General features: G+C 33.9%; 6 protein-coding genes across 10 annotated transcripts; 3 read left to right on the top strand and 3 right to left on the bottom strand.

Annotated features, from left to right (window-relative positions):
• Positions 1-693: 693 nt before the first annotated feature.
• Positions 694-4,087, top strand: LOC107889760 (protein NRT1/ PTR FAMILY 8.1). 2 transcript variants are annotated; one of them, XM_016814310.2, is made up of 5 exons: positions 694-928; positions 1,842-1,985; positions 2,103-2,320; positions 2,475-3,025; positions 3,173-4,087. In XM_016814310.2, the coding sequence occupies exons 2-5, from the start codon at positions 1,877-1,879 to the stop codon at positions 4,002-4,004; spliced, it is 1,710 nt and encodes a 569-aa protein (XP_016669799.2). In that variant the 5' UTR covers positions 694-928; positions 1,842-1,876; the 3' UTR covers positions 4,005-4,087. The 2 variants fall into 2 exon arrangements, with proteins under 2 accessions (XP_016669799.2, XP_040932793.1); XM_041076859.1 differs by lacking the exon at positions 694-928 and adding an exon at positions 1,468-1,616.
• Positions 4,088-15,381: 11,294 nt separating this feature from the next.
• On the bottom strand, positions 15,382-28,271 carry LOC107890147 (mitogen-activated protein kinase-binding protein 1). 4 transcript variants are annotated; one of them, XM_041076855.1, is made up of 22 exons: positions 28,127-28,271; positions 27,883-28,018; positions 22,697-22,779; positions 22,362-22,470; positions 21,891-22,256; positions 21,741-21,796; positions 21,193-21,433; positions 21,046-21,101; positions 20,623-20,872; positions 20,250-20,416; positions 19,975-20,114; positions 19,776-19,877; positions 19,350-19,488; positions 18,971-19,057; positions 18,730-18,891; positions 18,245-18,601; positions 17,557-17,747; positions 17,331-17,446; positions 16,947-17,018; positions 16,708-16,802; positions 16,205-16,366; positions 15,382-15,906 (listed from the first exon to the last, which is right to left on the bottom strand). In XM_041076855.1, the coding sequence occupies exons 1-22, from the start codon at positions 28,172-28,174 to the stop codon at positions 15,598-15,600; spliced, it is 3,444 nt and encodes a 1,147-aa protein (XP_040932789.1). In that variant the 5' UTR covers positions 28,175-28,271; the 3' UTR covers positions 15,382-15,597. The 4 variants fall into 4 exon arrangements, 3 of the variants coding, with proteins under 3 accessions (XP_040932789.1, XP_040932790.1, XP_040932792.1); XM_041076856.1 differs by having other exon boundaries at positions 20,250-20,413; XR_005901235.1 differs by lacking the exon at positions 15,382-15,906 and having other exon boundaries at positions 16,222-16,366; positions 16,951-17,018.
• Positions 28,272-34,153: 5,882 nt separating this feature from the next.
• Positions 34,154-37,669, top strand: LOC107889759 (probable anion transporter 3, chloroplastic). The gene is made up of 8 exons (XM_016814309.2): positions 34,154-34,672; positions 35,350-35,576; positions 35,689-36,037; positions 36,123-36,167; positions 36,401-36,547; positions 36,843-36,980; positions 37,086-37,119; positions 37,214-37,669. Exons 1-8 carry the CDS (start codon positions 34,265-34,267, stop codon positions 37,381-37,383), a joined length of 1,518 nt encoding a protein of 505 aa, XP_016669798.2. The 5' UTR covers positions 34,154-34,264; the 3' UTR covers positions 37,384-37,669.
• A 2,182-nt stretch (positions 37,670-39,851) lies between these two features.
• LOC107889758 (uncharacterized) lies at positions 39,852-40,646 on the top strand. The gene has a single exon (XM_016814308.2). It carries the CDS (start codon positions 40,093-40,095, stop codon positions 40,429-40,431), a length of 339 nt encoding a protein of 112 aa, XP_016669797.1. The 5' UTR covers positions 39,852-40,092; the 3' UTR covers positions 40,432-40,646.
• Positions 40,647-42,121: 1,475 nt separating this feature from the next.
• On the bottom strand, positions 42,122-47,353 carry LOC107913702 (protein DEFECTIVE IN EXINE FORMATION 1). Its single transcript, XM_016842363.2, has 13 exons — positions 46,961-47,353; positions 46,753-46,863; positions 46,539-46,621; positions 46,315-46,432; positions 46,045-46,205; positions 45,234-45,733; positions 45,048-45,118; positions 44,586-44,842; positions 43,854-44,035; positions 43,274-43,557; positions 43,073-43,190; positions 42,808-42,990; positions 42,122-42,689 (listed from the first exon to the last, which is right to left on the bottom strand). The coding sequence occupies exons 1-13, from the start codon at positions 47,095-47,097 to the stop codon at positions 42,372-42,374; spliced, it is 2,523 nt and encodes an 840-aa protein (XP_016697852.1). The 5' UTR covers positions 47,098-47,353; the 3' UTR covers positions 42,122-42,371.
• A 1,432-nt stretch (positions 47,354-48,785) lies between these two features.
• LOC107913704 (E3 ubiquitin-protein ligase HAKAI homolog) lies at positions 48,786-51,133 on the bottom strand. Its single transcript, XM_016842365.2, has 3 exons — positions 50,759-51,133; positions 50,380-50,438; positions 48,786-50,075 (listed from the first exon to the last, which is right to left on the bottom strand). The coding sequence occupies exons 1-3, from the start codon at positions 51,011-51,013 to the stop codon at positions 48,926-48,928; spliced, it is 1,464 nt and encodes a 487-aa protein (XP_016697854.1). The 5' UTR covers positions 51,014-51,133; the 3' UTR covers positions 48,786-48,925.
• Positions 51,134-60,324: the final 9,191 nt, after the last annotated feature.

The raw sequence follows: 60,324 nt of genomic DNA, 5'->3' as shown, positions 1-60,324 counted from the left end.
CATTAATGGTTTAGTGACTAAAATATTACAACATGATAATGTAAGTGACTAAAACGTAACATTTAAAATATAAATGACTAAAATGTAATTTAAGACAAATAAAAACGGCTATTTTGATAGTTTACTCAATTAGAGTTAGTTGTTTTAGGAAAAAGAATTGCAGGTTAGGTGTGAATATGAACTTGACCTACTCTCCACTTATCTTCTGAAAGACATCTGGTTCTATTCTTGATTAACTACAAATTTGATGGAATCCTACCTTTTTTTAACGAAAAAAGGGGGAGTGAAATTATATAATATAACATCAAAATAATTGAAGAGTCCACTGATACTTTCCAAAAGCAGTATCCTAAAACATAATTATGAATGGGCTTTTTATGATTTAGATTTAAAAGGAAAGATGTTTAATGATTTCCATATTTTAACAATGCCAGTAAAATGTCCAGATACAAATGCCAACCTGAATTGGAATATTTAGATTGCGGAATCTAATTTTAGAAAATGCCAGCTATCAATATTTATGATTCTTCATATTAGTCCCTTATGAATCTGAATAAACTGTCTATGTACTCCTCTTAACTCCTTTTTTATGAAAATTACATAAGCAACCAACTAGCTTGGTCAATAGTTTTATAATGAAACCTTGGACTCACCATGATATTCTCTAATAATGGAACCCATTTGTAATAATGACCCCAAATGCAAATCCCAAAGCAGTATGGGGACTAGAAAGCAAAGAATCTGAAAATATTGCATTATAGTATATAGTATAGAAAGGTTGCCAATTGGTGACATATCGTCTGAGGTTTGAAGTCTAACCCCGTTGGCTGTGTACCGGAGTTGGAACCGGGCTTCCCTTCTCCTTGTTTCTCTCCTATTAACTCCTCTTATCTTCTTTTCTCTTCTCTTCTGCACTTTTTCCTCAAAGGTACGTCACGTTCATAGACTTTTGATTCTTGTGTTTTTGGCTTCTTTCTATCGAAATTCTCCCTTGTTTCCTGGGTTTCCTACTTTTGCATGCATGCCCAAACATGCAGATTTATGGGTATTTTTGGTCTTGGAATATTACATACTCTGTTTTTTAACGTTTGAGTGAACCTTCCATGGATCTGAGATATACCAAACACTCAGATTTCTTATGGGTTACAGTTTTTTTCTTTTTGTGTGTGTGTGTAGTATCTTGGTTTAAACTTGTCTTTTCGGTACTCACTAGATTTTCCTTTTGTGGCGAGGAAATATGTTGAGTTATTATAGGTTTTTGATTTACCACCATTATACTTATGGTTACTGTAAGCTTTAAATTGATGACGTTTTAAGCTTTGGCAATGATTTGAACATAATGATAAGCTGGACAATTGTTTCCTTTAATTATCTGAAAAATTGGATTCTTTTTGGCAGTAGCTTATGGGCTATTTTGCCCCTTTTGTTGTCCTCTCGTCTCTTGTGATTCAACTTGATACCCCATTCTTTTAACCATTAAAATAGTATCTCCTATTTGAAGTGTGCTCCGCCTAATAAGCCCAGGAATTTAGTATGACAGGATTTTATGGGATTGGTTGGGCATCAGTTTGGATTTTGGCAGAATCCATGGTAAAGGTCGATGATGGGGTATTAAGGTACTATTATGTCCTGTTAATCCCTGGACCTTAGATTGAATTCCGGAAAGGGAATGCAATTGCTGTTTTGGAATTCCTGAGAACTGCTTTATTTCATTTATCGAGATGCTTACTTTAGTTCTTAATATGCTTGCTATAATGTGTTAATGACTGATTCTTTCATTAACTTCAAGATATACCTGCTTACTGTGCTCATATTCCTTTTAAAATCAAATTGATTGCCAGCCTTCAAAGGGTAGAAAGATCGCTCCAAATATAAGATGTTGGTGACTGATGACATCTATACAAAGGATGGGACAGTGGATATCAATAAGAAGCCTGCCAACAAGAAAAAAACTGGGAATTGGAAAGCTTGCTCTTTCATTCTTGGTATGATTTTAAGGTTTTCCGGGTTTATCCTTGTTTTAAGCATATTCATTAGTATTCTGTTCCTTATTTATTCCCTCTGGTTTGCTTTGCATTTTTCGAACCCGAAAATTTCATCAGGAAATGAATGCTGTGAACGGTTGGCATACTATGGGATGGGGACCAATTTAGTCAACTATCTCCAAGAACAACTCAATCAAGGAAATGTCGCTGCATCAAACAATGTTACGAATTGGTCTGGAACCTGCTATATTACACCATTGATCGGAGCCTTTGTAGCTGATGCATATTTGGGTAGATACTGGACAATTGCTATTTTCTCAATCATCTACTTCTTTGTAAGTTTGGCTTCAACACACAATTTTCTGTTTTTTAAGCAATTAGGTTCTTGGAATGCATATCCCGATAGTATTTTTATAGAGACATCTAGTTCTTTCAAATAAAAACAACTATACACGATGCCTTGATTGATGATTATTTGTTTTCTTGAAGGGTATGACCCTCTTAACATTGTCTTCTTCTATCCCTGGACTAAAGCCATCATGCACTGGAGATGTCTGCCACCCGACACAAGAACAAATCGCAGTGTTCTTTGTAGCTTTATACATGATTGCTCTTGGTACTGGTGGGATTAAGCCATGTGTCTCATCTTTTGGTGCTGATCAGTTTGATGAAACTGATGAAGTTGAGAGAAAAAGGAAAAGCTCTTTTTTCAATTGGTTTTACTTCTCAATCAATATTGGAGCACTTATTGCTTCTTCTGTTCTAGTATGGATACAAATGAATGTGGGGTGGGACTGGGGTTTTGGAATCCCAGCTGTTGCAATGGCTATTGCAGTTGTATTCTTCTTTGCTGGTAGTCGAACATATCGCCTTCAAAAACCTGGGGGAAGTCCGCTTACAAGGATAGCTCAGGTTATAGTTGCATCCTTCAAAAAACTCAACGTGAAAGTTCCTGCAGATAAGTCTCTTCTTTACGAGGTTGCTGACAATGAATCTAATATTCAAGGGAGCCGAAAGCTAGAGCACACAGATAAGTTAAAGTATGTTGTTAAAGCTTAACAATCTGCTTATACTTTGTTTACATCGGCAACCTTGCTCTTTATATGATTTGCTTAGACTTTGTTCACATAGGCAACTTTTTTGTTTATTTGAATGTTGATCTAGTTATTGATCTTTTAAACTTGTAGGTTCTTTGACAAGGCTGCTGTAGAGACTGAAAATGACCATGATAAGGAATCATTAAACCCATGGAGACTGTGCACTGTTACCCAAGTCGAGGAGCTTAAATCAGTTATCAGATTGCTTCCAGTATGGGCATCTGGAATCATCTTCGCTGCTGTCTACAGCCAAATGAACACTATGTTTGTTTTGCAAGGCAACACAATGGACCAACACATGGGCCCGAATTTCAAGATTCCTTCGGCATCTCTCTCCCTCTTCGACACTCTCAGCGTTATCTTTTGGGCTCCTGTTTATGACAAAATCATTGTCCCATGCGCAAGGAAGTTCACAGGCAAGGAACGAGGCTTCACCACACTCCAAAGGATGGGCATTGGCCTTGTCATTTCTATCTTTGCAATGATCACTGCAGGTATCTTAGAAGTGGTCCGGCTTCAAATTGTCCGGAAGAATAACTACTATGATCTTAAGTCTATTCCAATGTCAATCTTCTGGCAAGTCCCTGAATATTTTCTAGTCGGATGCGCCGAAGTTTTCACATTTGTCGGACAGATAGAGTTTTTCTACGACCAAGCACCTGATGCAATGAGAAGCCTGTCCTCAGCTCTTTCACTAACAACTGTTGCATTAGGCAACTATTTGAGCACTCTGCTCGTTACTGCCGTGACGAAGATAACCACACAAAACAGGAAGCTTGGATGGATTCCGGATAACTTGAATAGGGGTCATCTTGACTATTTCTTTTGGCTCCTGGCTATTCTAAGTCTGCTTAACTTCATAGTCTATCTCTGGATTGCGAAGTGGTATACATACAAAAAGGTAGCTGGACACCCTGAATAATTTAAGCCTAGGACTCCCACATGACTTGTTGAAATTTGTAGACTTGCTTTTGGTGATATCAGTATATTATGGTTTTATTTTTATTTTTATTTTTTGAAATTTGTGAATTATATTTCAATCCAATATGCCTTCATTGCAGCTCTTCCATAGCAGTTCCATAGGTTCAAGTAGAACCTTAACAGTCAGTTATCGATGTTATTTGGCAAATACCTTGCACTCCAACACAAACTCATCTTTCTTCTTCTTACAGTGCCCATTTGACTCAACGCAGCTCTTCCTTGCACCGACAAATGGTCCGCCAAAACTGCTCGAACTCCTCCAACTGCTTCTCAAATCTTCGGATCAAAACCTCCTCTCACATCTCCGTTCCGTTCCCCTCTCAACTTTGGCCAAGATTCCAAATAAGACCCTCTCGACACGTCCTTAGTTCTGCTATACCTATCTCCATCTTCATCTTTCTTAACACTCCTCTTAATAAACCAGAAAATGTTCCAAGCTTTACTCCATCTCCATGACTTCTTAGACAACCCTTTGCGTTCTCTGTTCCCAAAACGAGATCTCTCGAAGAATTGGAGTTAGAATCCCTATCTGGAACAACAAGCTTAGTTCCATCGATGTAATCAACAGTTGCAGCAGAGACCTTGGCATTAGAAATCAATTTCATTTCATGCATCTCAGCCACTATAGCTGCGACAGTCTTCCTAATAGAACTAGACCTATCGAGACTCGTTCTTCTCCTAGAAGAACCAAAGTAATGAAGCTGACCCTCCAGGAAGTGATTCATCTCTCAAAGAAAGCTTAGGTTCACTAACGTAATCAACAGTTGCAGGAGAGACTTAAACACTAGAAACCAATTTCATTTCATCGGTCTCAACCACTATAGATGCCGCAGTCTTCCTAATAGAACCGGACCTATAGAGACTCTTTCTTCTCCTAGAAGAAGAATTAGAATAATAATCTCGTCTGATCAGACCCTTCAGGAAGTGATTCATCCCTCAAAGAATGGGAGTTAGAATCCCTATCCGGCACACCAAGGTCCATGAACGTAATCAACTTTAACCAATTTCATTTCATCCATCTCAACCACTACAGCTGCAACAGTCTTACTAATAGAACTGGACATATCAAGACTTTCTTCTCCTAGAAGAAGATTCAAAATAATAATCCTTATCTGAGTTAGCCCTCCAGGCAGTGATTCATCCCTCAAAGAATTGGAGTTAGAATCACCATCTAGAACACCGAGCTTAGATCCATTGATGTAATCAACAGTCGCAGGAAAGACCTTTGCATTAGAAACCAATTTCCTTTCATCCAGCTGACCTACTATAGCTGCAGTAAACTTACCAATAGAACTGGACCTATCAAGACTTTCTTATCCTAGAAGAAGAATCAAAATAATAATCCCTTGTTTGAGTTTGATCTCCGGGAAGTGATTCACCCCTCAAAGAATTGGAGTTAGAATCAATATCTAGTACATCAAGCTTAGGTCCTTTGACATAATAAACAGTTGCGGGAGAGACCTTTGCATTAGAAACTGATTTCATTTCATCCATCTCAACCACTACAGCTGCAGCAGTGTTTACTATAGAACTGGACCTATCGAGACTCTTTCTTCTCCTAGATGAAGAATTTGAATAATAATCTCGTCGGAGCTAACCCTCCAGAAAGTAATTCATTCCCGTTAATTGAATTAAGGTTTTATCCACAATTTCACCTTTAAATTATACTCATTTTCTTACATTGGTATTTAAAATTGAAAAAAAAAAGCTGAAGCAAAAAAAAAAGAAACTGAAGCAGACAGAGCGGCACAGGTGGAGGCCATGCTACAGGCGACACTGGTGGTGGGCCTGCCACAGGCGGCACCGATGGTGCCAGTGCCAGAGGCGGCACCGTGGAGAAGACCTCTCTTGCACGGGCGTTTTGGTTTTTTCTGAGTTTGGGACCATATATTATGGTCTCCTACCTCATTTTGGGAAGAAAGAAGAAGAAGAAGAAAAGAAAGAAGAGAAGAAAGGAAAAGAAGAAGGAGAAGGAGAAGAAAGAGAAGCACGCAGCATTGGTGAGGGAAGAAAAAAGAAAAAGAGAAGCAGAAGAAGAGGGAGGGAAGGAAAAAGAAAGGAAAAAATGGTAAATTTTTTTTAAGCAAGTAATTTATTTATTTTAAGTGTTATTATTATTATTGATTGATTTTGATTTTAATTTAGATTTAATTTATAAATTTATTTTTTTGCAAGTTGTTATTTAGTTAAAAAGAGATATTAAGGTATATTTTTATTTATTTTATACTTTATTCATTCTTAATTTATTTTTAATTTTTATTGAAGTAAAACAAATATATATGTTATGTGTAAAGAACGTTTTATTATTATTATTTTATGTAATTTATTTGTTAAGTGTATTTTAGATTAATTAGATATATTTTTTAAAAAATTTCTTTAGCATGTTCTATTCTGATTATTTTAATTTTTTAAATTTTTATTTGATGGGGTTTTTATACTATTTTACAAAAATAGTATAAAAAATAAAATATTAAAAAATATCTTAACGAAAAAATAAAATATGAAAAGAAATAAAATATGAAAAAAATAATTTTTTGGGGGAAAGTGGTGCTGGCGGGTTTTTTATTAAAATAATATAAAAAAAGTATGGAAATAGTATATTTTAAAAAATGAAATCTAAAAATTTTAAAACTACAAACAAAAGGATAAAATTAGGGTTATTTACTAAAATAATACATTTGAAACATTATTTACTAAAATAATATAAAAAATAAAATACGAAAATAGTATATTTTAAAAAATAAGATCCGAAAATTTTAAAAATTTTAAAAATACGAAATTTTTTATTTCCCAATGAATTTAATTAATTACATATTATAATATATTTTAAAATAATATTGAACAATTTATCATGTGTTTTATAATTATTATTGCATTACTCAAATTATTATTATTAAATAAAAATTAAATTAAATTAAAATATATTGAACTACATATCGAGTGTATTAAATATATTATATTTTAAACAAAAATATTTTACTTATTAAATATTTTAAATTATAATAAAAATATTTGTATTTGAGTTGGATATATTTATTTTTTTAATGTAGTATAGTAAAAAATATGTTGTCGAAAAAATTGTTTGCTATTTTTTTTGTAATTAAAAGCAATATATAAAATTTAGTTATTCTAATAAATATTTAAAATCCATCAAACACTAAAATTAATGATCGAAATTTATTTTGAAATTGTAGGCATCGCAATGACTTCATTGATTAAGAAGGATCTTACTCACATATGTGACATAGTTAATAATATGGTAAAATATTATTATTTGTTAATTACGAGTTCCATTAAAAAAAGATCTACGTAATTTAAGGAAATAAATTATGTTATTATAACTATTTTCTGTAATTTAAAACTGTCAGGACACGTACCGCGTATTAAAGGGCCAGGTGAATGGTTTAGTATATTCCTCGGATGAACGACTGATATTTATTTTGAAATTGTAGGCATCACAATGACTTCATTGATTAATAAGGATCTTCCTCACATATGTGACATAGTTAATAATATGGTAAAATATTATTATTTGTTAATTACGAGTTTCATTAAAAAAAGATCTACGTAATTTAAGGAAATAAATTATGTTATTATAACTGTAATACCCTTACCCGTATTCATTGCCGGAATAGGGTACGAGGCATTACCGGAGTTTACGAATTAATTTTTTTTTATATTCAATATAACCCTTTTATAAATACCTAACCTTCCCTGTAATATTAAATCGAGACCAATCCACATCAACCAAATCAACTCAACATATTTTCATGATAGATTCATGCATTTATATAAGATAACGTCATCACATATCTATAACCAGGTTCGTTAACCATACTAATGGCTAACTTTACATTCATTTCACGTTAACATTTACTTTGTTAGCTTATACATGCCATTGATTTCCAAAATAAAGTTTCTTTATATACCGAAATCCTGAGGTTGACAGTGTGATGTGTCTCCGACCAAATCCGACCTCCGAGCTCTTAACACTACAAAACAGGGAAAAAGGAAACGGGGTAAGCACTTTGTGCTTAGTAAGCTCATGTAACAAGAATTATACTTACCTAATATTTTCAATACAATACAATAAACATCCATATATCCATTCAATGCATTATTACCCTAATATGCACAAACTCAACATTCAAGTTAGTACAATAATTTTCATGTACCAATAATATATACTATGATTGATGAGCTCTTCAATACCATGATTTCCATTTCCTTGTTATTTTTCCATATTTATCCCGTTGAATTTCTTGGAATTTTCGATGGATTTTCAAAGGTACACTTTTAGTGTACAATTCCGAGTCTGTCAATTCATATTCAAGTGCGCACATTTCCATTTCAGAGAGCACACTCCCGCGAACCTCAACCTTGCAGCGGGATTACCAGTCCAGGCTAAATCCCCTACAATATAAACTCATAGAGTATTGTCGGGATTACCAGTCCAGGCTAAATCCCCTGCAACGACAATTACTCTAATGAGCTTGGATCTGAATTACCAGTCCAGGCTAAATTCAGACCCTAATTCGGATTACCCGTCCGGGCTAAATCCATTTTACACATATTCTTCGGGAGGGCTATATCAGGATAGGATCACCCGTCCAGGCTAGATCCTTTTTACCGTCAATTCCTTTTCAGAGATCCATCGAATTTTCCTTTCATTCAAACGGGATTTCTTCCCATTTTATCAAATATATCAATGTTTCATAAATTTCCATATAATGAACATTCAAATCATATTCATATCAAAAACATGCATTTTAAGCATTTAAGAATATAATTCAAGTTACACGAACTTACCTTGATACTTGTTTGTAAACAGTAAAAATCTATTAATCCCGAACTTTTTCCTTTCCTCGATCTAGCTTCGTATTTGAATCTTCTGGATCTAAATAAATAAATTTAATTATCAATTTAATACATTTCATGTTCATATGCAACATTCTCTATAATTCAACTATTATTTATAGTTCATTCAAAGCTGTCTACTTGAGTCATAGTCACTAAATTATTTATAACTTGAGCTACAGAACTCCAAATTAAGATCCGTTAATTTTCCCTGAAACTAGACTCATATATATTTTTACCATAAAATTTTCAGAATTTTTGGTTTATCCAATCAGTACATTTTATTCTTCAAAGTCACCCCTGTTCTGTTGTCTAACAGTTCTGATGTTCTTTATACACTAAAAATAAATTATCTCTTTATACAAAATTCAAATGATGTTCTTGTTTATTTCTATTAAAAATAGACTCATTCAGAATTCTATACATATAAATTTAAGTCCCTAATTATTTTTATTCAATTTTTTATAATTTTTCAAAGTCAGAACAGGGGAACCCGAATTCATTCTGACCTTATCTCACAAAATTCATTATATCTCAAAATTTACAAATCCATTGCTTACAATATTTCTTCTATGAGAAACTAGACTCAATAAGTTTTAATTCCATATTTTTTCATCTTCTAATTCGATTCCTAAAATTTTTGGTGATTTTTCAAAGTTAGTCTACTGCTGCTGTCCAAACTGTTTTAGTGCAAGCTGTTTATTACCATTTTTCCCCTAAGCTTTTAATAAATGATAATTTCGTCCCTACTCAATTAGCCTCTCAATTGAGCTGATTTTTCTCAATTAAAATTTTATTCTATCACCTTAAACTAGTTTACAACCTTTAGGAATCAGAATTTCAGCAATAGACTTTAATTCCAAACATTTTCACAATTAGGTCCCAAAAATCAATTTCCATTGAAATTGCCTAATAAAATCATCTCATAAACAAATTAAAGCTTTAATTTCATTCTATTTCATCATAAAATTACAGCACTCAACCATGGTGACTTTAAATTTCATCCATGAAATCAAAAACTAATGAATTTAATAGTAGGATCTAGTTGTAAAAGTCTTAGAAACACAAAAATTACAAGAAAAAGGCAAGGATTAACTCACTTGGTGCAAAAATTATGAAATACCAGCTTATAGAACCCTCCTATGGCGTTTTTAGCTGCTGGAATTGAAGAGAAATGAAGAAAAATCTAGATATTTCCTATTTAGTCCTAGTTTTATTTAGTTAATTTTGCAATATTCCAATTTTACCCTTAATTTATCAATTTTTCTGCTGATTTCATACCCTTGCCGTCCAGCCCAAATAACTTTTGGGTCTAATTGCCTTTTATATCCTTTCTCATTAGACTAATAAGCTATTTAATCACTCTAGCAACTTTTACACCTATTACAATTCAGTCCTTTTCATTTAATTGACTACCCAAACATTAAAATTTCCTAACGAAATTTTAATACCACATTAATAACATTTCATAAATATTTATAAAATTATTTTTGACTCGGTTTTACGAGATAGAGGTCCCGATACCTTATTTTACCCAATTTCTTCAATAATTTCTTTTTCTAACTAATCACTAAATTGATAAAATTTTCCTATCAATATTTTCATACGATTTTCCTATCATATAAATTTTCAAGCAAAAATATTGAAATAAATTTCTCTTTAAATCGGATTTGTGGTTACGAAACCACTGTTCCGATAACATTGAATTTACGCCATTACAATAACTATTTTCTGTAATTTAAAACTGTCAGGACACGTACCGCGTATTAAGGGGCCAGGTGAATGGTTTAGGATATTCCTCGGATGAACGACTGATGCCCTACTTGGAGCTAGCTGGATTCGAGTCAGCAGCATTGACCCGGACGTTTGATTTGCGGTGTGATTTAATATCCGTATTGGTCGAGCATAGACGCTCGGAGAACCACACTTTTCTTTTGTCGTGTGAGGAGTGCACTGTCACTCTAGAGGATGTTGCATTGCACTTTGGGCTCCCAATCGACGGGAATGCCGTCACGGGCGTAAGTGCCATAGCTGAGTCGACTGCACTTTGTTATAGTCTACTAGAAGCCTCGCCCAGAGATGATAAGTCCAATTTTTCGAAGTTGAAATTTACATGGCTGAAAGCCAATTTTGAGCATTTATCAGTTAATGCCACTGAAGAAGAGTTGATGTGCTCAGCTCGAGCGTACATTATGCACATTATAGGGGGTGTACTGATGCCCAATTCGAACAACAACAAGGTTCATCTCCAATATTTACCTCTATTAGCTAATTTGCGTAATGTTCGTTCGTATAATTAAGGTTCCGCAGTTCCGGTTATGTTGTATCGTGAGCTTTGTCGAACGACAAAGCCTAATGCCGTAGACATAAGCGGATGCCTTGTATTGTTGTAGTTATGGGCTCTTTATCGAATGTCATTCTTGGTATCGGTTAGTCACCAACCATACGTATTTCCACTAGTTAACAGGTGATAAAATTTAACTTGTTATTAATTGACAATTTCTTTATAATGATACTATTCTAACGATACTATATTTACTTGAAAATCGTTTTCGTAGATGAAGTATTTATCTGGGTATCTGGAGGTCGTACACTATCCCGATATACCGTCTGATGATTGAAAAACATGCCGGGGAAGGGGTAAGCTATTCAAATATTTGTGACATGTAATTATTTTGTATATCTTACGCGAACCGTGTTAAATTTTATATTTTTTTTCTGCTTCAGCTTTTTTTTTCAGCTTTCTACTGTTTCTATTTTTTTAACTGTTTTTGTCAGATTCCAGGGTGGTCACGCCACTGCCATAGGCGGCACCACCCTGACCATACCATTTTCGTAATTAGTTTTTACCTGATACCATTTAAGTATTTTTTTATACTATATTAGTAAAAAAACCCGCAATAGTCGCATCTTTTATTTTTTATTTTTAATTAATTATTCGGACTGTATTGGAATGACACCTGCTATTTTAGAGGAATAGCAAATCAACTATGGTATTCGGGGGCTGTTTTCCAGATAAATGGACGATTATGCCCCTATAAATGGTGGGAATTACAGGACCACGTTTATGTCCTTTTCTGTCCGATTATTTTATGGAATTGTTTCTTCTTTTGTCGTGACCCGGGTTTTTTACTAATATAGTATAAAAAAATACTTAAATGGTATAAGGCAAAAACTAATTACGGAAATGGTATGGCCAGGGTGGTACCGCCTATGGCAGTGGCGTGACCATCCTGGAATCTGACAAAAACAGTTAAAAAAACAGAAACAGTAGAAAGCTGAAAAAAAAAAGCTGAAGCAGAAAAAAAATATAAAATTTAACACGGTTCGCGTAAGATAAACAAAGTAATTACATGTCACAAATATTAGAATAGCTTATCATTTCCTCGGCATGTTGTTCAATCATCAGACGATATATTGGGACAGTGTATTACCTCCCGATACCCGGATAAATACTAAATCTACAAAAACAATTTTCAAGTAAATATAGTATCGTTAGAATAGTATCATTATAAAGAAATTGTCAATTAATAACAAGTTAAATTTTATCACCTGTTAACTAGTGGAAATACTTACGGTTGGTGACTAATCGATGCCAAGAATGACATCCAATAAAGAGCCCATGACTACAACAATAAAAGGCATCCGCCTATGTCTACAGCATCAAGCTTTGTCGTCCGACAAAGCTCACGATACAATATAGCCAGAACTGCAGAACCCCAACTATACAAACGAACATTACGCAAATCAGCTAATAGAGGTAAATACTGGAGATAAACCTTGTTGTTGTTCGAATTGGGCATTAGTACACCCCTTATAATGTGCATAATGTACGCTTGAGTTGCGCACATCAACTCTTCTTCAGTGGCATTAACTGATAAATGCTCAAAATTAGCTTTTAGCCATGTAAATTTCAACTCCGAAAAATTGGACTTATCATCGCCAGGCGAAGCTCCTAGGAGGCTATAATAAAATGCAGCTGGCTAAACTATCGCACTTACGCCCGTGACGGCATTCCCGTCGATTGGGAGCCCAAAGTGTAATGCAACATCCTCCAGAGTGAAAGCACTCCCCATACGGCAACTGAAAAGTGTAGGTCTCCAGGCGCCAACGCTCAACCAATGCGAATATTAAATCGTACCGCAAATTGAACGACTGGGTCAATGTTGCTGACCTGAATCCAGCTAGTTCCAAGTAGAGCATCAGTCGTGCATCCGGGGAATATCCTAAACCATTAACCTGGCCCCTTAATACGCGGTACGAGTCCTGACAGTGTTAAATTATAGAAAATAGTTATAATAACATAATTTATTTCCTTAAATTACGTAGATCTTTTTTTAATGGAACCCGTGATTAACAAATAACAATATTTTACCATATTATTAATTGTGTCACATATGTGAGAAAGATCTTTCTTGATCAATGAAGCCATTGCGATGCCTGCAATTTCAAAATAAATTTCGATTATTAATTTTAATGTTTGATGGATTTTAAATATTTATTAGAATAACTAAATTTTATATATTACTTTTAATTACAAAAAAATAGCAAACAGTTTTTTCGACAACATATTTTTTGTTATACTACATTAAAAAAATAAATATATTCAACTCAAATACAAATATTTTTATTATAATTTAAAATATTTAATAAGTAAAATATTTTTATTTAAAATATAATATATTTAATACACTCGGTATGTAGTTCAATATATTTTAATTTAATTTAATTTAATTTTTATTTAATAATAATAATTTGAATGATGGAATAATAATTAAAAAAACACATGATAAGTTGTTCAATATTATTTTAAAATATATTATAATATGTAATTAATTAAATTCATTGGGAAATAAAAAAAATTCGTATTTTTAAAATTTTTGAAATTTTTGGATTTTATTTTTTAAAATATACTATTTTTATATTTTATTTTTTTTATATTATTTTAGTACATAATGTTTCAAATGTATTATTTTAAATTTTTTTATATTAATTTAGTAAATAACTCTGATTTTGGCTATTTGTTTGTATTTTTTAAATTTTCAGACTTTATTTTTTAAAATATATTATTTTCGTATTTTATTTTAGTACATAATGTTTCAAATATATTATTTTAGTGTTTTTTAAATAACTCTGATTTTGGCCATTTGTTTGTATTTTTAAAATTTTTAATTTTATTTTTTAAAATATACTATTTTCGTATTTTATTTTTTTATCTTATTTTAGTACATAATGTTTCAAATGTATTATTTTAGTGTTTTTTAAATAACCCTGATTTTGGCCCTTTGTTTGTATTTTTAAAATTTTTAAACTTTTTTTTAAAATATATTATTTTCCTATTTTATTTTAATATTATTTTAGTACATAATGTTTCAAATGTATAATTTTAGTAAATAACCCTAATTTTGTCACTTTATTTGTATTTTTAAAATTTTTGGATATTATTTTTTAAAATATACTATTTCCGTATTTTATTTTTATATTATTTTAATAAAAAAACCCGCCAGCACCACTTTCCCCAAAAAATTTATTTTTTTCATATTTTATTTCTTTTCGTATTTTATTTTTTCATTAAGATATTTTTTAATATTTTGTTTTTTATACTATTTTTTTAAAATAGTATAAAAACCCCATCACATAAAAATAAAAAAATTAAAATAATCAGAATATATCACGCCAAAGAAATTTTATAAAAAAATATATCTAATCAATCTAAAGCACACTTAATAAATAAATTACATAAAATAATAATAATAAAACGTTCTTTACACATAACATACATTGGTTTTTTTACTTCAATAAAAATTAAAATAAATTAAGAATGAATGAAAATATAAAATAAATAAAAAAACCTTAATATCTCTTTTTAACTAAATAACACCTTGCAAAAAATAAATTTATAAATTAAATCAAAATCAATCAATAATAATAATAACACCTAAAATAAATAAATTACTTACTTAAAAAAAATTGCCCTTTTTTTCTTTCTTTTTCCTTCCCTCCCTCCTCTTCTTCTCCTTTTTTTTCTTTTTCTTTTTTCTTCCCTCACCAATGCTGCCTGCTTCTTCTTTTCCTTCTTCTTCCTCTCTTCTTTTCTTCTTCTCTTCTTTCTTTTCTTTTCTTCTCCTTCTTTCTTCCCAAAATGAGGTAGGGGACCATAATATATGGTCCCAAACACAGAAAAAATCAAAATGCCCGTGCATGAGAGGTCTTCTCCACGGTGCCGCTCTGCCTGCTTCAGCTTTTTTTTTTCGGTTTTCTACTGTTTCTGTTTTTTTTTACTGTGTTTGTCAGATTCCAGAGTGGTCACGCCACTGCCATAGGCGGCACCACCTGGCCATACTATTTTCGTCAATAGTTTTTGCCTTGTGTCATTTAAGTATTTTTTTTATACTATATTAGTAAAAAATCCACTGTCAATACTTGGCACAAGAAGCAACCAACACTACAATTTGATGCTGTTGGAAGATAAAATCTTAATAAATTGAAACAAGAAAATCGTTTCACTATACATGATTAATCTCGTAGAATAAAACGAGTTAAACAGAGCTGAGATTCTGTTTTACTATTTCAACGACTCTTTGCGATAAGCTCTCAGCCAGTGTTCCTAACATAGGTCCAAATGTTGAATCTCCTTCAATATTACTTGCGGAAGAACCAGCGTTGCCAGTAGTGTTCTAGTGTAATCCTTTGGCTACTGCATTGATTTTTTCAGCAATTTTTGGAAGTAGCTCAGTTGCTTCATCGTATAATTGAGCTCTACATCCACTTGAACCCTCTTCCATGGGATATTCTGTTCCTAATTTCGTAAATAACTGGAAAACATTCTCGGCAGCAATGTCCAGGCTTAGTAATGCTTCTCTACATGCTCTGATTTTCTCCCCTACTTCACTCTCTTCATCAATGGTTGATGAATCTTCTTCATCCTTTTCATCATTAGAAAGAGCATAACTTTGTGTAAGCGAGCATTTTGTTGAGTTTAGGTCCTGTGACAAGGTTCAAACGTGAAACATAATAACTATAGACACGAATCACACGATATGAACAGAATATGTTTAACAGATACAAAAACAATGTAATGAACACAACTCAGTATGTTTAAACACAATTAACATGACAGATTTACAAATATTATATCCGTGCTTAGATTTTGATATGTTCAATAATTTGTGTTTATATTTACTGAAACAGCATTTCTATCTTCAGTTTACTCGAAATAGTCTTTCAATACATTAACTACACGGGAAAAGATATCAACAATGACATATACAATGATAGATGTACCTGATCAATAGAGCCTGCCACTTCCTCCAAACTCATATTAGTGGCTGATTCGTTCTTTTGACTAGATGGGTTAAACAGTCTTTTGCAACCCACTAAATAATCCCGCCGTACAAAATATTGTGAAGAGTATCTTCTCCTAGTAGATGATTGCCTTTTCTCAACCTGTAAACAGATATTAATGAAACTTCGAAAGATTTGGGGTCGACCAAATGGTTTATATGGTCTGTCAGGTACTTTATGTAATGTGAAATATATATGGTTTTTGGAAGAAGACCCATAATAACTCTTTTTCTTTCCTTCAAACCAAGAAAAGTGATTTAATTTGAAATACTTAAATCTACTCCTAGCCTGACCCTGGGCATAAAACGAAAGAAACAACAGAATAATTCAGGTTCCCAGATCCACCCCAGTTCTGGCCACCTTTCTGCTCTTTTCTCCCAAAATTCTGAATGGAAAAACATTTTGACACTTTAATTTAAAAAATAGCAGGTATGAAAACTAACCTTGAGTATTGCAGACAGGTTGCCAAAATGCTCCTTGAACAGATCACTGTCCTCAGACTTCATATGGAAGGTAGCAACATCCATAGTGCCTGGCTCTGTTTAATCAGAATAAACTTGCACTATCAATTCAGGAACTGCCTTGTGGCAAACTTTTGTTCTCTCCATGCCAAGATTATTCTGATTCTTGCTTAGGAAAGCGAAATTACTAAGACACTATGTTTTGAGGTGGAAAGTCTTACCTACATCTATGAAATGGCTCCTGTGACCTAAAGATTTTTCACTCTCACTTGGCATCTCAGCTAGGCCTTGCACTGCAAGAGACATACCAAAAAGGTTAATAATAGCTGATTTTAGGCTACGATTAACTTTAGTTAGTTTTTCCCTTTACAATATCTGGATTCATTAATTTTCCTGCTTGACACTGCACTTTAATAATATCTAGTCCAATATATGCATTGCTGTTTGCCATCTTCAGTTCCATCCTGAATTTCATTGGAATCTTTTCATCATAATGAGTTACAACAAACTGACATTGAGAAGCTTGTACCTATCTCTACAACCTTGCAGCCATTCAGAAGAGCAATAAAAGAAACTTCAATTTCAAGACAAAAATTGGGTTTTACCTAGCTTTGGCGATGACACTGGCATCTGTACGTCTTTAAGATTTTGAACCTCTGGGGAATTCAGTAGATCCAAACGTACATTGTAGACAGTGAACCAATGATCTTCCACTGCAGAGCTGTTGAAGTAATAATAATAAAGTATCATGAGGCATTAGGATAGAAGCTAATAGTGAATGCTGGACCTAGCTTATGCAGAGCAGCAGTGATAAAATTATTTAAACCTCACCTAACTATTTCATCTGGTGATGCAGAACTTTCACTTTTAGTAACATTGGAAGAACTGTGTAAGCTACTGAGGCACGAGTTGTTGCCTCCTGACCAAGGAATAGATGGATTTTGATGTTCATGGCACAATGAACCATGATCCCCACCACTGCTAATCAAACGAGATGAAATTTTTGGTTCTTCCTGCATTTGCTGAAGGGATTAACGAGAAAGATAAATTAGGCTCGATGAAATTCAAAACCATTCAGCTGAAGCAAAATGTTCCTCCCAATTCCTTGCAGGAATAAAGTGATCAGTTCATATCCATGAACAAGTCCAGTCAAAAATGAAAGAAAAATGGCTGAACAGAACTAAACTGAAGACTCGGAAAATCAATTGTGTGCCAGTGCACATGGTCACAGAAACACAAAGTACTATCGCTGCCAGCTTTCAAGATAACTGTTCACTAAAAATTTCCAGAACACAAACAATATAGGTATCCATCATTCAGATTATCCCTGAATCCTGATGGAAGTTTATGGAGTTCCAAAATTCTTATTGGTTACATTACTATGACAACAGAAAAAATGTGGGAAGAATATTATTAATCCGATAAATGAGGGTCTAGAAACCCATTTCTTTCTCCTTTGCTTTTTTACTTTGGAAGTATGAATGCAAATCAACATGTCAAAGTCTACCATCAAGAATACCTGAGGTGAAGTGAACTCAAGATTTCTCTGGACAAAATCAGACCTTGTTACTTTGTCTTGTGCCCATTTTGGAAGTCTGGAAATGCTTAATTTAAATCCATAGGTCTCTTGGGAATCCCATCCACGATAATTCGCTCTTTGTTTAAGTTGGCTTGACCTCTCAGCTAGCGATGAATCCTTCAAATCAATTCTGCATGACTTGTTTCCCTCTCCATCATTTATGGTTTGATTAAAAGCCGCTGGCATGCATATGGTTCTTGGGGACAATGAAAGAGATTTTTCCTTCACTTTCTGTAACATCCTGGAAGCCAAGCGAGGGGGAATTTTCCACACGAAAATACAACCATCACCACCTACCTGAATGCATCATAAAATTGAGAAGAATTCATGTAAACAAACATAAGTTACCTTGAATTAGTTCAAATTCAGTGAAATACACGATACACATAATGTCAAAAGGGATAGTTAACCATGAGAAAACTCACAGAAACTATATGCTTGCAATCTGGTAAAAAGATGACACCTGTCACAACTTCTCCATGTCCTACAGCTTGGGCAATCATCTCTCCAGTCGTAAAATCATACACACACATAGACTTGTTTGAAAATGAACATACAAAGTAGCTGCCGCTAGGGTCCATTGTAACCTGACGAACATAAAGTTTCAGCAGCAGAAACATTTATGGTCAAATCCTCCTGATTATTCACTCATAAGTCATAACTCACCTTTATTGGATCACCAAAGTCTTTGTTTTGCTTGAATGATCTAATAAGCTTTCCACTAGCCATGTCAAATATGTTTATCTTCTTATCCTGAAAGAAACCACATAATTAATTCAAAGAAGTGGGATTTCAAACATGAGGCATCTGCAAAATTGTTTTGCTTGAATGATCTAATAATTAATTCAAAGAATTGGGGTTTCAAAAATGAGGCATCTGCAAATTATGTCAAACAGTCAACTAAAGGTTACTTGTTAATGTGTAGCATTTAACCATATGATGGATTTAAGGGCCTGGTTGCACGAAAATCATTTGAGGCAGCTCTTTAAACTCCATTGGAATATGCCAATTACTCCCCCGGAGATAACAAGATGTTTAAACTTACTTGCCCAGCAGTGACAACAGCCTCCATCTCTGGGTCTACGGACATATCATAGACAGTTCCATTAGATGCCATTTGGTGGTGACGACGTGAAACCTTACATCTGTTATCAGTTAAACAGACATCACGGAACACAAGGGACCTATGGGGGATAAAAAAAGGACATTAGCTAAGATCAGCCATATGGACGCCCATGGTAAGTAATCATTTGATAAAAATAAAAATTGCAAAATATAAATATTAAATGCAAACCATAATCTTTTGGTTTTAATTGAAAGCAATTAAAACAAATTAAAGCCATTTCAAATGCCATTGAACAAAATTAAACTATCTAGAGTACAAACTAACAGTGATTTTGTCTCTCTTCGTCATTTTCTCAAGTAGTTTCCTAATCAACCAGGTCTCATTTTTATATATAAAGCAAAATACCTATCAGCACTGCAACTCAGAATCTTACATCCATTGCAAACAAGTTTAACAGAAGTCACAGCAGCTGAGTGGTCATCTATACTTCCAATGAGCTCAAAGTTCCTGACATGAAGGGTATTAGATCATTCAGCATACAAATCCAAGAAGCTCCAATAAATTTCAAAAAGAGAAAAAGAGACATTAAATATTCAATTAAAACCTTTTAACATCATAGAGATGGATTATTCGATCCCGTCCCCCAGAAGCAAGCAAGTAATGATTGTCATTTCCTCCAGAATCTATATCCTTTATACTTGACACGCTAAAACTCAAAGAGAGAATCTCTGCATCATGGGAATCCTGTGGCATTGAAGAATATAATTTGTAAGACAGACAGAATATAGTGAGCTAGTTGCAGACATAGTTAAAGTACTCACAGCACTAAATTCGTTTTAAAATAAATATCTTAATGCATTATGGTGGCCTCAAGTTTACCTTAATGCATGTATAATCAGAATTGTGAAGATCATAGATATGGAGGTTTCCCTCACAATCACCAACAGCCATGTATTTTCCATCTGAACTAATTGCCATTGACCGCAAACCTAGATTGCCAAAAGCTGTATCCTCAGTGGCGATCTCAAAACTTCCGGCACTCACTGCTTCAGGCAAAAGAAAAAATGAAATTTAATCCAACAGTTGCAGGGTGGAAAGTACAAATATAAATTAACTTACTAAAACACATTTCAATTCATAATAAATCCAAAAAAAAAAACAGATAAAGTGCCTGGAATGATAACTAAACAAATCTGCACATTTTAACATGCTTCCAACTTATGCTAGGACCTATTATAACTGAGGCCTTTACCTATATTAATAATCCCCTCTGCTTCAGTGATCAAATAATTATTGTCAGCATTATCCCTTAATAGATCAGGTTGTAAGACAAGATCCCATAACCTAACTGTGCCATCAGCTGAACAGGTTGCAAAAGAGACTCCTCCGGAACATCCCTTCGCAGCACACATAAGATATGGATCGTGCATTTTTTCACAACAGAGATTCTTGATATCCCATATACAAGCCGAATGAGAAATAAGAGCAAAGGACCTGGTAGCCTGGAAAGATACCAATAAAAGTTCAATTAATCAAGTTCTAATCTATTAATAAGCTCAAAATACCAACTAAAGGAGAAGACCTTAGATTGTAACTAATTAAGTTTCTTGTAGAATTAGGTGGTTTCTTCCTCGGAACAAATAAAAAATGAATATCACTAATATGAAACAATCACCTCATTCTCTTGATGGAAATTCCATATATGGAGACTATGATCTCCATAGATCACAACTGCAAAAGAGAATTTGAAAATGTACCATTATAAGTAACAAAGAGGTGGAATATCGAGAGTAAAGAGAACCAGTTGAGTTAAAAAACGCACCAAGCTTTTCTGAGATGAACTGACAAGCAAGTGCATCAGGAAGAATACGGGCTAACTGAAAATTATTTTCACCAGCTTTAGGGAAAAAAAGATCAATTTCTCCATGGCATGATTTGGCCTTAGAGTACAATAGGCTTCCCACATATCCAAGATCCTCAACATTGAAGAGCTGTACTTGTCCGTTACTACAAGCACAAGCAATTAACTTGCTGGATGCAGATAGTGCAAATCCTTTTTCAACCTGAAAGTTAATTTTGGAATGCATCAAACTCAAACGTGGCCCAAATTGCAATAGTTGAGTTATATTTGATGCAGTTCCACACATTCATACCACATTCTGTAATTTAGAAGCTTCAGACCTCAGTGAGAACTTTCCAGCTTAATGACTAACTAAAATCTTACCATAGTATCCAAAGATGTTAACCTTAAAGCAGAACTAAAATCTTCGTCAGATCAAAAATTCAAAATTGTGGAATGATAAATCCTTGGTATGCTGGTTCATTTACATCCAAAACGAAAAAACATAACATCAGAAGTCTCAAACGTACCTTTAAATCAACCGAATTTCTTAATGACAACCCAGAATCTATGAGGCATAGAACTCCTGTACGTAAAAGAAGAAAGATTGAAAATTTTGACTATGCTTCAGAAACTCTAATCAATTTAACTCTTAAATACAATGGAAAGAAATACGTAACCTGCATCAGTCAGTGCGTATATAGGAAAGAGCTCATCAACTTGATCACAGTTCACAACACTACCATCTGTCCAGATGGCGGACGAGACAGATATAAATGAACTGCCTTTCTGAGGGCCAAGATTAATAGGCTTCGCATGAATAGACAGTGACACTGTCCCTTTATTCATGCGAGTCCTAGGAGATGCACCAACAGCCCAGAATTTCAGGTGCTTCTTTCCAGCAGTAACAATGTAATTGGCATCTGAAGAGAAAGTGACAGACGTAACTGAAGAACTTGATGAACTCGCTTTAAGCTTTGTAACCAAAATCCCACTCCGCCAATCCCAAAGGTAAATGTACCCTCCAACAGACACCAGATGTTTCCCTACAAAAACCAAACAGAAATTTAGAATGTATAAATGTAGGTCATGTAAATATGAATATAACCGCAGCATAGATTTCCCAAACGCATTGATATATAGTAACTGACCATCTGGTGAGAAAGCAATGCACTCAATTCCATATATATGACCTTTCAGCTCAGATATGAAGGTACGAGTTACGTAGTCCCATACCAACACCGAAGGTTGAGGCCCTGACTGCAAAACAACATTAGATCCGTACACATAGTAATAAAACACAAAGTTTTTAAAATGAATTTATGAATAATTACAAATAAACAAATTCTCGTTTCATATCATTGAAACATTAAACATTAAACGTACTACCAGTTCAATATAGACTTTTTAAAACCCAATCGCACCGCAATAGGAAGTAATCGATGAGCAGATTAAACTAAAATCTTCGGTTAAATCATTTTGGTACCTCCCCGGCGGCTATGAAGCGACCGTCACGCGACATGGCAACGCAGCTCAAAGGTTTAGCCATTCGATGAGAGAGCATGAGATGTGTTGCGGAAAGGATCGATTCGAGAACTCCGATATGACTACAAGTAAATTGACCGGAACGAAAAATAAAGTGAACACAAGGATTTACGTGGTTCGGCTTTAATGCCTACGTCCACGGGCAGAGGCGAAAAGAAATTTCACTATAACAAGATGAAGATTACAAGTGTTTTACACTCAAGACACAACCCGAGAACCTCACAACTCTCAACCCCTATAGAAAACCCGAAAGCTAAAATCCTAGCTTTCAAAGAACAAGCTTTGCTCTCTCTTGGTTTGGGATGATTAATATGGCTAATGAACCTCTCTATTTATAAGAGAGTTCAAGGACATAATTGTCCAAAACTTTGGCAAAGATTTGTGGTTGAAAATGGACACCAACAACCATCCACTAATCCACTACCACCAACAACCCACTACCAACAACAACAATCCACTACCAATTTTAAGCCATTTCTTAACAAATCTCCACCTTGGCTTGAAATTTACCAAGCTGAACATCATAGTGAATTCCTCGAACTGGATCACCTCTTCCAAACGCCTCTCTGGCGCTAATCAATCCCGAATACCTATCAAGTCCAAGCAATGCTTGAACTTATATGCAGGGATCACCTTAGTTAACATATCTGCAGGATTCTTCTCGGTAGCAACCTTGCTGATAACAATGTCACCTTGCGTAACATGTTCCCGAACAAAATGATATCTGACATCAATGTGTTTGGTCCGTTCATGAAACATCTGATTTTTAGTCAGATGTATGGCACTCTGGCTATCGCAAAATACAACAGTGAAATCCTGTTGTAAACCCAAACTGCTTACTAGACCTTTCATCCACAATGCTTCTTTCACTGCTTCTGCTAACGCCATATATTCCGCCTCAGTCGTAGATAAGGCTACGGTAGACTGTAACACAGCTTTCCAACTAATGGCTCCTCCAGAATAAGTGAAAACATAACCCGTCAGAGATCTTCTTTTGTCCAGATCTCCAGCATAATCAGAGTCCACATAGCCCGTGACACTGCTAGTGCAGTCACTCTGATCATATACCAAGCATAAATCTGCAGAACCTCTCAAGTACCTGAGAATCCATTTCACGGCCTGCCAGTGTTCCTTGCCAGGACAACTCATGTATCTGCTGACCACACTAACTGCATGTGAAATGTCTGGACGAGTGCAAACCATTGCATACATCACGCTTCCAACTGCACTCGAGTATGGAATGTGAGACATTTGCTGCTTTTCTTCATCAGATTGTGGTGACAACTCTGCAGAGAGTTTGAAATGTGGTGCCAATGGAGTACTCACAGTTTTCGCTTTATCCATGCCGAAGCGTTGAAGAACCTTTTCAATGTAGTTCTTCTGCGACACACGAAGCTTGCCCGCCTTGCGATCTCTGTGAATATCCATGCCCAAAATTTTCTTGGCAGCACCCAGATCCTTCATCTCGAACTCACCACTCAACTGCGACTTTAACTTGTTGATTTCCGACATGTTTTTGGAAGCAATTAACATGTCATCAACATACAGCAACAAATAAATGTGCGAACCATCTGAGAGCTTCCGATGATAGACACAAGCATCATAGTCACATCTTGTGTAACCATGCTGAATCATGAAGCTATCAAACCGCTTGTACCACTGCCTTGGGGATTGTTTCAATCCATATAAAGACTTCTTTAATAGACAGACATGGTCTTCTTTACCAGGAACTGTAAAACCCTCTGGTTGACGCATGTAGATTGTTTCCTCGAGCTCACCATGCAAGAACGCCGTTTTTACGTCAAGCTGCTCAAGTTCTAGATCAGACTTGGCCACCATGGCAAGTAATACACGAATGGAAGAATGCTTTACGACTGGGGAGAAAACTTCATTGTAGTCAATCCCCTCTTTCTGAGTGAAGCCTTTAGCAACCAATCGTGCCTTGAATCTAGTTGCTTCAACCCCTAGGATGCCTTCCTTTTTCTTGAAGACCCATTTGCAACCAACTATCTTCTGGTTACTTGGCGGCTTAACCAACTCCCAAGTATGGTTCTTGTGAAGAGATTCTATCTCCTCACTCATAGCAATTGCCCACTGTGCCGACTCATCACACGTGACAGCCTCATTATAACTGGAAGGTTCTATACCAATGGACTCCGCCACACTGAGCGCGAAAGACACCAGATTAGCGTAACGCGGATTTGGTTTGATTTGTCTCTTCGTTCTTCCAGTGGCAATGCTATATGGTTTTTCTTGAGGTGACTCATCTTCATCGGAATCTTGCACCTCAACTTGATCATCCTGGACTGAAGTACCTTCCGTAGGAATTGGAGCGTCCACCTGACACTCCACCTGCTTCTCAACACCGTGATCTCCCATTCTATCTGACTCCTCCTTTTCCCGGGAATTTGTGGTGGATCGAAGCATGGATGACTCATCAAAAGTCACATCTCTGCTGATGATGAACTTGGACGAAACCGGATCAGGACACCACAACCTGTATCCTTTCACCCCTTGGCCGTATCCAAGAAATATGCATTTCTTCGCCCTCGGTTTGAGTTTTCCCTCATTTACATGAGCATACGCAGGGCAGCCAAACACTCTTAAACCAGAGTAATCAGCAGGAGAACCAGACCATACTTCCTCAGGAGTCTTCAGCTCAATAGCTGTTGACGGAGATCTGTTAACCAAATAACAAGCAGTATTAACAGCTTCAGCCCAAAATTCTTCACCGAGCCCAGCATTTGATCGCATGCAACGAGCTCGCTCCAAGAGAGTTCTATTCATGCGTTCTGCAACTCCATTTTGTTGTGGTGTTCGACGAACAGTGCGGTGTCTCACTATTCCTTCATTTTTGCAGAACTCATTGAATTCACCTGAGCAAAACTCCAAGCCATTATCCGTCCGGAATCGCTTGATCTTCTTTCCTGTTTGATTTTCGATCAAAGCTTTAAATTGCTTGAAGTTGATGAGAACCTCATACTTGCTCTTCAGAAAATACACCCAAACCTTTCTCGAGTAATCATCGATAAAGGTAAGCAGATATCTGTAACCACCTTTAGAAATTGTCGGAGAAGGCCCCCAAAGGTCAGAATGGAAGTAATCCACTGTGCCTTTTGTCTTGTGAATCCCAGTGCTGAACTTTACCCGAGTCTGCTTACCGAAGACGCAGTGCTCACAGAAATTCAACTTTCCTGTACACTGCCCAGACAATAATCCTCGTTTGCTTAGCACCGATAAGCCTCTCTCGCTCATATGCCCGAGCCGCATATGCCATAACTTCGTGGTGTCAGAATCTAGATCATCTGATGATGACACTCCCGCAACACCTGTAACCGAGGAACCATCGAGGAAGTAAAGGCCCCGCTCCAAATTACCACGTATCACAGTCAAAGCACCCGAGAATACCTTGAGAACTCCACCTTCAGCAGAGTACCGAAAGCCTTTCTTGTCCAACGTACTCAAAGAGATCAAATTTTTCTTCATTTCTGGAATGTGCCGAACATCAGTTAGAGTTCTAACAATACCGTCAAACATCTTTATACGAACTGTGCCAATCCCCATGACTTGACATGCGTGGTCATTTCCCATTAGTACTGAACCAGAATGCTTCTCGTATGTTGAGAATGCATCTTTCGAAGTACTTATATGAAATGTAGCTCCCGTATCAAGAATCCATCTCCCACCAGCGTAAGAGTCGGATACTGCAAGAACGATCTCGGCATCACTTGAAGAATCTGCATCAGCTACATTCGCACGATCATTTTGTTGCTCCTGTGATTCTGATTTCTCCTTCCTTTTCGGACAATCTACCTTCATGTGCCCGTACTTCTTACAGTAGTAGCACTGTATTCTCTTCTTGGACTGCGATCTAGGATGGCTTTTACTTGAACTTCCACCCTTTGCCTTGGATCTTCCTCGAGCAACCAAGCCTTCGCCTTCATTGTTTTCGACCACCTTACCAGTGATTTTCTTCCTCAACTCACTGGAACTTAAGGCATTTTTCACCTCCTCTAAAGTCAGGTCATCACGACCGTACATCATTGTATCAACAAAATTCTCATACGAGGGAGGCAAAGAACACAAAACAATTATTGCTTGGTCCTCATCATCGATTTTGTTATCGATATTATTCAAATCCATGATAATGGAATTGAATTTATCCAGGTGCTGGGAAACAGGTGTACCTTCCTCCATCTTCAGGGCATAGAGTCTTTGCTTGAGGTAGAGCCGGTTCGTCAATGACTTCGTCATGTACTTGCTCTCTAACCGGAGCCACAAACCGGACGCGGTTTTCTCATCCGCTACTTCTCGTAGCACTTCATCTCCTAGACATAGCAGAATAGCACTATGTGCTCTTTCTAGCATGTCATCCTTTTGCTCTTCCGAAAGCGTGCTTGGTAATTTATCTTTACCAGACAATGCTTTTAGCAATCCTTGTTGAACCAGCACTGCCCGCATCTTGATGCGCCATAAACTGAAACTATTTTTCCCGGTAAATTTCTCGACATCATACTTAGTCGATGAAACACTTGTAGCCATAATTTGGAACCTTTGAATGAATGATAATATTTTCTTCCTGATGTGAAAGATCAGACAAAGCTGCAGTCACAGGGCAATTCAGAAAATATTATCACTCCTTCAACTACGCTCTGATACCAATTTGTTGCGGAAAGGATCGATTCGAGAACTCCGATATGACTACAAGTAAATTGACCGGAACGAAAAATAAAGTGAACACAAGGATTTACGTGGTTCGGCTTTAATGCCTACGTCCACGGGCAGAGGCGAAAAGAAATTTCACTATAACAAGATGAAGATTACAAGTGTTTTACACTCAAGACACAACCCGAGAACCTCACAACTCTCAACCCCTATAGAAAACCCGAAAGCTAAAATCCTAGCTTTCAAAGAACAAGCTTTGCTCTCTCTTGGTTTGGGATGATTAATATGGCTAATGAACCTCTCTATTTATAAGAGAGTTCAAGGACATAATTGTCCAAAACTTTGGCAAAGATTTGTGGTTGAAAATGGACACCAACAACCATCCACTAATCCACTACCACCAACAACCCACTACCAACAACAACAATCCACTACCAATTTTAAGCCATTTCTTAACAAGATGCAATTGGGTTCCAGATTCTGCATCGTAAACCACCGCAACGCAACCGGCAACGTAAACGAAGCTCGAGGTCGATACGGCGCCAGCTAATCCGTTGGCGTTCTTCGTAGTTAATCCGATAATCTCTTTCAAAACCAGCTGCAATAGCAAACCAAAATCAGAATCGATGAAGATATATATATTCCACAACTCTTCTATTACTGTAAACAATATTTAGCATAGATTAGGCATCTAAACGCTACGTACCTTGGATGACGCTGGATCTGATTTCTTGAGTTTTCGATTAGTTTTCATATTGGAAGGGGGAAATTGCTAATAATTTGGGAGGAAGTGAAGTTGTTTATGGTCTACTGGTAACGTTCGAACTTCGAATGAATAGGGATTGGGTATGGGGGCGGGAAATCTTTGCAAATCAAAACACTAAAAAGTAAAAAGAAAAAATATGCGTTATGAAAATAAAACACGTGTGAGTTTCAGGTCCGCTTTTCCGGTTGGGTGGAATTTGTAAAATTAACTCTATTAATGAATATTTTAATCGACTGAAATTATCACTAAAAAAAACTTTTACTAAAATATATTTATCAAAATATTTAAGGGTATATCGTTGATTTATCAAAAAAATTAAGACTTTAAAAATACTAGTAAATCTTTAGATGCTTTAATAAAAGAATTGGTAAACACCAATTCTGATAAAAGGATATATGTTTAATAAATAATTAAATTTATAGTTTCAAAGTAATTATTAATAATATATGAAATATGTACAATTTAAAATAAAAATTAGATTAAATTGTGAGTATAACGAAATTTAAACACATAAATAGTAAATACATTAAATTAACAATATTAAATGCACTACAATTGTTTATCATGGTGTTATCTTCAATCACGAGTTAGTATCGAATTGACTTGTAATACGTATTTAATCAACAACATTATTAATATAAATATATAAATTATGGAGATAATAAATTTGTATATTCAAATAAAAATGTATAAAATACAATAAATTGAAGTTTTGATTGAGCGGTAAATTTAAAATTTTACCAATTCAATTAGTGTGGATTTAGATCCCATCATATGCATTTTTTTATTTTTTATTTTTTAAATAAAAAGACTAAACTATATTCAAATAACACAACTTATTTTAATTATAGAATAATATTTCTGTAATTTCTATAACTAAGTTGGTGTCCATGCTTAAATAATAATATAGACAATAACTAAAATATTCTCTCTGAGTATGTTTGGACGAACAATTAAAATTTTGAATATTTTTAAAATTCTAACATCTTCGATTTCATCATTTCAAAATATTAACAATTATAATTACTTTATTTTGATAAATACTTGTTTAAGAAAAATTAGATTATTAAATTTGTATGAATTAAAAAATAACGATGAAAGAATAATAATTATATTTAAAATAAATAATGTGAAAATATTCAATAGGTATATCATTATATTTATAAAAATTATAAATATTTCAATAAAATAAAATTTTTATAATTATATATTAAAATTAAATAAAAAATGATTTTTTAAATTTTAATATTTGTATTACAGTGGAACCATGTATACTAAATGAAATAAAATTATAATGGCATGTTTGGATAAGGGATTTAGAATGTACATGTTTATTTTTATTTTAATTAGTTATTGTTTGAAATCAAGATAGCACTACTGAGACTTATTGCTTAAGGTATCATTTTGTTGTTTCTGTGTGTATGTCTCAAACAAGAGTTGACACGAATTTTTTAGGTTTAAAATACAAGTGCAGGTTATATTCAAGTAATAAAGTATCAAGAGTCTAAGGTCGATTCACAGAGACATTAATTAAAACTTACAATATTACAAGTATTATGTTAAAACAAATATTTAAATATGTAACTTTGGAATGAGTGTCAAAAATAAAAGTAGGACACTTCACTAAAGATCAACGAAAAATATTAACTTAGGCACACTCTTGCACTACTCAAGTGCCCTTAAACGGTTGCATCAATAGAACACATCACTTGCTCCAACAATCCTCAAGTGTACTTTAGCTCATTGTTTGTAGGAGCCTTCATTTGTTTTAGCAGTGGGAAATGGAAACGATTTTCATGTTTAAACATTAATATAATTTTCTTTTAAATTGTTGGAAATATACTATTGCAAAACAAAATTATTAGCGCTGACAGGAAACCAAATTGAGTGTAAATAAATAAAGCAATTACTGTGTCATGAAAGAACCATTGCCTTAAAAGCGAGCAAATTCGTCTTGGTCGATGTAATCGTGTAGTAGACGTCGTCCCCAAAGATTAATACAATACTTCAATATTCGTACACCCAAATAAAGAAAAGTGGAACACAATTGGTATTACTCTTCTCAATAATAATTGAAACTGAAAAAACTAAAGTAATATTGGTTGGAAATCTGATCAGAAAATAAACTAGAAGAAAACCTACGAAACCACGCTAGATTCAATTCCCAGTAAAGATTGCAGGGATCACAGACAGCCCCGCTTAAAACTCAATCTTCTAAACAAATTTTTCCTTTCATGTAAATTTGCAAAACACCAAAATTTAAAGAACAAAAGGATGAGAGAAGCTATTTTTCTCTTGTTGTGTTCTATGAAAAATGAGGAGAATGACCTCTTATTTATACTGTTTTCTGAAGGGATAAACAGTAAATTCAGTTTCTCAAAAAATCTCAATAGCTAGATTCTAATTTTGTCAAAATATAATAACCATTTAGAAACTAAATTTTGATTTTGTCAAATTGTAATCGTTTAAAAATATTCTTTTTTCAACTTCTTTGCATTACCAACACTCTTGATGTCATATTAAAATTAAATTTTAGTACTCAATGTTATTACTCAATCAAAATAAAATTTATTTTAATATTTGCTAAAAGTTTCACCCTTTCGCTTCAGCATTGAAAACTTAAAATAACATAACAAAAGTAAACAACTTAAAATTATATGAAAAAGACGTATTAGATATAAGAAACTTGATATTTTACAAGGATAAAGAAAAAAAAAACAACACTAACAAGAAAATGATATTGATATCAACTCCGAGATACCACATATCGTGAAACCAAAGGCTATTTATAAATGTTTGTAAAGAGAAAAATGACAATGCAAATGACTTGTTAGTAATAAATTGTTGGGCCAATTTCTTTGTCATCTTTTAGAGTCATTTTTCACATGTTAATTGATGACTTCTTTTGTCCAAGTTCAACTCCCAATGGGAAAAGCCAAGAGAGTTAATTGAAGATCTGTATATTGTACATTCATAGTAGAAATTTCAACTCCAAACTCCAAGTATGTTAGGAGATATGATCCAAATATGAAAATACGTCAAAACTATTCATCAATGTGAAACTTATAATTTTCTTTTTACTTTTGGATTTCTTCCTAATGCATTTTGGTATTGGTGTTATGATATTTGAGTAGATATTCAAATTCTCTTTCAGACGATAGAAAATACACCCAAAATGGAGTCATGGAGCTCGAGAAATAATTGAAACACTAAAAAGTGTTCTGGTTGGAAGTTCTGAATGCGTCTAAATTACAAATTTTGAATACTTGAGTATTGGACTTTTGTAACACCTCGTTACCCGATCCGATCGTTGGGTCTGGGTTATAATGTGTCACATTCGTTGCCGGAACAACTACAATTGATAATTTTCAATTCAATGTCAATATATATTTAAATAAAAGTATTCTATGCTAACTAAACAATGCGTGATCTTTTCCAGACCCTATACGAGCCTACAAAAGCTTTTTATATTAACTTGGGGTAAAAAGGATAAATTTGTAAAGGATACGAATTTTCGAGTTGACGTCGTGACTTCGGAGATTGACTTCAAGTATTGGGGCTTCAAAGGATACTTGAACCTGTGCATGGATAAAACAAACTGTACGTTAAGCAATAGGACTCACTGGTCCATTTATGATTCAAGATATATATAACATGTATTAACAATACATCTCAAGATAAAAACACGTTTATGTGCACAAAATAAATCAACCAATTCATGTTCTAAAGCGACAAGCAATTTTCAACCATCAATTTGCATATGTAACATACTTATATTAAGTCCAAAACAACTTTACCAACATTTCATCATATATGTACTATGTTCAACTTATTTAACCATTAACAACCATTCAATTCATACCAATTTCATATCATTCAATGATCAAACACTCATTTATGCATTTATAAAATATGCCAATATCATCATATCATTTATGTACTAAGACATTCATCTCTTTTGCTTTGGTTTTTATACCATTTGGATCGATTCTAGAGTCTGACAACTCATTCGCATTCACTTTGGCCCCTATATCTCATTTTCAATTAAATCGCAATATGATCATATATTTTATTTATTTCAATTCATATAGTTATAAGTTTGGCTCAATAGTATCAAATATTATTATATCTGGATTATTTATTTACTTATGATTTGTAACTCCTATTAATTTCACTCGAACTTGGACATATACTCAGATCATTCAAACAACACCCCTATTAACTTATGATTAGAATACGATGGACAAATAAAAAATATATGTATTAAATTGGATAAATCAAATGATCAAGTATGGCATTTGTAATTTTGTTAAAATACAAGAGTAAATCTTGCTATTATCCCTAATAATAATCTCCAGAAAAGGCTTACTAAATAAATTAGCCCTTGTAGCTGACAATTTTTCTCAAATTAACTTATAAACTTTTTTTCTCGGATTACATTGGTCCCTAATGTTGGTATCTATTACATAAATTGGTCTTTATGATTAACGCCATTAGTTTTTTAATAGGCAAGTGACGTGGCCAAACACAAAGGTGGTATTGTTTTCTTCAATAATTATTCTAAAAAATTAAAAAAATCTAAACTAAAAAAGGTAAATAAAATTTAAATTATAAAAATATATGTAAATTATAAAAATTCAAAAAAATAAATATATAATTAAAAAAGTTAAAATTTTAAAAAAATACTATTTTTTTGAAAAATTCCAAAAAAATATAGTTAAAATGTTAGAAAATTTTTACAAAATAAGAAAATAAAGATACAAAAAATTGACCGGTCAATTTTTTTTACTTTTTTTTAATTTCTAAAATTTTATAATTTTTTATTGATTTTTTCAAAATATCCTTTGATTTTTTTTTTAATTTTGAAGTTTTAACTAATTTTTTTAGTTTTATGTTTTGAATTGTATATATTATTTTATTTGAATTTTTATAACTAATATTTTTTTCTTATATTTTTCTAAAACACTTGTTTTAATTTATGTAATTTTTTTAATAAACTTTAGAAAAATTAAAAAGGAAAACACATGTTGTTTCCTTATTCATGAATCGCATCATAATTTGACCACATCACTTAAATGTTAAAAATTAATGGTGTTAATCATAAGGATTAATTTGCAGAATGAATAATTGAATTTAGAGACTAATGTGATTAAAAAAAATTCTATGGAACCGGCAAATCCCGGTGACAAGTAAACACATTGGAAGTAGTAGTAGGTGAGCAAAATGGGTGTGCGACACGTCTCGCCACGCAAGAGCGTTCGGTCATGGAAAACAAAGGCAAACATAAAATAATATATAGTTCATATTAAAGTATGTGACGTGATAAAAGTTTTTTATATTTATTCATAACTATAATATATATGTAAGGGATTGATTAATCGAGTTTCAATTTAAAAATATTATTATATTTTTTTTATATTTTAATATGCATAAAAATAATAATAAAATTTAAATCAAACACATCAAAGTTTTGATTAACTATTTTTTTAATATTAATCTTATTATAAATTATTATTATATCTTATTCTTTTTAATATAATATCTAAAATTACTTATAACTCCTCTGCAATCTTTAAATAAGAGATAATGTGCTTACTTAAATTCACATTCTCTTACACTGACAACAATATCGATGTCAATTGAGCTAACATTCAATCAACTTTACTATCGATATTTTACCATTTCAATTAAAGATGTATTTGATTTATTTTATATAATTTTTATAAATTTACTAAATAAATATTTTCACTTTTATTTATATTAATTTTTAATTAAAATATTAATACGTGATGTATTATTAATAAATTAAGTTATTGAAGAGTTAGGTATATAGTTATTTTTAGGGTGAGTTAGGTATATATACTTCGGCATGAACTAAATTTCAAAATAATAGATAAAACGACAACCGATTATTTTATTGTTATTATTATTCAACAAAAGGCTAAATCTTTAGCAACGTAATATGATATTTGCTTATTGAGTTAAATAATATATATATTATAAAGAATATCTTTTAAACAATTCCTATATTTAACAAAATTTCCATATCCAAAACCTTCTTGTTGTCCTCACCTACCAATGGCCGCCGAATCTATGCTGCTTCATTCTTCTTATTCTTCCACCAAACCTCGTTGTTATTTGAGCAGTCCTCAATCATGTTGGACATCCAGGACAACCAACCTCCGGTTTGAGCGTAAAGTGGTGTTTGGAAAGCAGGTCAAATGGGAGAGCTTGGGGTTAACATCAAGAAGAGAGGTTTCGAAGAAGGAGAGAGGAGGAGTGGTGAGATGCACGGCGGAGGGGATAGAAAGAAGGATGTTGATCCCCGGGGAAGCCACCGTGAGGGTACCGGAAAGGTTCAAGGTGGTGGCTTTAATGGCTTGTGTTATGTGTTTATGTAATGCTGATAGAGTTGTTATGTCAGTTGCCGTTGTTCCTCTCGCCGATAAGCTTGGTTGGTCCAGTTCTTTCCTCGGCATTGTTCAGGTAAATATAAATTCATCTCTCTTTCTTTTCCCAAGTTTCTTAGAGCTCCATCCATAGGAAACAGATAAAAGGGGGATTGTTAGTTTGTGATGTGAAAATCAGAAGGGAAAAAAAAGAATGGTGATGGTGGTAGCAGGTGAGACAATCTGGTGGTGGTTGAGAACCTGTGAGACGGTGTTTTCACCAACGTCAGCCGCCATAAATTGAAAATACTTTTGCTGGTAAAATATTGATTAAATTGGTCCCTATCATAAATATTTGTGTTTAGTTCATAAATGTCATTTTCTTTTCATGATTTTAGGAAAAGAAAAGGAAAAACCTAAAGGAACGTATTTCGTTTAAAATTTAAAATTTTAATATTAAGAAATTAAAATGAAAATATATGAAAATTACAAAAAAATTGTTATTTTTTTTACTATAAATAGATTTTATTCCTCACTTAAATTGGAATATTTTAGGAATCTGCCAAGTAGTTTTAACCTAAAATATTTGACGTTTGGACTTTAAGAGAGAAGAGCAGGCCTTGGCTAAACCTTAAATGGGCTGTTCTATTTTAACTATGAACCAAACCCAAGCACATGCAATGAAACATGTGTTCAAATATAAAAGCCTTTATTTAATGGCGTCTTATTTTCTTCACTGGTGATGCTTATGAGTATGGTTTTAATTGGTTGAAGTCATCTTTCCTTTGGGGATACATATTCTCTTCTGTGATTGGAGGAGCTTTGGTGGACAAGTATGGAGGCAAACGAGTGATGGCGTGGGGTGTGGCCTTGTGGTCTTTGGCTACACTTCTCACCCCATGGGCTGCCAATCACTCCACCTTTGCTCTCTTGGCCATTCGTGCCTTCTTTGGTCTAGCTGAAGGCGTTGCCCTGCCCTCCATGAGCACCATCTTATCTAGGTAATACCTACTGCTCAGCTCTTAAATAATGTTATACACTAATAACAGTTTTTATACTTTATAGTAATGAATAAAGAATTGAGCCTTGATGGACCAAAAAACCGTTGTTTAGGTGGTTTCCAGGGCATGAAAGAGCAAGTGCAGTTGGATTTTCCATGGCTGGATTTCATCTTGGAAACGTTGTGGGCTTAATTCTGACACCAATCATGTTGTCCACCATTGGAATTGCTGCGCCTTTCATTCTCTTTTCATCTCTTGGGTTGCTATGGTTGTCATCATGGGTTTATAAAGTTACAAGTGATCCCAGAGAAAGTCCTTTTATCACCAAATCTGAGCTAACATCAATCCAGGCTGGTAAAACTGATCCTCCCACAACTACAGTTGAGTTTCCACCTATAGGCCTCCTCCTATCAAAGTTACCCACATGGGCAATCATCTTCGCTAATGTAACCAACAATTGGGTGAGCCTTCTCATCATATGTAAAACTTCTCATTGGCTTCATTATTTCTTTTACAACATAATAAAGCTGCACATTCTTATTTCAGGGATACTTTGTTCTTCTCTCATGGATGCCAGTTTATTTCAAGACTGTAAGTAGTTCCTTTTTAAATTATATTTGTTGGCATACTCTGGGGCCTGATAACTTTGTGGAGATCAACATAGTGAGTATAGATGCACATACACACACATTGGCACACAGTTTTTTGTCAAGCTTACATTTGGATCTATCTTACATCTTTTGTTCAATTTCTTTTATAAATTTAAGAGTGGTGTTTGAGCATCCATGTTGGTATAATAAACATTCCTCATTGAATGAATGTAGGTGTTTAATGTGAACTTGAAACAAGCAGCTTGGTTTAGTGCGTTTCCATGGGGTACAATGGCTGTTTCAGGTTACATTGCAGGAGCGATATCGGATTCTCTAGTCAAGGCAGGCTACTCTAAAACATGCGTTCGGAAGATCATGCAGGTACTTCCCAAGCTGTTTAATATCTTAAAATGATAAGATCTCATAGGAAATATTGCACTCTCAAATTCTTATTCTGCTCATTGAATATTAGCCACAATAGATCATACATGGAAGATGTAAGGAAGTTAATCATAGAAGAATAACCATGATCTGATGAAAAGATGGAAAAAGAAATTGTAAAAGTCCTTTAGAATCTGGAAGCTCGGTCCTTAGCAAATTGATTTTTTATTTAGCTGAACATCTTACTTTTCTGAAAATGGCAACTATTGTTGATGTGTAATTGCAAATGAAACAGTCTATAGGCTTCACCGGCCCTGGAGTGTCCCTGCTCTGCCTGAATTTTGCAAAGTCACCTGAAATGGCTGCTGTATTTATCACCGCAGCCCTGAGCTTGAGTTCTTTTAGCCAAGCTGGTTTTCTTCTCAATATGCAAGTAAGTTTCATTTTGTCCATTCAATCATGAAAATATTAAATAAACTTATCAAAAGAAAAGGATTGACCACCAAACTAATGCTGTTTACTTGGTTTATATCATCAGGATATTGCACCTCAATATGCAGGATTTCTCCATGGTATGTTAAAGCCAATTCTATCTAATACTAAGCTGATGATTTAACTTTCACCTAACAATAATGACATATTTGCTTAATGGGAATGTGGGGACAGGCATAGCAAATTCAGCAGGGACATTGGCAGCCATAATCAGCACCATAGGAACCGGCTATTTTGTACAGTGGTTAGGATCTTTCCAAGCATTCCTCAGTTTAACAGCTTGCCTGTATTTCATTACAACCATTTTCTGGAACCTCTTTGCAACTGGGGAGCGAGTTTTCTAGTGTTGTCAACGAACATAAATCATCAGAAAAAACAGGGCTCGTGCTTGGGAACTGAAGTTCTACATTCAAGATTTTGGGGGTGTAATCTTTTTAGGCATGATTTCATGATTGAAATAGTAAGTGTATTTAGCGAATAACATATAAATCTCCACCTCATTCTTTGTGTTTGCTTATGGCAAAAGTGCCTCATGTTGTTTCGCATTTTACATCTTTTCTTTGCCATGCTTGATGTATGCATAAGAAATCTCTTCAAATCTTAATAGAGTGAAAAAAAATATTTGCTAGAGTTTATTTTTCCACACACTGTTCATTTATATGTTTGATCCCTGCTACTGAAACTTGGCAATGGACTTTATCAAAATGACTGAATCATGACAATGAAAATTTACCCAGTTAACAAACAAGTTAGGACCACTAACCACACTTCGACTCCACTTTGCAACTTTATCGAGAAGGATAAAAAAATGGGCATAATAATTTATTTGGCCCTTAAACTTGTGTTTTTGTCAAATCACTTTAAAATAAATGCAAAAATTAACGTTTTTAACTTTGTTGATGTATATTGCCATGTGGATGACACGTCAATATTAAAATATTTTTTAAAAATTTTAAAAATTCAAAAAAATTATATTTAAAATTTAAAAATCATTAAAATTATTAAAAATATATAAAAAAATATTTTAAAATATTAAAAATTAATTAAATGCTAATATGCCATTCATGTGACAATCCACATATATGTCATGTTAGCAAAGTTAACAAATGTTAACTTTTTCATTCATTTTGGGGTAATTTGATAAAAAATACAAATTCAAGGGCTAAAAGAGGTCAAAAATAAAATAGAAGGTTAAAATGATATTTTTTGTAAAATTGAAAAGCTAAAAAGAATCATTATGCCAAAAATATATACTTTGTGTTACTTATGTTTGATTTTAATATTCATTTTATTATTTTTTTAAAAAAGTGGTACTTATATTTAGCTTTCTTATATAAATCATATTAACTTTTTTTTTACGTGGTTAAATAAATATTTGACATGTGGTGATAATGCTGTCGTTTGAAAATTTATATATATTAAAAATTCTAAAAAATAAAAAGTCATTTTAAGTAGAAAAGGTATAGTTGTTTATATATATATATATAAAAGTACAAGGTGAATGAATGTTTTCATGATTTTGATTTAATTTTATTTATAAAATAATTTAAAAATGATTTTTATATAAAAATTATACTATTTCCATACAACACTATGAAATTTATTAAAAAATATTCTGATTTTATTTTTGATGAAATATTTATAAATTAGTTTTTATAATATTTTAAAAGTTTAATATATTTTTATTTTTATTTGTTAAGATTGTTTGTCGTATATACCATTGTGTGTAACGAAGCGAAAAATACCAAAAACTATATTTACCCAATAAAAGATATGCCTTTCCAGTAATGCATATAAAGTGGATAATATCTAAGAAAGTTCAGCCATAGCTTTGACCTTTCATCCAAATAATTTGTGTTGTTATTAATTAATATTAAATACTAATCGACTCTGCTTCAGCGCGAATTTTAAGAAATTTTAAAATTAAAATAACATTTTTAATTGTTTGTCCATATTATTAAATTAATATTAAAATTTGTCTATAGCTATATTTCTAATTTATTATTATATAATATATAAAAAAGTAATATTTTTTTCTATACCTTATTTTAATCTTTAAATAAAAAAATGTATTTAAATTATTAATTAACGTGATAATATATTAATTTGAAATTAAGTAATTTCAATATATCTTTTGAATTTATATTGAAATAATAATACCATAAAATCATATTTATATATATTAGATTATTACACTTTCAATGTTGGTAAAAAATATGTAACAAATTTATATAAATTAATATAAAAATCAAATATGGGTTTAGTTGTAAAAGTAAAATTGATAATTTACAATAGTTTCGATCCAAATATTATGATGCTAATGAAAATGTTTAATTGATATTTTTTTTTGAACTATAAGTGAGAGCAATGTACTAACAATAATACGACTCGAACTTAAATTATGCTTAAAACTAAGAACACTTTACTTATCGTACCAACACACGAATTTATATAGATATTCTAATTTAATTATTAAAACCTGTGAAAATGATATAAAACTCCACGTCTCCTGTCGACAAAACTAAATTATTTCACCAAAAGTCTACAAGCTTCATAAGAAAAAGAAAATGTTTGTACATTATTTAGTCAGCTCAAAAATAAAGATAAAAACCAGAAAAGAAAGTCCAAATTTTTATCCATCACATATCTCAGCTGACAAAGCCCATATAACTGTTGAAGAAGAGCCTCCAAACCTACCTTTGATTCCTTCACCCCCATAGACAACAACTATTCACCCTTTTTCAACTCTCTTACATCCTTCGCCTTCCTTTCATTACCCCCTTCTTCTTTCCATCATTTCTCCGAACACTGAGTGAAAAATCCCATCCTCTTCTTTGTAATTACCCTCGATTTGGATTTGGGAAATATCCCAGTCAAACTCTCTTTTTTCTTTTTCCTATCAATTCATGATTTTGTGTGATTTTAATCCAAAACCCATCAAATCAATATTGGATTTTTCTTGGCTTAATTTCTCGTGAGGTTTTTTTTTTTGATCAGGTGATTCAAGGGATCAACTTTCTCGATTGGGGGTACTTTTTGTTGATTTCAAAGAGATGAATTTCAGGAGCCTGGAGGACTTTTGGGCCTTTTATGTGAATCAGCACTCGAAACCATCGACAAGACGCTGGCACTTTGCTGGCACACTCTTGAGTATTGTGTTGTTTATATATTCTATGTTGTTTAACAGGTGGTTCTTGGTGTTTGTGCCAATATGTGGTTATGGATTTGCCTGGTACAGTCATTTCTTTGTGGAAGGGAATGTTCCTGCCACTTTTGGGCATCCCTTTTGGTCCCTTTTATGTGACTTCAGGATGTTTGGGTTGATGCTTACTGGGAAAATGGATAGAGAGATCAAGAGGCTTGGAAAGAGACCTATCTTACAGGGCTTCTGAGGGTTCTTATGTAAAAACCTCCCCCCTCCCCCCCTCCTTTCTGTTAAATTCATGATACAATTACTTGTATTTCATCTGTTTTCTAGGATGCTGTCAGCTCTAGTTGAACTCTTGTTTTACATCTTGCCTCTGACAATGTTTAATCACGTTTCTGTTAAACTTATGATGAATAACTGAGTGGAATTGATTGATGAACAGCAATAATTTGAGACTTAGCTGGATGTTGTTGGTGTAAATATACTTGTGGTCTTTCTGAGTGATATTATGCTGTTAAAGCTTTCATGTTAGCTGAAGAATCAGTTTGTGCAGAGACCACTTTGTGAAAGGCCTAGATTTCAGGTTTGGTTTCTGCTTTAGGTGTTTTAAAATTCATAGAGGAAACGTTTAGATTGTTGAGTTTGAGGAATAATGGTGCCGATATAGCAGTGAAGGACATGTAGTGCAAGTGAACAAATATGTGGTTCACCATTGTTCATCCCACAGTCTTGCTTTTCTAGAACTTTGTTTGCAGTCATGAGCATCGGTCAGCTCAACTTATTTTAAGAAAGCATTTGCTCAGCATGGTGTTTGGGTAAACCTTCCATATATTTAAGGGATATAATCTCTAGGTAGTGAATGTATTACTGTTAGTTGCTGGCCAGTCCCGGAGTTAATTTGGTAATATATTTATGGGATAATGGCATAAATGGTAGATGTATTTCAGCCGAATGTTTAATGTAGCACCTAAACTTTTAAAATGCTTATTTTGGTACTTAAAAGTATCAGTGCGTGTATTGTTATGGTTTTTAACACCGTTAACATGTGGCAAGCCAACCTGTAATATATAAATTAAATTTGGCAACCACAGTTAGTTTGGGTGAATCCCATAAGAGTAGTTTGGTTGAGCAACTATGATTTTGCAAATAGGATGCATTGAAGATTGTGTGGTGTGATGAAGTGAAGACCCCCCCCCCTATTCTGGTTTTGGAGCAATAATACATGTAATTTTTGTAGGACCAAAATTTTAAGACGTGTTAAATTAATAGATAAAAAGAATGTTGTTTATAGTAGTGAATTTGGTTGTGGATGTGAAGTACCATCAACCAATCTGCCTGTTTTGAGTGGCATTAACGAACTCTCTCCTCTCTTTTTCTTTTGTGTGTGGTGTTTCGCTGATGCCTCATACTTGTAAAACAAAACAGTAAAAAGAAAAAAAAGAAAAGAAAGAAAACAAGCATTTGTTGTCTGTCGATGCATCTTTCGGGGAGCAATTGTTTTCCATCCAGCAAGCTGAGCAAAAAGACCGAAAGCCAAATCGACGCGGCTTCCATATGGTTTTATTAAATCGATTAGTTGTTTTTAAGGTTTCAGGATAAATCACCATGATACAGATTGAATCAAATTTAATTTTTATTTAATATAAACTAGTAAAAATGATTTTAAAAATTATAAAAAAAGATAAACTAAACCAAATTCACTTTGATAACTTATGATATTTAATTTGATTTCCTAAATGCTCGAAAGGGATTGCAATTTTTCTCCAAAATCAAATCGTCACCCCCGAATAATAATACCCATTTAAACCTGATTTTTAGCCTTTATGTAAATTAGGTTTGCAATATTTTTGTTTTATTCAATTTTTCCTTTTCCCTGAAACTCAGAAATGTTGGGGCAAAAACCGGTCGACATTGCTTCACTGCACAAAGCAGTGTGTCAAAATTAACTTTTTGACTACCTCTAAAAAGAACCTCAAATTCCACAACAATATTACAATTTTCGACATCCTTAATCAAATACGTTGTAAAGGCCAACATTTTAGACAACAGAAAAATCAAACTTGAGGTAGTCTGTCTCTCTATCTCTCTCTTTGTAACTAAGACTTAAAAGACATCTTATATCAGGGGCCTTGATTTAAGTGATGTGAAGTATAGCACGTGTTGAGGTTCAATTCGGTACATTTGTCACAAGTCAGTGTTTCGGGAGAATGACGGCAAAGGCATGGCTTCCTGTGGGCGAAAGATGACTAGCACAGCGAACATCCCAAGCATTGGGATGACAAGAAGCCACTTCAGCAGTTTGTAGTAATACATATGGAATGTGAGGGAGAAGTCGTCTGAGAAATAGAGTCCGTTTTTGTCAACCATTTCCACAACAACAGTCCCTGTAGTCCTCACCCCTACCGTTGGAAGTTTAATCCGATATTTTCCCGGACGCTCAAAGATCTGGCTTTGCTTTATCCTTCTTTCTCCTTGGTAGTTACCCGGAACTAACAATGTTGTCTGCATTGTTTCAGCACAAAATCAACAAAAAAGAAAAGAACGAAAAACTATACTGCTTTAAAAAGTTAAGAAACACCTGAATCGCTTTTAGCGATTCGTGTGTGAAATGGCAGCTTACTGTGACATTATAAGGTGCTTGGAACCCTGAAGGATATCTATGTTTATCCACAATCTCAATCTCCACCCAGAAGCTTTTGCCTTCCTCATCACGGAAAGCTCGGGATAAATGAGTAACATAGACTCCCTCACGGTTGCACCTGTTTGCGACATTGTTTCTTCCTTGGTTATTTGACCTCCATGCCTGAAATAAATTAAAATTAATTAATATAATTCTTAGCAAATGCACAAGAACTCAATCATATGTCGGGTTAAGTCTATCCTGCCTTGAGAGGATGATGCGGGGCAGGGGTTGAGAAGCAAAAGACATTTCCATTCATAGTTGTAACGATAAGATCTAGATCATCACCACCATCAACATTGTCTGCTAACACCATGCTATACCTGTCAAGAAATGGTACAAATATAAGACAAAGAAACCAAAAAGAGCATTGGGTAAGGTACTGAACCAAGAACAAATAACTTACGAAGTTTCACCGATATCTACAACGTCAGCACATGATGTTGGTCCATCTATCAGGTACAGATAACCATCGAAGGATGTTGTAACAATAGTGAGTCCCTTGCTTTTCTCCCCTCGTTTACTTAAGTCCACTAGAAGAACCTGATTCATTACTCTCCCATGAGTTCTATATGGATATGGACGAACCGCTGAACCATCCTTTCCACTCAGAACATAAATATTCCCTGATAATGTGGGAATTACAACATCTGTGTGGCCATCTCCATCAACATCACCAACAGCAGGACCCTGAAAGATGCTTGAAAGATATTTAGTACATCAAATAGGCATGACTCTTGATGTATATCAGCTCAGCACTAGTTTCTCAATGTGATATTTAGTTCAATTAGAGGTTTAAAACTAGAGGAAAGATGCTTGAAAGATGGCTAACATGTACCCGGGGCATGCAACGATGAACATATCATATCCCTTACTGCAACTATAATCAGTAGTGATAACAAGCTATGGAATTTGTCAGGAATGAAAAGAAAGTGACAGAACAATACCAAATTATAAATGCATACCGAAAGGGTGCTACAACTCACCTGGGGAATTAGACTCTTCACGTGAGCTTCCCAAATTAATTTCCCTTGTGCAGTCCATGCAACAACATTCCCATGAGTATCTGTCGTCACTAGCTCTATCTTGCCATCATCATTGATATCAGCTGCAATTACAGCACTTTGAATTTCTGCCATTTCAAGAGGAAACTTTTCTCTGACATTTCCTGAAAGGAAATGAACAATCCAATTGGATTAATTGGTGAAAATAGTTGCTTATAATTAAAGTCATATCAAAAGAGAAAAACAATGATGGAAGATCTTTGTGCAGAACGTTATTTCTAATGAAACAACACCAAGTTCCATGAGGATGAAAACTTCAAAAAAAGGAACATGAAACAGAGTACTATGATACAAGGGATGATGTGCAAGCCTGCAGTGAGTAGATACTAATCAGGGTTCAAGCAGAAAATTCCAGAGTGTTACATTTTAAACAAATTCACATGCGAAACCCATATAATTGAACCAAAATCATATTTAATGAAATAAACTAATCTAGACAAAGAAGAATCTTAAGGGGGATTTGGTAAAAAATTGAATATACGATAAAGTAGTTTCAACACTGGAGTAGATTAGGCAACTACTTGAATTTGCATATGCACAAAGGTGGGAAATATTGATTAGCTATGTTCTAAAGTATGAGTCACCCATACAAGACCAACAGTAAGAAATCTAACTAAAAATACAGGAAAAAGCTCATCAATTTAAAGGGATTACCATGGTGATCCAATACATAGAACAAACCAAATGAAGTTCCCACAAGGATGTCCAAGTTTCCATCACCATCCAAATCAACAACATTTGGCGAAGAGTATATATGTGCATGGAAGTTGGTAGTATCTGTGCTCAAATCTAAATCTTTTGTCCACTTAACCTGCTTTGTATCAAGATTGAATACAACAATACCACCAGCAACGTATTTTCCAATATCAATATCTCCAAGTTCCTTCATATGCTCAGGGTTGTCATAGTACCTAACAAATAATTCAGTTTTTCAGTCACTTCAATTGTAAAAGGGCATCCCTCATCCCTCCTTCCACAAAACATAAAACAGATTTGCAAAAGTTAAACATGAAAAAGGAAGAAAAAAGCTAAAATTTTCCATGAATGAATTTCAAGTGGCATTTAGGAGAAACCTAGACTCCGAAGTCAGATTGAAAGGTAAGGAAGAGAACTCACTCATGATCAAAAAAGTAGGAAACAGCAACAATCATTTCTGATACACCATCATTATCAATGTCTGCTATGACCTGATGACAATAGAGAAAAAAAATTATGACTTTTGTAGTAGAATTCCACTAGTGTCTACCAATGTTGTTCCTTCACTATAAAGAAACACATTATCTAATTGAAATTTATACTCACTGGAGTAGACAAGATGTGAGAATCAATATTCACATAATCCTCCAGTTTCTCATGTTGTCCTTCCATCCATTCCTCATCTCCCCACATGGACTCGTCAACATAATCATCATAATCATAGTTATATTCATCAGCTAACTCATCACTATCACGGAATAAATCAAAAGATGAATCTGCATCTGCTTCTAACCCTTGATCATTTTCCACGGTAGCTTCCTTAGCATTCTCTTTTGAATCAGAGCTACCTTCCTGGGAACCTTTTGAAGTGTCATCTTCTAGAAGGCGTCTCCCAGAACTTGTTTTCGCATGCGTTTCATTGCTTCCCACTGATCCAGTGTTCCCAGAAGGATTATCAACACTAGTAGGCAGCTTGATGGTATCTTCTGTTTGATTTCCATTCGTTTTCTTTTCATCCACTGCATCAGACAAGTTAACCTTGATAGAGTGGTTGCCTACTGGTGTTGGCTCAGTGAGGTTAGTTTCAGGTATAGTTTTATTTGTTTCTGCAAGGCCAACAGGTAATGGTATGAGTCATTTCATGGGAACAATGCTTCAAAATATTAATAAAACCATGATCTTCTAAAGTTGTTTCAGATTTCCTTTCCAAGATGAAAGCAATGTAACAGGAAATATAAATAAAATTAGAAACAAGTGCTGCAACTTAGTGGCAGAATAAGGAAAGAATCAGTTCATTGTCTGCATACTACCCTTATGAAGTGGAGTGCAATGGAGCTACCTTAGCAACTAATATAATTTGAGAGATTAAGAAAGAAATACAGGGGTATAAAACTACTGAAATTCGGGAATAGCATACGTTTCACAGCATTCATTTTAGCAGCCTCCTGGATGAGTAAATCATCATCAACATCTGGATGAGAACGGTCCACTGGATCAGGATGCAACCCCACATGCCAATCTTTTCGAACTTTTCTACGAGGTACCTCCAATTTATCAGTCATCAAGTACCCTGAAACCCTAAAAACAATAACCCTTGGACAAATTAGTATTCCAACATCACAATAATGAATTCCTGGGTGACCTGGAGAATAGTCCCTATAATGAGCAATTAACTAAGAAAATTTACCTGAAAAAAAGCACTTCACCATTGTAGGTAGCTAGAGCAATCTCCCTCACACCATCTTTATCAATATCATACAAGAGAGGACTAGAATGCACGGTTGACTGGTGAAAAGCAGGCCAACCTGACAAATTATTGAAAACTCAATGCACCAACTTCGATAGGATTACTCTAGATTCATTTTGATAAGTTCAAATTAACATGATTAGAGGAAAATGAAGCACTAGTACCTGGCATTTTGTCGCCATCAGAACCTTCTAGAACTTCAAGGTAGTGAAGGAAAGAAGGAACCACTATATCAAGCTTCCCATCACTAAAATTTATACAATCATACGAGAATCAGCTAAATTGTTTTAAATGATGAATTTACTCACATAAGAAGAGCAGTAATCAAGGCTTGGATGCGATAAAGACATGAAATTAGAGGTAAGAGTAAAACTTGACCTATTGATATCAGCGATTAACGGAGTTGCATAAATGCTGGAGCTGACCTCCGTTTGCCATCTAAGTTCTAAATTTCTAGGGCATTGTGTGTTCAACGAGGCATCTTCATCCCTACACATTCATATACACACAAAATTTTCATATAACAATAAACCCTGTGATTGAATCCAAAAATGAAAAGGAATAAAATTGAGATAAAAGGACTTGCATATCGGGATAACCAAGCTCGTCATCGGTGGCCTTTCGTTGACGGAATTTATTATTGGAGTCCTCACCGAGAGAGAAACCGGAGCGACAAATCAAAAGAAAGAGTATCCAAAAAACCCTAATCTCCAAGAGTCTCATATTGTGATCTTCGTTTCACTGCCGAATTTGGTGAGAGAAAAAGAAAAAAAAGGAAAATAAATATTGTAAATTGGAGAAAGAGAGTAGGGAAATCGGAGAAGGGGATAAATAAACCCTGGGCTAGAGTTGTAAATATCCAGTTCCCGTCTTCCTCTCAAAGATTTTCGAGCAGAAAACAAGGTCGTAACATTGGCGATTTTTGACGCCTTCTTTACTGCGTACAATCAAATCTAGCAGCTACTGTTTAAAAGGACTAATTATGATGTACTCCTTGCACTATTAGTACATTTAAAATTTAGTCCATCTACTTTTAATTCCACCTCTACTCTTTTGATTTAGCAATTGAAATTAGTGATAGCAACGGGGCAGGGCAGGAAAGGACGGGTTTTCTCCCAGCCCGGCCCGGCCCCAACCCAATACTTTATCACAATACCCTAATTCAACCTTAAAATAATTTAACCAATACTGAACTTAAACTCAAAAATTAATTATATATTTAACTCTGATCCGACTCCACCCTAGTTTAATTTTTTTTTAAATTATAGTTAATTGAATTCAAATATATATATTTTAAAAAGACCGAGATGATTAAGTAAAATATATATTTCATTATAGAAAAAAATAAGGAATAAAAATGAGAGGGAGACTTGGAAAATTAAATTAAAATGAGAGGGAAAAAAACTACTATTAAATAGGAATAAATGTGGTAAAATGATATTGGCACTCATAAAATTTAAGGACTTTTTAATTTAATTAATCTAAAATATATCATTTTAGTTTAGTAAATATCTTGGGCGAGACAGTTTCTTGCTAAACTTGACTTGACAAATCTCTAAAACTAATATGACCCACCTGGAAATTTGATTTCATTAAAAAAAAACCCTATCAAGACTGGTTGGTTCGAAATCCGTTGATTTTGAATTTTTTTATCATCCCTAATTTAAGTCCACAATTAACAATAGATATAAATATTTAAAGTTAAATTTATTATTATGCCTTTTCCAAAATAATGCTAAACAACCTCATAATACATATGATATAGCTTTTTTATATGTATATATATATATTTTTTTCCATCCAATTATTTGGTTGTTATGTGGTTTTACATATTCGTATATGCATATACTATACCATTTGATAAAAAAATAAATCAAATGTATTAAAAAGTAAAATCGCACTCAATCGTTATTTGCTTTTTGTTGGTAAGAATTTAGTTGAAATCCTTTGTTTCTAATTAGATTTTTTTCGTTGACTTGTTTTTTTAATCAAATAGTGTGTCTTATGCATATACATCTCTATTCCGACAGGGATCAATCTGTATGAAGTTTTTATGGTTTCTTAATTTTTATTTTGAAAGTTATTTTTTTAGTTTTTTATAATTTTTAAACGGTTCGTTGATGTTGCACATAAAAGTAAAAATAATTCCACGTCAGCTATGATATGCATCTATTGTAATTTTTAATGATTACGTTAAATTGTAATAAAATTTATCCAATTTGATTGCTGACTTTACTCGACATGGTACAGCAACTGTTACAGGAGGAAGCAAAATGACGATGAACTAAGCTGTTGGATGCCGCTGCCCCCAAAACCAATTTCCTCTCGAATATTAAAGGGTCTCGGGAATCCCATTAACACAATAAAACTCGCTCCGTATGCTGTAATGAGGAACCTAGATGCAAATTATATAAGCTTGGAAACTCCTAATTATCATATAAAACAGAGGAGAATACTAACTTTAAGATAATTGACAGCACGTTGCGATGCTTAATCAAAGATCCAAGAAGTGAAAATGATTACATCTCAACCGCAAAAATACAAACAATTTCTAGTCCTGGCTACCTGCAAAGCCATCACGGTTGTCTTGCTGCCAACCAAACCCTTGTGCATCACGACCCATATCGCCCAAGTGGAACTTGCCTCGTTTATGTTGTGACATATGATGTGGATGTGGGGGAGGTGGTGGCTGAACCTGCATAGGCTGTGGTGCCAATATACCTACGCCATCCCTGGGGTCCATGGCATTACTGCCCTGCACAGCTTCCATCCCTTTGTTGGCTGATTGTTGGGGAGGAATCATTGGTAAACCTCCAGGATTTCGACCATAATCACCTTGATAATTTGCAAAACTGTCTGCCATCATGTGACTACCTGGTGTGGCTTCAAAACGGGCACCAGGTTGCCCTCCGTTCCAGGGCTGAGGATAAGCAGCTGGGTAATTTACACCCCCCATTGGACCTGGTGGGTAACTCATAAACGATCCCTGTTCGGAACCAACACCTGGTGCTGAACTCTGCCGAGCCATCTCATAGGGAGCACCATAAAACTGTTGAGCCCCATCAGTTGGAAATGGAGGAATACCATATGGAGTTAACATAGGGTTTGAATTCATTGGCATAGCAAAATTAGGTGGTTGCATGGAATGCATTGGCGGGTATTCAGGAAACTGGTTCTCAGATAAAAGTCCCTGTGGTTTGTCCGAAAACTGACTTGATTCTGGTTGTGGGGTGCCCTGCCTGTCAAAGCCTTGCTGAAAGTGGTTGTGAGGGCCAGTCCTGTCAAAGCCCGGGGGTTGGTTATTGTCTACTTGGGGCTCGGATGGATAATTCTGAACTTGACCAAATGCTGGTGGTCCCTTCGGCATCATTGACCTTGGAGGCAGTTGTTCCCTTGGCTGCTGCCAACGAGCTTTGTCGTCAGTATCATGAAGCTGTGGGTTTGAACCAGGAGAAATGGCAGGCCTTGGAGGACCTCGAACTGTAGAATCTGAACCTGTAGGTTGGTTACCACTCTGAATTTCTGATTCTTTACCATCTTCCTTCTCGGCATTAGGCTGTAAAAGGTCAGTGTGGCTTGCATGGATATGAGATTCAAAGTCAGTCTTCTTCAAAAATGATTTAAGACAATGAGGAGCTGCACAGATGTATATCCCCTCCATTATCTTGATTGTCTGAATCTTCTGTATACGATCATCACAACTATGCAAGAAACATAAGAAACAATTACTTTTTAGTCAAAGTCAAATTACTTATGTTTAAGCTTGAATAAAGATCAGTTCAAAAATCAGCAAAAATCAAACTGCCACAAACACAGACAAGTAACCACCATTTACATCTCCACATCTTAATGATATTGCTCCTAGTAAACCCCAGTCAACTATTTGATCCTAGATGGGATAACTCATGAACACCACCAAAAAAGTAAATGGATAAGGCTAGATATGAAACTCTATGATTCTTTAAACACCACTTTTCATTAAAGAATTAAGAAGCAATCACTTACAGATAGCAAATCGAATCGCTCCTCGCGCAATCAAGGCAGAAAGCATGCTCACAAGGACTCTGCAACCAAAGGAAAAGAGCATATATTTTCATATACAGAAAACAAATTCCAAATTGTTAAGAAACTCTTTAAGTCCTAACAATAATTTTTTTAACAATTGCGACTCTTAGCCATCGATGAAAATCACCTTACCACTTAAATTGTTTCAAATTTTCAACTTTAGTCTGAAAGTAACATTCAATACCTAGCAATTCATTGTCATCTATTTTCCACAGATTAGACATAAGTTATCTAATTAATTGTTTACTCAACTTATTTTGAATTAACTAATTAATTAAAAGGTAAAAAAGTAGTACTAGTAATAATTACTAAAACTTACCAAGCGGCCGTAAATCGCTATCGGAAAATCGCAGCGAACGCAGAAGTGGACTCGCTCGCCAAGCTGGCGGCGGGATCTCCGACCGACGGTCTTCACGAGAGAGGAGGAGGTAGCGGCACCAATGCTCTTGGCAACGGGTAGGTCGGCGAGAACGAGATGGTCGGGGCAGGCCACCGTCACCGTCTCAACGGGCAATGGCTTAGCGGAACCGCCGGCATCCAAGGAGGAGCCCTTGCTTAGTCTGATTTGAAGCATCTTTATTTCCACTCGTTTCTTCGGTTTTCCCTTCCACGAATATCAAAATCGAACAACTTTCTTCCTCTTCTTTTTTCCTCTTTTTTTCTCTATTCCCAGATGCAAATCGTATCAAATTTCGTCGACTCGAGTGCTCGAATTTGTTAAATAGTGGTTTGGTCTGTTTGATAAGAAAACGACGGCGTTCTAACCTTTCTGGACTGCTGGATTTAGCCCATCTTCTATTGGGCTTTTAAACCTTTTTACCTATTGGCCATTTGTATTTGGAGTAAGGGGAAAAATTACCGCCAACATTTTCAAGAAATGTCCGAATAATTATAATGTAGAATTAAAATATAATTAACATAGAATCAGATAAAATTTATTTAAATTAGAAACTCACGCATTAAGACTTAAATTCGGATATTCAAAGATTCAGGAAAACTTTAGTGTTTAAATTCTCGTTTCGATTTTATTATTTATTTAAAGTACATTTTTGAGGGATAATGTAATTTTTGGCTATAAATTTGATAATTAGGTGCACTTCAGTATTTACATTTTTTTGTCCACTTTGACACTTGAACTTGACAATTAGGTCCATTTTGGTTCCTCAACATAAAAAATATAAAAGTTTGATGATGTAACACTTTAAAATTGTGTCACATATATAAATTTTTAAAATTTTTAGGTGATAATGTGGTACAATCTCAAAATGTTACATTCAATATTTTCATAGTCATATCAATAGTTGAACAAGTTAGACCATCAATTCTCGATTCAAATAGTTCGACTGGTTCAACTGTCAAGCCAACAATAATTAAATAAATAATTTAAAAATCATGAAAATATAAAAACTAAAATAAAATTTTTTATTAAACAATGTCAACATGTTCTTGTAACATCCTGAATTAGAGCCTAGTCAGAATAGTAGTTTTGAGACCACAAATCTGATGTTAAAATATTTATTTTATGATTTTATGATTGTTATGAGGTTTAGAATATGAATATATTCATATGTCAAAGTTTCGAGAAGAAATCCTAAGTATAAGGCGTTCAATTGGAAATTTGGGACCAAATTGAATAAGTTGTAAAATTTGTGTTTTAGAAGCAATTTACATGAAATTGCTTTAGATTATTAAATAGAAGGTATCAAGAAGTAATTTGCCCAATTTCTAAGTTTTTGGACAAAAATGGGCATGCATGGAAATTTTTGAAGGTTTAGTATTGAGGGGCATTTTGGTCATTTGGTATATTAATGAAATAAAATGGGAAAATAAGCCAAAAATCAGCTCATCTTCTCCATATTGCTGCCGAAAATGGAGAGACACCATAGCTAGGGTTTGTTCATCCTTTCCACGCTCATAGTAAGTGCTCACAAGCCCCGTTTTTAATGTTCTTCGTATTTTTAAAATCCCAGTAACTTGCTCCCTCTATCTCTACCCATATTCCATGCTAGGGTTCATGTTAAGAAACTTACCCATGTATGAGAAGCTTATGTTTTGATGATTTAAGGAGGGATATGCGAGCTTAAAGGATGGTAAACAACTTTTACTAAGTAGTTTATCATGGAAAGAACTTTAAGGACCATTTTGTAAAAGTTGTAAAAATGGGTAGAAAAATGTGAAATGAAGGGAAATGTAGGCTGTTATGAGCATGAAAAATATTTGGCTAGGCTTGGGTAACCAAGAAATCCCATGCATTGCGTTATCCGAGTCTAGGGACTAAATTGTAAATATATGAAAGTTTAGGGGTGAAATAGTAATTTTACCCAAATATGAATTTTGGGTCTTTTTGAGTAGTGTATGTATTAAACGAGCTAAATTTGGTATTATAGATCAAGAGAATCGAGATACGGGTCTTGATCGAGGGAAGAACAAGGTTTACGAGGATTAGGCTCGTTCTCTAATATTTTGCATCGAGGTAAGTACATATGCAAATAAATACATTAATTATTGCTATTAAATGTTTGATTGATATTTGTATGCTTAATATGCTTAAATTGACTATTTTGATAGTATATCATGTTTTGATGATTTACTGTTATGATGAGAATATTGCTATGCTATATGAGTACGAGATAATTGCTATGTGAATGAAGCTACAATTCGAGTACGTCCGACAAAGGTTTGGAAGTCAGAGATCCTGTTTGAACCTTAGGAATAGTTAAGGATACGAGTGACATGTCACTAGGATAGCTATGTGTTTTATGAGCTCATTTGATATGTGATACATGCTAGGGTCCGGGTGCTGAGTATCTTGAGTTATGTTCGGATACTCTTTAGCTCTTTGAGTAGCCCTCGTTGAGAGCGGCATGTGATACTGTGATATGAGGCACTTCGGTGCATATTCTGTCAAGTAGCGAAGGCTATAATCAGGCACTTCGGTGCATTTCTTCCGTGTATTCGAATCATATTCCAAGTGTTCAACGAGTAACGTATTATGAATTTTGAAAGTAATTTAAGTAAACCATGTGTATGCAAGAGGGCACAGGTATGTACTAAAACCCTATGAGTACTTGGTATACGATGATATTATAAAAAGATATGTATTTGGGTAAGCATGTGTATATGAATGTGAAAGGTAAATTATATATGTATGATATGATGAAAAGTATGATGATGTTATGAGTATTTATTCTTAGATTATCAATTGATGAAAAATGTAGTCTATTTGTACGTGTACTTACTAAGCTTTATAACTTACCCTTCTCTCTTCTCCCACCTCTTTAGATTCGTCAAGCTAGCTCAAAGGATCAGGGGACATCGGAGCTCGAATCACACTATCTTTAAGAAATTTGGGTATAAATGGTTTAATTATTTTGGTCATGGCATGTATAGGAAAGTTGTCTATTTTGTATATATGTGTCATGTTGAAGTAGCCAATGTAATGGCTCATTTGTGTATTAATTATTTTGTTTATGGCCGTGTGATTTGGTCCATGTTAATGATTGGGATGTATCCCTAAATTTACCCTTGCATGTATGCTAAATTGTGTATGTGCTAATGATGTGTTTTGTTTGATGGATGTCTATTTATTTGCTTATATGTGATTGTATGATTTGATACCCAAAATGAATTAATAGTAAGGAATATGGTAAACCATGAAATTGGTGTGGTATGACTAAAAGATAAGGGTGTATGATTGACTAAGGGTGAACAATAGCTTGGAAAATAGCCTTCAAATGGTCCATACGGGTAGACATACAGCCGTGTGCCTAGGCCGTGTGTGACACACAGTCAGCCCCACAGGCATGTCGTCCGGCCTTGTGTCCCCTGCACCTTGAAAATTTAGGGCAGTTTGCATGGTAGTAAAAACACAGGTAGAAACACGGTCGTGTGTCTCAACCGTGTTGAGGACACGGCCTCGGCCACAGGCGTGTGCTTGGCCGTGTGTCTCGAATTGCATGATGACGTCATAAATAGAATGCTCATTAAAATCACATGGACTACCACACGGGCATGTGCCAGGCCGTGTGAGGGACACGGACCAAGGACATGGGTGTGTGCTCGAGCGTGTGCTCAGGCGTATGAAAACCACTGCAACTTCGTAATGAAAAATAATTCCGCACAAGTAGGGGACACAGGTGTGTCCCAGCAGACGGGCGTGTGCAAGGCCTCCCTACAGGCGTATGAGGCTTAAATAGGAAATTTTTTTGAAATTTTTCTTGGGTTCTCGGTTTAGCCCTGGATCGTCTCCAATGCATGTTTTGGATCTCGTAGGCCCATAATAGTGACAATATGATTATGTATGATTTGCTTTAAAACAAAAAGAAATTTTATGACCTGTATTTTGTCAGAATGTCTTCGTATGCGTCCGGTAATGCCTCATACCTTGTCTCGATCTCGGGTACGAGTAAGGGGTGTTACAGTTCTACTGTAGATTTTTGTCTCGGTTTTTTATTGTTACTAATTTCAAGCAACGTTCAAGACAATCTGTTCAACCACTTTGTTTAGATCATTTTATCAATCAATTCTTGGTTCAGATACCAAAGTGTCTTCTTTTTTTTTTCTTCAAAGTAAGACTAACTGAACTGAAACTCCCATACCTAATAGGACTTAGTGGTATTTCTAACGAAAGAAAAAACACAAACATTGTTGAGTCCAAAATCTTTAATTGGATGCTGAATTCGATGCTTGTAATCTCAAATTTAACTTAACCTACACATGGAAAAACAAACCATACACTGAGCGATAAAGCTTAGTGGTATTTCTATATTTCAAATCAATATAACATATGAAATAGTCAATTGCATACAATATCCATGATTATACTATAATTCAATACAAATGCACCATATAACTAATATTATTCAACACATCTAATTATGCATATATCACCATTATGTCCATACTTACGATGAATTATCTAAACAGTTCATGTACTAGCAATCCATAAGAATATTTCATACCATTATTATAATGCTAGTTAAATTTGCATAATTACTCAACTTGTAACATATAATCATGCTTCATTCCACTATCAAGTCAAACGATTCATTTCTTATCTTACCAAATTAGTTTCCCGGCTCATTAATTGGTTTGCGTGATCTTTTAAATACTCTCGACATTTAATATCATATATAAGTGTTTGTATTCCAACTTTGTAACATTTAATCAATTTCAATCATCATTCAGCAAATTCATATGTTATATCCCTTATTAACGTGACTTGAACTTGAACGGATACATGGATCCAATCAACACACCAATTCGACACCCAGTGCTTTATTGAAACGTCCGAAATAAGTAAATTGTGCCCAACGCTTATTGATTTTACCGAAGTAGTAATTGTGCCTAGCACTCATCATAACATCTGGAGGAAAAATGCACCCAACGCTCATTGACATATAGTCGAAGTAACCCGTATTCGATTTATCCTATGGCATGCCAACTATATTCGACTCTACCCGAACAATTAATAAGGTAACCAATTATCCAATTCATTATGCAGCTCATTTCACATTTCATCTTTCTCAATTCATCAATCATTTCATCATCTCACCATATATCATAACGTATTTCAATTCAATTAGATGTCAAATTCATATAATCATCAAGTTACATTATTTTCTATTCTATTCTATTCAATTTAGTCATCTATTTCGATAAACAATCTCAAACATAACTTTTCAATTTCAAATAAACATTTTCAACTTACCTCGATATCATGCTACACAAAACAATATAAATATGTAACAATTATAGTGATTCAAATTATAGAAATACAAATTGAATTTTTGAACTACTCGTTGTCGGCTCTCGCATTTTCTTTGTCGGCTCTCGCATTTTCTTTCCCTCTCGACAATCCCGCTTTGTCTTTAGCTACGAATAATAAATCCGAAAATACACAATATCAAATTCTATGTCAAATTACATTCAATTAAAAAGTCATACGTATTTTTTAATTTATTTAATTTAGTCCCTAAACCCGAGACAAGCATAACTTCAAATCAAGTCCTTCGGATTAAAATTCGATTTCACATATATTCATTAGAGAGCTTCTATTTTCTATTCCTATCGAAATTTCATAATAGTTTTGCATTTTATTAAATTTGGTTCCTAATGTACGAAACTAATAATTAAGCTTTACAATTTAGTCCTTTTTCTTAAACTAAGCTTAATTCCTATCAATTTCACACCTAAATCTTCAAAAAAACGACAACTTTCTAAAACTTTAACGGTTTTGCAAATTGGTACATGGGCTAGCTAGATCAAGCTATCATGACCCATCTATAAAAATTACAAGAAAATTACCTAAATGAACTTACCAAATTATGGTCGAAAGTTCAAGCTTGGAAGGTTTCTAACTCAACGATGGCGTACGATTTTGGTGAGGAAGAAAATGATATCATTTCTCTTTCTTTCCACAGCTCTCTTTCTTTTATATTTGAGTTTACAATTGATTAGTTTTAGTTAATTATGTTTTAACTATAATTAACCTGAATTTTACTTATTTAGATTAATAATATCATATTATCCACTAAGTTCAATTAAGTACGATCTAATTGCTATTTTTTACCTTTGGTTAATTTCAATTTAAGTCCCCAAGTCATTTTCTAATTAAAAATCTATAACGATTAGATTTTACAATTTAGTCGCTCAGCCTTAATTAATCACAATTTCAGCTAAATTAACTATCCAAATTTCAATTCACTTATACACTAACTCTGTAAATGTTCCTATTTAATATTTATGGACTCGAGTTACGGAAATGGAGTCCCAAAACTGCATTTTTTATACCACTGGAAACCGGGTCGTTAAAAAAATAAATGAAGGTTTGGTTAGAATGATAAAATTGGAATCTTGAAAATTAGTTTACCACATGAAATATTTTTTAAAACAACATGTAAACATCAAAATATGTATAAAAAAATTCTATACATTGTATCAACGAAGATAGAAGAGAAGAGGGGTTGTAACACCCCCTACCCGTATTTCGAGCCTAGAATAGGGTACGAGGCATTACCGAACTTAATATGATCAATCATGTAAAAATCAGCCATAAAATTTCTTCTAAATTTAAAACTTTCATACATATGTTTAACGTCCCTTATATGGGCCTACGGGGCCCAAAACATACATTTAGGGTGGTTCGGGACCAAACCGTAAACATATGAAACTTCTGCAACACTTAGAAAATTTTCACACTTTGGAGAGTCACACGCTCGTGTTTTCAACCCGTGTAACTCTCTGTTTATAACTTCATCACCCTTATCAGTCGTACACTTCATATAAATAACAAGAAACGTGTATGGGCTCAATTCTCATTAAAATTTTCATATATATACACAATTTCACGTTATGTAATCATACAACATATATCAGCCATATCAAAATATCTCTGTAATCTAAATATATTTTCATAACAACTTATCTTGATTTCATATTATTTCATATTTAAGCTTAAATAACCAAAGTATTTGAAATATCATCTTTATGCAAATAGTACACATGAGGTATATAATTCCATAATTATGAATAAACACATTTATCAAACATTTTCCATATTCATATATCAATGTCTCATGTCTTCATATATCAATAACCGTCATTTTCATGAATTCCGAGTTCAATTTCATGATTATTTGTCTCGTGTTCAATTTATTCTATGTCGGAACTTTATTCATTAAAACATTTGAATTATCAATACATATGGACAGTACATTCAATATGAACAATTATATAATCACAAATGAATTCATTTATCAACCAAGTTCTATACTCGTATCTTATCAACTCGTACTTCCTTGTATCACATAATTCCATGTAACACTTACTAAACTTTGTCAAATTAGTGAATGTCTTACGGAATGGAGTACTTCATTTTCTCGATGCCATATTTCAACTATGGTCTTACACATCTTCACATAATGATGCCATAGCCCAACTATGGTCTTACACATATTCATATATCGATGCCATAACCCAGCTATGGTCTTACGCGAATCACATATCTCACTGATGCCATATCCCAGATATGGTCTTATACAGTAGCATATATCACACAGATGCCATATGTAATACCCCGAAAATTTTTACAGTAAAATATTATCCGTGATATAGTAAAATAAGGAAATAAAGTGACAAAAAGGGAATTTCTGAGTGATGTCAATATTGAGAAGTATATTATGATATATTAATTCAAGAAATGACTAAATTGCAAAGATGAGAAAAGTCTTGTTGCACAAGAGTAAATACTCAAAATTTAAGGGGTTGAAGTGTAAATATAAAACAGTTGAAGGACTAATGGTGCAAATATTTTAAGGGTGGAATGATCTAGAAACCAAGAAAAATTGATGAATTAGGACCAAATTGAATAGGTAAAAAAATTATGAGGGACTAAATCGTAATTTTACCAAATTAAGTGATGACTCAAGGATGGAATTCTAAAAGATCATGAAGGGAAAAATGGTCAATTAGTAAGAGAGAGAATTCTAGAATATAATGATTATGTTGATGATATTTTAAATTAATTAATTAGATAAATATTATTTTATTAACATTTTATGAGATGTTTATTATTATTATATTATTATTTATTTAGTATAAGAGGAAGGAAAGATGAAGAATTATCAATGCATTTCCTTTCCCATGCAAACTAACGTAAGATAAGAAGAAGAAAAAAAGTTTACTTTCTTTACAATTTAGTCATTCCACCAAAAATTCATTATTTTCACCTAAAAATTGAAAGAATTTCCATAGCCATCAAGAGAGAAAGATAGCAAGGAGATGATGGGGAGCAAGAATATCAAGTTGGATTCAAGAAATCGAAGCTGGAGGAGAGAGAAAAATCAAGTTAAAGATTAAAGTCAATAAGAAAAGGTAAGTACATCAAGATTTCAATATGTTTTTAAGTTTGTTATTATTGATAAAGCATGGAAATAATGTTATAGTAGAGTTTTCTTACATAAGGTCCTATGTTATTGATATGTTAGTGAAGAAAAAAAATAAGAGAAAGTGATGAGAAATGGTGTAGAAAAAGAAAATAAGGATGTTATAACATGGTAATTAATATCTTGTACTAAAACAGTTTTGGACAGCAGCAGTAGTCTAACTTTGAAAAATCATAAAAAATTGCAGAAATCTAATTATAGGATGAATAAAATATGAAATTAAATCTTATTAAGTCTAGTTTCTTATAGAATAAATTATGTAAGCAATGGAATTCTAAATCATGAGATATGATGAATTTTGTGAGACAAGGTCAGAATGATTTCGGGTTCCCCTGTTCTGAATTTTTAAAATCATAAAAAAAATTGGATAAAAATAATTAGGGGCTTAAATTTATATGTTTATAATCCTGAATGAGTCTATTTTCAATAGAAACAAATATGAACATCATTTGAATTCTGTACAAGGAGATAATTAATTTTTAGTGAAGAAGGGTCACAACTGTCAGACAGCAGAATAGAGGTAACTTTAAATAATAAAATGTACTTATTGACTAAAGAAAAAATTCTTAAAATTTTATGGTAATAAGATATATGAGTCTAGTTTCATAGAAAATTAGCGGATCTTAATTTGGAGTCCTATAGCTCCAGATATAAATAATTTAGTAACTATGACACAGATGGACAGCTTGAATATTCATAAAAGAAATAATAAAGATTATAGATAATGTTACTTACAAGTGTGCTACATACATCAAGGATGTGGAATGGAGAGGAGGAGGAGGAAAACATATATGAATATTCATTAAGCATGGCTAATTTGCATATTTTAGGCTTAGGGACTAAATTGAATAAAAGTAAAACTTTATGGGTAATTTTGTAAAAATGTCAGAAATGACCAAATTGCATGAAATAGATTATTTTATTATTTAAATTACAAAAT

Source organism: Gossypium hirsutum, chromosome A09 (genome assembly GCF_007990345.1).
Source record: "Gossypium hirsutum isolate 1008001.06 chromosome A09, Gossypium_hirsutum_v2.1, whole genome shotgun sequence".
Classification (NCBI taxonomy): domain Eukaryota; kingdom Viridiplantae; phylum Streptophyta; class Magnoliopsida; order Malvales; family Malvaceae; genus Gossypium; species Gossypium hirsutum.
This window is presented reverse-complemented; position numbering and strand designations above follow the sequence as displayed.

What these genes read in the sequence shown, in the direction of transcription:
- LOC107889758 (XM_016814308.2), top strand. Translation starts at nt 40,093, where the DNA reads ATGAATTTCAGGAGCCTGGAGGACTTTTGGGCCTTTTATGTGAATCAG.
- LOC107889759 (XM_016814309.2), top strand. Translation starts at nt 34,265, where the DNA reads ATGGCCGCCGAATCTATGCTGCTTCATTCTTCTTATTCTTCCACCAAA. An exon ending in TGCCAGTTTATTTCAAGACT is followed by an intron (nt 36,168 to 36,400) that starts GTAAGTAGTTCC and finishes GAATGAATGTAG; the next exon opens with GTGTTTAATGTGAACTTGAA. An exon ending in GTTTTCTTCTCAATATGCAA is followed by an intron (nt 36,981 to 37,085) that starts GTAAGTTTCATT and finishes TTATATCATCAG; the next exon opens with GATATTGCACCTCAATATGC.
- LOC107913702 (XM_016842363.2), bottom strand. Translation starts at nt 47,097, where the DNA reads ATGAGACTCTTGGAGATTAGGGTTTTTTGGATACTCTTTCTTTTGATT. An exon ending in TGATGGCGACAAAATGCCAG is followed by an intron (nt 46,433 to 46,538) that starts GTACTAGTGCTT and finishes ATAATTTGTCAG; the next exon opens with GTTGGCCTGCTTTTCACCAG. An exon ending in TAAAATGAATGCTGTGAAAC is followed by an intron (nt 45,734 to 46,044) that starts GTATGCTATTCC and finishes TTGGCCTTGCAG; the next exon opens with AAACAAATAAAACTATACCT.
- LOC107889760 (XM_016814310.2), top strand. Translation starts at nt 1,877, where the DNA reads ATGTTGGTGACTGATGACATCTATACAAAGGATGGGACAGTGGATATC. An exon ending in AGCTTGCTCTTTCATTCTTG is followed by an intron (nt 1,986 to 2,102) that starts GTATGATTTTAA and finishes AAATTTCATCAG; the next exon opens with GAAATGAATGCTGTGAACGG. An exon ending in TCTCAATCATCTACTTCTTT is followed by an intron (nt 2,321 to 2,474) that starts GTAAGTTTGGCT and finishes GTTTTCTTGAAG; the next exon opens with GGTATGACCCTCTTAACATT.
- LOC107913704 (XM_016842365.2), bottom strand. Translation starts at nt 51,013, where the DNA reads ATGCTTCAAATCAGACTAAGCAAGGGCTCCTCCTTGGATGCCGGCGGT. An exon ending in TAGCGATTTACGGCCGCTTG is followed by an intron (nt 50,439 to 50,758) that starts GTAAGTTTTAGT and finishes CTTTGGTTGCAG; the next exon opens with AGTCCTTGTGAGCATGCTTT. An exon ending in AGCGATTCGATTTGCTATCT is followed by an intron (nt 50,076 to 50,379) that starts GTAAGTGATTGC and finishes TTTCTTGCATAG; the next exon opens with TTGTGATGATCGTATACAGA.
- LOC107890147 (XM_041076855.1), bottom strand. Translation starts at nt 28,174, where the DNA reads ATGAAAACTAATCGAAAACTCAAGAAATCAGATCCAGCGTCATCCAAG. An exon ending in CATTGCTTTCTCACCAGATG is followed by an intron (nt 22,257 to 22,361) that starts GTCAGTTACTAT and finishes TGGTTTTTGTAG; the next exon opens with GGAAACATCTGGTGTCTGTT. An exon ending in ACCTGTCTGCAATACTCAAG is followed by an intron (nt 16,367 to 16,707) that starts GTTAGTTTTCAT and finishes ATCTGTTTACAG; the next exon opens with GTTGAGAAAAGGCAATCATC.